Consider the following 71,926-nt stretch of genomic DNA (forward strand, 5'->3'; position numbering starts at 1 on the left):
GTCTGAGCATAGAAAAAGCCAGAATATTGTTCAAATCACAAAACTGAACAAACATGTCCTTATTCTGGCTAATACAGGTGATTGCTGCTTCTTTACCAATTGCAGCTTTAGCTTCACTCCATTCTTCCTATGTTCTAGATAAAAATTATAAGATACCCAATCATAAAATTATCTAGCAGTGACAGACGTGCAAGTTCACTGAGATTCAGCTGAGACACTTAGTTCAGGTTACTAAACCCTGAAATTAAATTCCATTACTTCTTATATTTCCAATAGAAAGAGAAGATATGACAAGAATGTCCAATGCTACCTTGTTCATAATATTAATATTTCCTGTGTTTTTCAAAACAAAAATTAAAAGGTAATGTGTACAAAGTTTGGCTAATAGGCCATTTTTTGTGAAATCCAAAGAAAAACAATTGTAGCTGTTTTCACTTGCATACAGAACTAAGCAAACAAAGAAAAATAATAAAACTGGTCATCTACATAGGGAGACATGGACAGGCAGAGGAAAGGTGAATGAACCACAGTCCCATCTTTCCTGTGAATTTCTTTCACCATAATACTTTTCAGCGCATTTCTTTTTGTATTTTTCTAAGTTTTGTACTAAGCGTATATATTGCCCATTCAAAAAATTAAACTATTCCTAATAAACTATCACAATATCTTCAGAGGGATAAGAAATAATATTACACCCACAAAATAAGAACAGGATGCTAATAAAAAAGAATATTTAGAAAACAAACTAAAGTATTTAAATCTCAAAACTTTGAATTAAAATGCTGATACGTGCAATGAGCAGCTCAGTAAGGGCTGGAAGACAAAGCTGATGAAGTTTCCTAGAAAGGAGAGCAGCAAAGAAATAGAAAATACCTGAGGAAAAAAACGGAGAACCAACATCTGAAAAACAAAAATTTCAAAAAGAAAATAGAGAAAATAGTTGTGTTTGGAGAGGCAATGTAGGAAGAAATGGAAAAATACTTTCAAAATCCCATATGAAAGTGACTTCTAACCAGATATTCTATCTACAGGCAAAAGATCAAAATAGTTTTAGGATGAAATAAACAACAGTTTTCCTTGACAGTTCACCTCTCCACTGTCACACACTCACTTGGCCTCTAGAGATGGAGACATTACCCAAAGGTTGCTCATTCTTAACAGAAGATCAAGATTTCAGGAGCAGCAGGTCTAGAGTCTGGCTGCTTCATGTGGCCCATCTGCCCCTGCCCAGAGGCTCTGGTGACTGATCAGAGATATCTATTCCTGGGATAAATTCCCAAACCTGAGACAACTCCTCACCTCATATGAGCTGTTATGATCCTCTGGAGACAGGACTGGGGATCTCTGGTGTGAGGTCCAATTAGCTGGCATGGCCAACTGGGTTGCAATCCTTGTTCTCTAGGGAGCCTGAAGCTTATCAGTATTCTGTGAACTCAAGCAGAGCTGCTAGGAAGATCTGGACTCTGGAGAAAAGATCTGGCCCAAGGGCTCTCTAGAGACACCATGAAACCTGGAAAGACAATGTCCACATAGTCAGTCATTCAATATAAATACTTACTAGACACACTAAAGTACAGGTCCCTGAGCAAGAAACCAGACCAGTGGTTCTTAAACTTGAGTATGCATTCAAGTCATCTGGAGGGCTTGCTAAAATATAGTTAAAAAGTCTGATCCTGACCCCCAGAGTTTCTGATTCAGGAGGTCTGAGGTAGGTCCCAAGAATTTTCATTTCTAACAAGTGCCCAGATAATGCTGATACTGTTAGTCCAGGGACCACATTTTTAGTAGGACAAGTGCTGTGGAGAATATAAAGTTTAACAAAATCTGTGATATGAATTAGTCACGGTGAAATATGGGAAAGACCACGAGATTTGGAATAACAATACTACAGATTTGAATTGCAGCTCTGCTATCTTTCAGTTATGAAAATATGAAGAAGTTATTTCAGTTTTAGTTTCAGAAATGAGGATAAAATGCCTAGCTCATAGTTGTGAAAATTAAGTGACATGATGCTTGTAAAGTACTTCATGCCCTCCTAGCACAAGAATCATGCAGTATCAGCAATTAGCATGATCTATCAAATATCAAAACTTAATATAAAAATAATATAACCAAACAACTAAAACAATATACCAGACAATACTGATCTATATATGTGACAAAGTGCTATTCAATTGAGTGTGCACAAGACATTCATTGCATAAATGGTGCTGATATAACTGGCCATCTTCCTGGAACAAAACAAAGTACATCTCCATCACAAAGTATTCAGTAGACAAATTCCAGTAGGACTGAACATTTAAATATATGTATTTTTAAAACCCTAAAGAATATTAAAATAAATTTTAGGAGTACATATCTGTATAACATTGTGGTGGAGTGGGAAGGATCTTACTCCACAAGAGGAAATCAAGAAGTTATAACAGAAAAAACATATTTCTGATTAGATGATATTTCCTAATTTTATGTTAAAATAAAACAAAATCAAAATGAAGAGATATATAACATTTTTAATGTATGATATCACCTAATCAGATATTTCCTAATTTTATGTTAAAATATAACATAAAAATCAAAATGAAGATATATATAACATTTTGTTAATGTATGATGATAGTTCGCTTCTAATGTTAAAACAACGCTAGCAATCACTAGGAAAAAATATGCCAAAAGAAAAAAACTGAAAAAAAATATGAACAGTCACAAAAAAAGAAACAAATGGAAATTAACCAAAAAGGTGCCAATTTTACTAACAATGAAAATTCATCAGAGCAATTAGATATAATTTTCCCTCAGAATTGTAAAAAGTTTAAAAAAGCAACAATATGCAGTGCTGGAAAGCATTTGGGAAAATGAGTTCTTTTATAAATTGTTAGTGCAAGCTTGAATTGCTATAATATATTTGGGGCTATTTTGTCATATCATTTATTAAAAATATACAAGTGTTTCTAACAATATAGTTTCAAATATATAAAGAAGAAACTGACAGAAGGAAGGACAAATAACCTTTCCAGTGCGAGTAGTTTACCTTCCCCTGTAATGAATCAAGCAGACAAAATAATCTGAGGAGATACGTATATTAATGATATGTCTAATGAATATCTATAACAATACAATTAGAGAACTTATGCATATTATTTTTATGTAACTGATGTGACATTTATGAAAACTAACCATGAACTAAGCCACAAACCAATTTTTGAACTTGAGCCTCACCTACAGAAATCATCTGAAACAGAAAATGCACTTCTAAATAACTCATGGGTCAAAGAAAAAAAAAAAGCTGAATTAAAAAAAAAAAAAAACCTTAGATTTAAACAAAAAAAGAAAAATGCTACACATCAAAGCTTGTGAATCTTTATATTAAAAGGCGGCTGAAATTAGCGACCTAAACTTTCAACTCAGGTTAGAAAGCAAGCTGATCACAGACCCCACCTGTCACCATAGCTAACACCTACATGCCTTCAGTCACTGACCACAAAGTGCCATGACTGACCCCCAAATCCCAATCACTCATCTCAAAGAGCCCCATCACTGACCCGAGAAACCCCCATCACACACAATCACCAACGGACGCCACAGACCTCCACAACAATGAACTCAAAAACCACCATAACTCCACGGAAAACCTCCCTTCCCCCATTACTGACTTCACAGAATCTCTAATCGCGATCAACCAAAACCTCAGAGACCTCAGGGCACTGGAATACGGAAATACTCCTGATGCCAGCGGCGAAAAAGCCTCCCAGGACCACAACGACTTCCGGTCTGACTTCTAGCTCCTCCCTTGATAGACTGTCGGTATTGCGCATGCCCTCAATGTACTTGGAACACACATTTAGCCTACAGTCAACAGGGCTCAGATACTCCTTTAGAGACATTGTGCAGTTTCCGTAAGACACGCTGTTGGGCAGAGAACATGGCCGCGCCCATTTGGTGCTTCTTCGTGCGGGCTGCCATGTTGGAAGCGTATCCATTCCGTACAGCAGAGGGATCAGCCATTCTCACGTTTCATAGAGCAAGGCTGAGATTCTCAAATAGCATGCAGGTATGTGACCTTTGTCTGAACGAACAGGCTTCTACTCAGGAGGAGGAAGTTCCTGGAGATGGGATCTGGAGGCCAGTTAGCTAAGAAAAGCTAAGTTACCCCTCTAAATACAACACACTGCTGGGCACAATTATCTGCTGAGCAGATAAGGGGAGAAATCAGTATGTTATAATGCACTTTTTAGAGAAACTACTATGGGAGCGGGTAGAATAGTCAAGCTAGGAGTGCGCTCCTGGGTGAAACCATCCCAGACAAGTCGGAGAGAGACTTCGGAATGGAAGGTAAGCTGCAGGAATGATGCTACAAACTCACGGGAGAAACCATCTTGGGAAACAGGGTAGAAGTCAGAGTAGTACAATCCTTTCTTGGCCGAGGGAGCAAAAGGAAGAAGTCCAGGTGTCTTCTGAAGGGCTGGGGCATGGGAGGAGAGGGAAATGGAGATTTGAATCCCCCGCATTGATCTCCATTAGCCTCAGCACTAACTCGACTACAATAGGCAGCAATAATAAAAATATTGGTATGGCCAACGTGTGACAGAAAGTGACTAAAGAAAGCTTTACTATTTTTATTTACCTTGAAATTAAAATATAATTAATAATAATGTACCTACAATGCAATGAAACTTAAGTCCAGTCACTAGCTCTGCCGCTAGCTGCTTTTATATGGAAATTATGAAGCTGCTAACACTCCCATATCCTCGTTTGGACCGGGGGCGGGGAGTCAGTGGGAGTGGGGGGACGCAGTGCAGGTAGGGAGCTGTAACGATACAATTCCTTTCACCTGGTGAGCTCCTAAATAGTCTTCACAAGCCAGCTTCTGCCAGGTAGTTCTACCTGACAGTGATGGGAGGTTCTATGCTCTACTTTTCGAAAGTGTTCACTCGAGCAGGTGGGGAATTTGTTTTGAGGGAATTGTGCTCATGCTCTGTGATGTGGGCATGCTGGGGACCTTCAGGCCAGTTATGTACCTCTCTGGGACTCAGCTTGAAAATAGAGCCAGTAAGAGAGTTGGACTTTGCTTATCCCTGGTTCTCCTTCTTCTCCCAAAGGATGGTCTAAGGAAAAATCTGTGGAAGTCCATTAGTGAACACACATTGCTACCAGAGGCCTAAGAATTACTGTTAATTTTGTAGGTGATGTGATTAAGTTAAAAAGAAGGCAACTCATCTTTTAGAGTTTCATATGGAAAAATTTATAGGCAGAATATAAGCTTTAAAAACTCTACTGAAGAAAGGTATATGAATGAAACAAGAATAACAAAATGTTGATAAATGTTGAAGCAGGGTGCTGGATACATAGAGTGCATTATAATCTCTCTTTAGTATATGTGTGAAAATTTCATAGTAAAAACTTAGAAAGGAATTAAAAAACATTTATAAGGGAATATTATCAAAAGAGAACAGGCGTGGTGATAGTATTATACAAACACAGGAATACCTCGGAGATATTTCGGGTTCAGTTCCAGACCACCACTATAAAGCTAGTCACACAAATTTTCTGATTTCCCAGTGCATATAAAAATTTTGTTTATACAATACTGTAGTCCATTCAGTGTGCAATAGCATTAAGTCTAAAAGTACAATGTACCTACCTTAATTGTAGCGGCCCGATTACAGAACGGGGGATGAACACAGAAAGAAACACACAGACACACAAAGACGGTACAAGACTGCAGCGCCGAAAAGCACCAGTCGCTTTATTTTTATACTCCTTTTGTCCAGCAGCTACTTTCTGGTACGTGACTATCTTTAGAGTCCTGAGGTGATATGTTCCATTTCTTATGGAAATTGCTCAAGGAAGGTAGACGTTTGCATGTTAACCTTTGGACCTCATTACCGATGCAGGACAATGAGACATGCCTTGGCTTGTGTGCAGGACCTAAGGCCTTTGGCTATTTTCCATAGGGAACAGTTTGTCTGTTCAATAGGCCTCTAGCTCCAGGAAGCATTCAGCAGTCAATAGGCCGTGTCCAGACCTACTGACTTCTGGCCTCAAGGAGTGTTCTGGACCTATTGACCTTTGGACCCAAGAAGCACGTCCAGCTTTGCTGACTCTGGGCTCAAGCCAATTCTTGCCCAGGGACGGTCCCTACATTAATTAAGCAATAATTATTGTTAAAAAAGTGATACTTCCCTGGGCAACTACAGTGGCTACTGTTCCAGAAGCACCGAGCTTGCTCCAGGGACATGCCAGTTGCAAGGTCTACTTTAAATCCAGGTAGCCATGCTGCAGCAGCAGAAGAAATGGGGGAGGGGGGATAGACGGCTACATGGGATCCAGGGCTGGCCCCTGCCCATCCTGTCCTCACGACCCCACTGACCAGACCTCTGGGTAGGTTCCAGTGCACCTGTAGAGCCCAAGCTTTGTGCTGTGAGGTAGCAATGCTGGACTCCACTTTGGATCTGATTGTAGAGAGGATGGGGTGACTAGTACTGGGGTCAGATGGGATGGGGATAAAATATGGTGATATAGGGATGGGGCCAGTGGGGCACATGGAGATACCTCAGTCCCCAAGTGAAGGTGTCAGCTGAAAACTCATTGACCCATGAATCCACTGCTTCCCTTTAACCTGGGCCTAGCAGGTCCCTGCCCTGGTCCCAAAGCCCAGGGTCTTCTGCCTCTCACCGCTACTTTCCAGGAAATTTTGAAACAAACACAAAGGCAAGTTCAAGGTAGAGCAAATGTGACATGGGCCACACGTGGAATTGGGATCCCAGAAGGGCAAATGGAGTGAGAGTGTGTTTCAGAGGCAATATTTGGCCATTCCAGGACTGACAATGACAATATTTGGCATACTTCCAAGGGGCAATGAAGACCCCAAGAAAGCTAAAGAAAAGCAAAGCATACCTGGGACCACAAGAGACCCTCTCTTGGAGTCCAAGTCAAGTTCAGAGAATCTTGTAAAAAGACAAAAAAAGTTTCTGAAACTGCAACCACCTCCACCCCACCTGCACCCATCCAACACTCAGTCCCTTTTACTCAGTGCAAACCATGGTAGCCAGAGGATTCTATGCTGGTAGGAAGTCACACACAGGAAAATAGGAATGAAGAGCAAAGTGCAGATGAAATGACACACACTTTATTACAAGGTGAAGGCCAGACACAGTAGCTACCTCTCATCCTATGTGAAGCATGCAGCCATCTGAATGGGCATTGAGAGCAAGTGTTCCCATGTTGGCAGAAGGCATGGAAACGCAGAACTGCATGATAATCACGTGTCCAATCATTAAAAATGATGTGTGGAGAAGAAAACACTAACGGAGTGGATCCCAAAGAATATTGTCTTTACTGAACTGAGAAATGTTTCTTGTTGATAAGACTGATACAGGGAAATAAAAATCAAGGCCTCAAAAACTACAGAAGACAGGCCGGGCGCGGTGGCTCACGCCTGTAATCCTAGCACTCTGGGAGGCTGAGGCGGGTAGATTGCTCGAGGTCAGGAGTTTGAGACCAGCCTCAGCAAGAGCGAGACCCCGTCTCTACTAAAAATAGAAAGAAATTATCTGGCCAACTAAAAATATATATAAAAAAAAATTAGCCAGGCATGGTGGCGCATGCCTGTAGTCCCAGCTACTTGGGAGGCTGAGGCAGGAGGATCGCTTAAGCCCAAGAGTTTGAGGTTGCTGTGAGCTAGGCTGACGCCACAGCACTCACTCTAGCCCAGGCAACAAAGTGAGACTCTGTCTCAAAAAAAAAAAAAAAAAAAAAAAAACTATGGAAGACAATAAAAGATGGAGAACATAGTATAGCTCTGGGGCCATGCAGAAGGAATCACTTCCAACTGCCATGTGGATCCTGGACATGAGTGTAAAATTTGGGTTTGAGACAATGATCTTGTCTCTATGTTACTCTTTTTTTTTTAATTTTTATTTTCAAACCAAAGCTGCTGTTGGAGTTACTCTCCTTTCTCTTAGTACTTTTTTGTCTTCAAGCCTCATATTGTGTCTTTGAAGTGTACTTTGGCAAATTTTGAAGGTTTGTCCCACCTACTCCCACCTCAGAAAACTTTCAAGCCCTCTCTACCCTTTCCTTCGGGTCCATGGGCATAGCCACATAGGGCCTGGCCATGAAAGGAGCCTTTTCCTGATTTAGGCACAAATGTTGGCCAGCCCTTTTCTTATTTCTTGGGGACAGTTCCACTACCAAGAGCATTCCTAGAGCGATTCCTGTTTTTTTCAATACAATTATGTGGCTTTTAATGACAGGGATACATTGAGAAATGTGTTGTTATACGATTTGCTTATTGTGAGAACAGTATATATTTACACAAACCCAGATCGTATAGTAATACACCTAGGCTATATGGTATATGGCCTATAGCTCCTAGGCTACAAACCTGTACATGTTACTGGTTGGAATATTGTACAGTATTTACCAATTGTAACACAGTGGTAAATATTTATGTATCTTAACATATCTAAACATAGAAAAGGTACAGTAAAATGTGGTATTGTAATTTTATGGAACCACCATTGTATATATGGTCTGTCATTGACCAAAATATTATGATTTGCATGACTGTAGGTATCTCCCTGATAAAGTCTACACTCAGGTTGCTGCAATGTGACAGAAATTTTTATTTATTTATTTATCTTATTTTATTTTATTTTATATTTTGAGACAGAGTCTCGCTTTGTTGCCTGGGCTAGAGTGAGTGCTGTGGCATCAGCCTAGCTCACAGCAACCTCAAACTCCTGGGCTTAAGCGATACTACTGCCTCAGCCTCCCGAGTAGCTGGGACTACAGGCATGCGCCACCATGCCCGGCTAATTTTTTTTTCTATATAGATTTTTAGCTGTCCAAATCATTTCTTTCTATTTTTGGTAGAGACGGGGTCTCACTCTTGCTCAGGCTGGTCTCAAACTCCTGACCTCGAGCGATCTAACCACCTTGGCCTCCAAGAGTGCTAGGATTACAGGCGTGAGCCACTGCTCCCGGCCAGAAATTTTTTTTTTTTTTTAATAAAAAGTAGAGAAGGCTGATGGTACTACTCTCCTCCTGCCCTGTTCTGTGTACCCATGGAGAAGGCTGTGTGGTGGCTTCATCTGAATTACTTTTAACAAAGCCCTCTAGTCTCTGAGGGCCTTTCTCCTTCACTCCTGTACATCTCTGCAAGAACGGCCCTACAAGCAGGAAAGTTTGGCTTCTGCCCACCTAAAAGAGGAGTTCCAGTGAAGGCAGTATAATTTTCTCCCTGATTTGTTTCTTCTGGCCTTTTTTCAGTTTCTAGCAGCACATGATTACCTTTCCCAACTATGTACTTCCAGACATATATCCCTGGTCTGTCTTGTGCAGTGAAGGATGGGGATTGTGGATGGGGTTTCATGATGGAAGACCTTGCCCAGTGCCCATCCCTACCCACTTTGTTCGAACAGAATCATTTGGAAAATTTTCCTTGGCTTTCTGTCTTTAAAGGATATTCTTCCTCATGGAAGAAAATGTTATGGGCTTGATTTTAGACAGTATTTTGTTGAGGAGGAAATGATGCTGCCATGAAACCAGATGGCAAGTATCCTTGATCTGCTGCACAGACCTGATTCTGAAAACAAGCAAGTGAGGAGCTGCTTGTCTCAGTCTTGTAGTATTAGGCCTTTGTTTTGAGAGGTTGTCATGCATTGCAGGTGACTGTGTTTGGAGACAGTGTGGTTTGGGTCAAAAGACAGGGTTTTATAGAAAAAAGATGGTCAACAATGATAGTGAGAATTAAGTTTATTTTGAGGTTTTTTCCTGCCTGAGTCTGTTTCAGGGCAAGGCCCTTGGAGTCTTATGGGAGACAGTGGGGATAGCTTGGCAGTTACATGCCAAAAGTCTAGACTCTGATGGTATCTTTGTCTGATATATAAGCTCAGACAGGTATCACCTGTGTGTACTTGGACCATTTATTTCGATTCTTTCTTCCTTATACTTAATACTATTCATCTTTACAATGGTGATAATAATGACATTGTTATAGTCATGATTAATGGTAACATAATTAGGAAAAATCAGTTTCTTCAAGGCTTTTGAGACTTTGACAATTTCTTCAAAGGATTTCCTTGTTCCACCCACTCATATCGCAATCTTGATGTTTTTCTTATGGCCAAAACCCACTTACAGGTACATTTGCCAAAACTCTTTAGATTTCAAATGTAAAAGGTGTCCATTTATTTTATGTAAATTTACTGAAATATGGTTAATTGTCAACACAGGAGGGATACAAAACCACATACAGGTAAAAGCCAAAGAAGGAATTTCAGTTATATACAGAGTGGCAACTCTTTTATGAATTTAAGAAAAAGAGAACACAGAAGTTATGTCTACAAATTACAGCTAACCAAAGCCAACAACTGAATAGATGGGTTTTAGAACAGAGCAGACACAGATAAATTTAAAAAGTTAAGCTACTCAAATATGACAATAAATTATAGTATATGAGGAGAAAATAATCAAAAATAGTGAAGAACAAATACAAGCCCAATGTATAGAAAATTCAGTGTAACGTGTGGAAATGGGATTCTGAAAGTGAAGAAAGCAAGTCAGAGGCGATACTTGGACATTCCTAGCCCCACAATAACCAATGCCATGTTTTAAGGAGGACTTTACTACAAGAAAGCTAACCATAAAGAAAACTAACTAGGACCTCAAGAAGACATGTGCTGAAAGCCAACCCAAGACCTTAGAAGCTTGTAGAGAAAAAACAGAGAACTTTTCAAGCACCAACGAGTACACCAAGGACCACCAAGGAACAATTTCTAAACGTAGACAGTAGAAGCCAGAAGATTAAGTGCATGTAGGCAAAAACACATACCTCAGCAGGAATTTGTCATTACTCAAGAATGAAAAGGAAACTGAAAAGAAGAGAAAACTGAATTAGAAGACAAGGGACAGCCATGATTGGATATATAACCTTGTATAGTATCTTAGCCTGTTTTGTACTGCTATAAAAGAATACCACGGACTGGGTAATTTCTAAACAGATATTTATATTCTCACAGTTTCAGAGGCTAGGAAGTCCAAGATGAAGGTGTCAGCGTCTGGCAAGGGCCTTCTTGCTGTCTCATCACATGGCTGAAGGCAGAAGGGCAAAGAGTGCAAGAGAACAAACTCACTCCCACAGCTCTTTTTAAATGGCATTAATCTATTCATGAGGAATTTTCCCTCATGAGGTAAACACGTTCCATTACTCCCCACCTCCCAACACTGTTGCATTGGGGATTAAGATTCCAAAACATGAATTCTGAGTGCCACATTTAAACTACAGCATATAGAGGGCCACATTTAAACTACATCATATGGCATATGATTTGCCATTGAAACAAAAATGTCTTGTGGGAAAAAGCATGTAAACCAAGATCTCTACCATAATCACACATGCCCAATAATAAAGAAATACATGTTAATGAGGGAAAAACTAGTATAATAGATACCAAGGAACGGCATCATTCTATAATTGGGAAACCTTGCTTCCTCATAATACTTTCACAAAATAAATGTCATCAGTCATAAAAGACAAGGTGGCAAATTGATGAAACATGAAAGGCTGGAGGCAACTGAGGAGAAATCACTCCCAACTGCAATGTAGATCCCAAAGCAGAAAAAGGACCCGAGTAAAAAAACTGGTAAATTTGCCATTAAAATCTACAGTTTAGTTAGTAATACTGTTCCAAATTTACTCCCCTGTTCTTAGTCATTGTAAGATGTTAACATCAGGGGAATAGGGAAATTGGAATTATAAAGTACCTTCCTTGTCCTCTTTTTTCTCTTCTTCTGTATGTCTAAAATGAGTTCATAATGAGGATTTTGGTTTTCTTGTTTTTGGAAAGGTGCATTGTCAGGATGGAGAGGGGCATCCTACATATACCAGTTCCAAGAAACCTACAAACTCACACCCACCTTAACAAGAGCAAATAAAAACAGCAAGGAAAAACCACAGCCAGCAAGCCACACAGCCAAATACAATGCAGGGAAAAGAGCACAAGCAGGAATGCAGACTATAGGAAAGACATCCCTAATGCACAAGCCCCATTCATCCCTCCACTCACACAGGCAGCTACTCTGGCTATGGGTTTTGCTTCAGGCTCTGAAGCCCCTTAGGGAGCCAAACAGCCTAAAAGATCACAAGCAGTCCCACTCTCTGGGTCACAAGGAAGAATCACATGCACACCATCAATGAAGGCCTGAGGGGAAATACTATGGCAATTTCTAAGTTCCTAATCTTACTTTTTCAGTCTGGCCAGGTACTAACTGATCAATCAACTACTTGATCTACTGGAGGTCCTAGCCCACAGCCCAACACTACCCGAGAGGGACCCTGCTCCAGAAGTTTTCAGGGACTCATCCCTTAACAATCCTGTTGGTCATCATAATATGAGCGTAGCTCCTTGACCCTACATGTGCAGTTGGAGCGCAGCTTCAACTCCTGGAAGTTATGCAGGAGTAAGGAATGATATCTGTATCAGTATCATATTATGTTGTTTTACCATTCATTTTACTGGCACTGTACCAATTCCACAGAAAACAGAATTAACATTAACATAACAATATCATTTTTCTTATTAAGAATTCAGTAACAGTGTTCCATCACAGTTTTCACAAGCAGCTTTTTCTAATGCATTCAACTCAGTTCCTTCTCAGTATAAATGCATCAAGGTTTACTGAGGTTGAGAATGTGGGAAGCATCCTTTGCTTCATTCAGTGCCTTCTGAGATGTTATCTTCTGAACAGTCATGTGTGAGATTGAGATGTAAACATTTCTAATTACAATAATACATATTTTTCTGCTGCATGGATTCAATAATGTACATCTGTCCTCGTCAAGGTTTTCTAGCATTGTTGCTCTCAAGAGTGAATGCTCTGATGTACGTTGAGCACTGACTTCTCAAAGAAACCTTTCCCACAGACTGAACACTGGTAGGGTTTCTCTCCTCTGTGTCTTCTCTGGTGTTTATTCAAATTTGACTTATTGGTAAAGGCCTTCCCACACTCAGCACACACATAAGGCTTCTCTCCTGTGTGAATTCGCTGATGCTCATGTAGTTTTGATTTGTTAATAAAAGATTTCCCACAATCACTGCATTTATAAGGTTTCTCCCCAGTATGAATTCTATGATGTGTAATCAACTCTGACTTCTGTCTAAAGGTCTTCCCACATTCAGAACAAATGTAAGGCTTTTCTCCAGTGTGAGTTTTCTGGTGTTTATGGAGATTTGACCTGCCACTAAAGGCTTTCCCACACTCAGCACACACATAAGGCTTCTCTCCTGTGTGAATTGGCTGGTGCCCCAGAAGCTGAGACTTGGAGGTAAAGTGTTTCCCACAATCACTGCATTCATAAGGTTTCTCTCCAGTGTGAATTCTGTGATGCGTAATCAACTCTGACTTCTGTCTGAAGGTCTGCCCACATTCAGAACAAAGGTAAGGCTTATCTCCAGTGTGAGTTTTCTGGTGTTTACAGAGATTTGACCTGCCACTAAAAGCTTTCCCACACACAGCACACACATACCGTCTCTCTCTTGTATGAACTGGTTGATGCACCAGAAGCTGAGACTTGGAGGTAAAAGGTTTCCCACAATCATTGCATTCATAAGGTTTCTCTCCAGTGTGGATTCTCTGATGCACAGTTAATGCTGATTTCTGGTTGAAGGCTTTTCCACATTCATGGCATTCATATTGTCTCTCTCCAGTATGAATTTTCTCATGTATAGTAAGGTATGACTTCTGTGTGAAGGCTTTTCCACAGGTACTGCATTCATAAGGTTTCTCTCCAGTGTGGATTCTCTGATGTGTAATCAACTTTGACCTCTGAGTGAAGGACTTTCCACATTTAGAGCATATATAGGATTTCTCTCCTGTGTGAGTTTTCTGATGTGTAATTAGATTTGACCTGCTGGTGAAAGCCTTCCCACATTTACTGCACATACAGGGTTTTTCTCCTGTGTGAATTCGTTTATGCACATGGAGTTGTGACTTGGAAGTAAAGAATTTCCCACACTGACCACATTCATAAGGTTTCTCTCCAGTATGAATTCTTTGATGTGCAACCAAGCATGCCTTCCAGATAAAGGCTAGCCCACATTTCATGCATACATATGATTTTTCTCCCGTATGAATTCTCTGATGCACTGTGAGTGTTGACTTCTGAGTGAAGGCTTTTCCACAGTCACTGCACCCATAAGGCTTCTCTCCAGTGTGAATTCTCTGATGTATAATCAACTCCGACCTGTAAGTAAATGCCTTCCCACATTCTGTACATATGAAGGATTTCTCTCTAATTTTAACTTTCTCATGTGTAATGAGATTGCAACTATTATTGAAGAACTTCCCATATTTGGTACTTACACAGGGCTTCACTCTTGTGTGAATTTGTTGATGTACCTGAAGTTGGGACTTGGAAATGAAGGATTGCCCACATTTACTACATTCATATGGTTTTTCTCCAGAATGAATTCTTTGATGTGCAGTCAATTGTGTCTTCTGGATGAAGGGCTGTCCACATTCAATACATAAATAGGATCCCTCCCTCGTATGAATTTCCTCATGTATCTGGAGGGTGGACTTTTGTGTGAAGGCTTTGCCACGATTTCTGCATTCAGGGTGTCTCTCACCAGTATGAATTTTCTCATGTATACTGAGATCTAAGTTATCAGGGAAGCCTCTCCCACATTCACTACATTCATAGAGTTTTTCTCTGGTATGAATTCTCTGATGCCTGATGAGAGAAGATACTTGGAAAAATAAGTTTCCACATTCATTGCATTTGTACGGCTTGTCTCTAGTATAGGTTTTTTGATGTGTAATGAATTCTGACTTCTGTACAAAAGATTTCCCACATTTAGTATATACATAGAGATTTTCTCCTGTATGAACTTTCAGATGTATGTTAAACTGTGACTTCTGGGTGATGATCTTTCCAAATTTGGCACATTCATAATGTTTCTCCCCAGGATAAATTTTCTGATGTTGAGAAGATGCCTGTTTATACCTGAGGATTTTTCTGCATTGATTATGGTCCCACAATTTCTGACCTGTTGGGAGTATACTCATGGTCAGTATAGGAAGAAATATTACCATATTTAGTAATCTTTAAATTTTAACATTCTTTGATGCATTTTTTAATCATGACTATTGAACTATAAATCATGTCTCAAATCATTTCCACATGAATCCTAGTGATGGGCTCTTTTGGAGGAAGAAAAGATGTTTGAGTTTAGATGAATTATTTTTCTAATGTCCTTATATTCATAATGCCTCTTTGCAGTCAATATCTTCTTGAAGAAAGCAACATCACTGAAAGATTTAATTTCTCTTTGCTGATAGCTATCTGGTCACCAAATTGCCACAGTTTTCCAAGATTGAAATACAACTTTACATCATTTCTATATTCACCTTCCCTTTCAATGTGGAAAGAAGACTTTTCAGAGATTCCCTACAGTGAGGCTGAAAACCCAAACTCCCTTTCTCAAAGGAGAAAACAGTTATTTTAGCTCAAAGAACAGCTGGTAGAGGCTAGAGGGAAGGCTACAAATGATTCATCCTGAATCAACACAGAGAAAAGGGTCAGAGTAAGTAATTTGATGAGGGTGGTGATAGTGTATTCATAGGAAACATTCTGGGACACAAGTCAACCGTTATAAAAAAAAAATAAACTAGAAGAACAGACTGCACCATGGATAGATATGGAAAAAGTAAGACAAGGAACAAGAAATATAGCACCGTAACATTTATTAGTTTTAAAGATCTATACCTATGATTCACTGTAAATTTTACAGCATGAATGAATTCAAAAAATAGTTACTGGCCAGGCACGGTGGCTCACGCCTGTAATCCTAGCCCTCTGGGAGGCCGAGGCGGGTGGATCACTCGAGGTCAGGAGTTTGAGACCAGCCTGAGCGAGACCCCGTCTCTACGAAAAATAGAAATAAAAATTATCTGGACAACTAAAAAAATATATATAGAAAAAATTAGCCGGGCATGGTGGCACATGCCTGTAGTCCCAGCTACTCGGGAGGCTGAGGCAGAAGGATCGCTTAAGCCCAGGAGTTTGAGGTTGCTGTGAGCTAGGCTGATGCCACGGCACTCACTCTAGCCTGGGCAACAAAGTGAGACTCTGTCTCAAAAAAAAAAAAAAAAAAAGTTACTAATATAAACCAGTGACTGATAGTGGGAAGGGAGACAGGTTTAGACAAGGAGAGAAAGGGAATAAATTAAGAAATAAAATAAGAGAGGATCCTCACCCACACTCATGATGATAGTGTGTCCTAAACTGAGGACTATGATTAAACTCAATCATCAGGTCAAGTACAAAAATAAAGCAATAACAAAAACACCAATCAGGCAGACAGCCCTAGTAAGTGTAGAATCACTGAAACAACATTAGAAGGCAATGTCAGGAAAGGTGATTAATAATGTGAAACACAGCAGACTGATGCTCCTCAAGATTATGTGACAGTAAACCCCAAGTCATCAGCTGGTTGAAAGGCATGGAGAATTGGGAAAAACTGAGAAATATCATGGCAGTACCTGTGGGGAAAACAGGAAGAAAGCCTGATTGGAGAGAAAGTTCTGAGGCATGTCACAGGGACAAAGAAAAAAATAAAAGAGGACTAGTACAAGTGGGAGTGTGTGACACCCAGTAATTTTGAAAGAAAGCAGATCCATGAATGCCTGAATGTATAAAGAAGGACTCTAGGATTATGGGGAAGGCAGAAAAAAAAAAAGAATGTTAGAGAAAAGAAGTATAATCAAGAAAGAAAGATCTTTAATGAGGCACACTGACACGATTTGAAATCCAAAAAGCCAAGGAAGAAGACAGAAATGACAAAGGTCATCCAGGTAGAAGGCATTTAGTTATCTAAGAGACCAACATTAAGGATCCTCAAGCAATATATAAAATTTAATAGGCTGGGCGTGGTGGCTCACGCCTGTAATCCTAGCACTCTGGGAGGCTGAGGCAGGTGGATTGCTTGAGCTCAGGAGTTTGAGACCAGTCTCAGCAAGAGCGAGACCCCATCTCTACTAAAAATAGAAAGAAATTATCTGGCCAACTAAAATATATATATAGAAAAAAATTAGCCAGGCATGGTGGTGCATGCCTGTAGTCCCAGCTACTGGGGAGGCTGAGGCAGTAGGATTGCTTAAGCCCAGGAGTTTGAGGTTGCTGTGAGCTAGGCTGACACCACGGCACTCACTCTAGCCTGGGCACCACAGCGAGACTCTGTCTCAAAAAAAAAAAAAAAAATTTAGTACCTTCCAGAAGAGTCATTATAATAGTATTTCAAAGGTTCTAGTCTTGTCAAGACAGCTGAGATTCACTCCCATCTCCCATCTAACTGCATCACATTCACTCACCTGGACTGCTCTGATGTGGACTCTCACTCTGCAGTGTCCAGGGCTCCTTTCCTTGCTCCAACATGACAACCTCTTCTTTAGGAACTTGATACCCTGTACGTGGGAAATGATAAAAGATGGGGTCCAGCTAATTATGTTTCAGAGGCCAATCAATAAAATCTCATTGCTCAATGAGAGTTTGTTCTTCAGAAATGTAACGACATACCTCTAAGAAGAAAGTAACATTGTGAGTGCCCAAAAGAGTTAAAGAATCCTGGACAAATCCAAGACAATACTTCATCTTATATAAGATGTATCACAGCATTCATCAGCTGAGAATGGAAATCTCAGTGGGGGATCTGTTCAGATACCAAAGTGACAGTACTTACCTACTGAGAGCAGGTGGCTGTAGGTATCTAGCATCATATCCCGGTAGAGGTTTCTCTGAGAAGGGTCCAAGTGCTGCCACTCCTCTCTGCTGAAATCTATAACCACATCCCTGAAGGACACTGATCCCTGTAAGGACACATTCTTATTCAACGTGAATAGTTGTCTCTTGGAGATAGACAGACTATATTTAGGAATATGGAACATGGGATTTGCTATTGTGTTTAATTTAGCTCCTCTTTTTAAAATTCACCCCGTATTTCCCTATTAATTTATTATATTTCCCTATTAATTTGTTATGCTCTATATTGTAAACAAAATAAAACCAAGCCAAAAACAAAGCTGACAATAATTTTGAATATGATCTTTCATGCAAAACTATGGCATTGAGATCAATTGTAAAAACATATGAACTTTGCCATCATTTTTCACTATGTTGGAAGTCTTGGATCAACATTATAATTTCTTCAGGAACTTGAATCATTTGTTCTTGCCAATTTAGACATTTATTTTTGGTAACAATATTATCCTTCTGCTTAGGTTTTCATATTTTTTGCAAGACTTTATATAATATTCATTCATGATTGTTTTACAGATAGAAGTAACTATTTCTCCTGTTTTGTTACATACTTTGGTCATATTTATCTATACTCTTTTTTTTTTGAGACACAGTCTCACTCTGTTGCCTGGGCTAGAGTGAGTGCCATGGCTTCAGCCTAGCTCACAGCAATCTCAAACTCCTGGGCTCAAGCGATCCTCCTGCCTCAGCCTCCCGAGTAGCTGGGACTATAGGTATGCGCCACCATGTCCTGCTAATTTTTTCTATATATATTTTTAACTGTCCATATAATTTCTTTCTATTTTTAGTAGAGACGGGGTCTTGCTCTTGCTCAGGCTGGTCTCGAACTCCTGAGCTCAAACAATCCGCCTGCCTCGGCCTGCCAGAGTGCTAGGATTACAGGCTTGAGCCACCGCGCCCGGCCCTATCTATACTCTTGTTTCTTGATTATTACCATGTAGAAGCAACTTGTGATTATGTTAAATATCTCCAGCAACTATTTTTCTTCTCTGCGACTGATTTCTTCCCTTATCTTTTTTCAGTCCTTATTGTTCTTTTATCTTTTATCTTTATTGACTTATTCTTTTTCTAACTTCTTCAGTTGAAACCATAACTCATATTTTATTTTTTTCCAAACTTCCAGGTTTCCTAAAAAAGGCATTTAAATCTGTATTTTCCCCTTCTATCTACAGTGTAGCTTTATGATACAAACTTTAAATGTAGGACTTCATTGAATTTTTTTTTAATTGTGAAAAAAATATAAAAATAATTAAAATGCCAAAATGTCCAATTCAGTGGCATTAAATATATTCACATTGTTTTGCAAGAATCTGTTATTTTTTATTTCTAATTTGTGCTCTTGGTAAGAAAACAGAATCAATGTTATAGCAAAGGTTTATGTTTTTTCTGCTTTGATCAGTGTTTTTGAGAGTACTGTGATAAAATGGCCAATGATATATTTAATGATTTCTGTTCATTTTTAGCTAACATAGTTCAAAGATATAGTATTAATTAAATAAATGCTGGCAATTTTTATAATTCTTTATATATTATTCCTTCTATAAGTATGAAATATCAATCTTCATCCCTTTAGTTATTATTCATCTTAAATTCCTTTCTATCTGTTCCTAAAATTGCAGCCCTAGCTTCCTTTTTGTTCTTGTTTCTAAGTCAATCTTTTTCTATTCCTTCTTTTTTTTTTTTTTTTTGAGACAGAGTCTTACTCTGTTGCCCGGGCTAGAGTGCTGTGGTGACAGCCTTGCTCACAGCAACCTCAGACTCCTGGGCTCAGGCAATCCTCCTGCCTCAGCCTCCCGAGTAGCTGGGACTACAGGCATGCACCACCATGCCCGGCTAATTTTTCTATATATAGTTTTAGCTGTCCGTATAATTTCTTTCTATGTTTAGTAGAGATGGGGTCTCGCTCTTGCTGAGGCTGGTCTCAAAGTCCTGAGCTCAAACGATCCGCCTGCCTCGGCCTCCCAGAGTGCTAGGATTACAGGTGTGAGCCACTGCACCCGGCCCATTCCTTCATTTTTAAAGGAAGACAAAAGCAGCCCTTCACAGCTGAGAGTTGGCCTGGTACTATCAGTTAAATCTCAGTGTTGCTAGAGGTGGCAGATCTTAGCTGGCAGGATCAGCTCAGAGATGGTATTCTCCATGGTGCTACACAAAAACAATCTCACTGAACCCCAATGTCAAACAAGACCACTCTCTGACCATTACAGTGCAAGATGAAACAGGACCACTCTATAATCATGGCTAAGCACAGACAAAAATCAGAACATTGTTCAAAGCACAAAAGTGAACAAACGTCTTCTTATTCTGCCTAATACAAGTGACTGCTGCTTCTTTGCCAATGATATCTTATGCCTCAATCCATTCTTCCTATCTTCTAGATTAAAATTATTAATATACCGAATCATAAAATTGCTCAATAGCAAAAGAAGTGGCGGTTCATTGAGATTCACCTGACACCCTCACTGCATATGACTAAACCATGAAATGAAATTCCACTACTTCTTATGTATCCAATAGAAAGGGAAGATACAACAAGAATGTCGACTGCTACCTTGTTCATAATATTTCCTGTATTTCACTGAACAAACATTAAAAAAGTAATGTGCAAAAAGTTTGGCTAGTAGGCCATTTTTTGTGAAATCCAAAGAAAAACATTTGTAGCTATTTTCACTGGCATAGAGAACTAAGCAAACAAAGAAAACTAGTAAAATCAGTCATTTACATAGGGAGACATGGACAGGCAAAGGAAAGGTGAGTGAACTACAGTCCATCTCCCCTGATTTTCTTTCACCACAATACTTTCAGTGTGTTGTTTTTTATATTTTTGTAATTTTTTAACTAAGTGTATGTATAGCCTATTCAAAAAATTAAACTATTCCTAATAAACTATCACATTATCTTCAGGGGGATTAAGAAATAATATTATATCCATGAAACAAGAACAGGATGCTAACAAAAAAAATATTTAGAATACAAACTAGAGTTTTTAAAAGTTAAAACTTTGAATTAAAATGTTGACAGCAGTAATAATAAGCCCAATAAAGACTGGAAGACAACGTTCCCAGAAAGGACAGCAACAAAGAAATAGAAAATAGTAGAGGAAAAAAATGGAGAACTAACAGCTGAAAAACAGAAGTTTCAAAAGCAGAATAAAGTGTTTGTGTTGGCCGGGTGCGGTGGCTCACACCTGCAATCCTAGCACTCTGGGAGGCCAAGGTGGGCAGATCGTTTGAGCGCAGGAGTTCAAGACCAGCCTGAACAAGAGTGAGACCCCCATCTCTACTAAAAAAAAAATACAAAGAAATTAGCTGGACAACTAAAAATATATAGAAAAAATTAGCGGGGCATGGTGGCGCATGCCTGTAGTCCCAGCTACTCGGGAGGCTGAGGCAGGAGGATTGCTTAAGCCCAGGAGTTTGAGGTTGCTGTGAGCTAGGCTGACGCCACGGCACTCTAGCCCGGGTGACAGAGTGAGACTCTGTCTCAAAAAAAAAAAAAGAAATTATTTGTGTTTGGGGAGGCACTGTAGGAAGAAATGGAGAAACACTTTCAAAATCCCACATAAAAGTGACTTCTAACCAGGAATTCTATCTACAGTCAAAAGCTCAAAACAGTTTGATGAAATAAACAGTTTTCCTTGACAGTCCACCTCTCCACTGCCATATTATACACTTAGCCTCCAAAGATAGAGACATTACCCAAGGGTTGCTCATTCTTGACAGGAGGATCAAGATTTATTTCAGGAGCAGCAGGTCTTGAATCTGGCTGCTTCCTCTGGCCCATCTGCCTCTACACATAGGCTTGGTGACTGATCAGAGATATCTATATCTGGGATGAGTTCCCACCCCTGAGACTTCTCGTCACCTCATATGAGCTGCCATGATCCTCTGGAGCCAGGGCTGGGGATCTCTGGGGTAAGGTCCAATTAGCTGGCATGGCCAACTGGGTTGCAACCCTACTTCTCTAGGGAGGCTGAAGCTTAATGGTCATCTGTGAACTCAAGCAGAGCTGCTGGGAAGAGATGGACTGGATTCTGGAGGATGATCTGGTCCAGGGGCTCTCCAGAGACATCAAGAAACCTAGAAAGACAATGTCTACATAGTCATTCAACATTCACCACATAAACACTTCCTAGATACACCAAGGTGCAAGTGTCCTAACTAGAAACCAGAGCAGTGGTTCTCAAACTTTGGTACATATGCAAATCACTCAGAGGGTTTATTAAATAAAACACAATTAAAAATTCTCAGCCTCAATCCCAGTTTCTGATTCAGTAGGTCTACGGTAGAGCCCAAGAATTTTCATTTCTAATGAGTATCCAGGTAATGCTGATGCTATTGGTTCAGGACCACACTTTCAGAATCAGTTCTGTGGAGTATACAAAATTTAACAAAATCTGTGATGGGTATTAGTCATGGTAAAATATGGGAAAAACCATGAGATTTGGAGTAATAATACTGCAGATTTGAATTGTAGCTCTGCCTCCTTTCAGCTATGAGAACATGAAGAAGTTACTTCAGTTTTAGTTTCAGAAATTAGGATGAAAATGCCTAGCTCAGAGTTATGAAAATTAAATGAGGCTTACATTATTCCACGCATCTGTGGCATATGAGAATCATGGAATAAATATCAACAATTACCATGCCCTATCAGATATTAAAACAATATGAAAAACAGTGTAATCAAAACAAATAAATATACCAGAAAATATTGATTTATACATGTGACAAAAATGGTATTTAATTGGGTGTGCACAAGGCATTCACTGCATAAATGGCCCTCATGTAACTGGCCCTCATATAACTGGTCTACTTGGAACAAAATAAACTAGATTTCCATCACATGCTATCCTGACAAATTCTAGCAGGACTGAACATTTAAATATGTGTATTTTTAAAATACCAAAGAATATTAAAATGTATTTTAGGAGTATATATTTGTATAACATTATGGTGGGGTACCAATGATCTTATTACACTTGAAAGGAAAATCAGAAGCTATAAAAGAAAGAACAGGTAATTCTGATTAGATGATCTTTCCTAATTTTATGTTAAAATACACAGTAAAAAGTTAAATTAAGATATATATAAGATTTTTTCAATATGTGACAATAGCTTGCTTCTAATGTTAAAACAACTCTAACAATCACTAAGGAAAATAAAAGGCCAAAGACTCTATTTCCCTCTCTTCCTCCATCTCTGTATCTCTTTGCTCTTTCATCTCTCTTCAACCAGAGCAGCTCTATTTTATATAATCCGTCCAAAATTTTGCTTGCACAAAAATTTCCACAGTTAAAATATTTTTTTTCAAAAACACTGCTCTGGTCTTTTCCCTTCCTGAACAATTCAGTCCTATAGCCACTAGGTGGCAGCAGAGCAAGGGAGATTCCTCATGGGGTGAGGCAACCACAGAGAAACGAAGCAGGGTGTCATAGCAGGCCCCAGGGAATGTGCCAGGCATCCCCTTGGTGCTGGGGATAGAGCCAGGGTGGAGCAAGACAGGCCTCAGCCTACATGGAGCACACAGGCCAGCAGGAAGGACAGACACGGAGACTGCCATCAGAAAACAGAAATGGTTAACTGAAGGCCCTTCACCAATACTGGTGAAACACTGACAGAATCTGTCCCAGGGGGAGATGGAGGAGAGGCAGTCAATCCCAGAAGCCAGAATGGCCAGTGGAATATCACAGGTTCATGGATTCAATAGATTGACTGTGGCTTCACTAAGAAGAGAAAGCTGGACTTTTATAAATATTTTTTATTTAGATACTCTTTTAAAAAAATTCAAGACATACATTCTAATGGCACAGGTGTAAGATGGAATACAGATTGTCAAAAAAAAAAAAAAAAGTCCAAAGAAAAATTGGAAAAAGGATAGTAAAATTCACATAGACATGACTAAATATCTCAAAAGATATAACAACTCCAGCCTCCCACAACAATTTATAAAAGAACTCATTTTCCCAAATGTTTTGCAGCACGGGATACTGTTGCTTTTTTAAAGTTTTTACAATTCTAAGGGAAAATTATATCTAATTGTTGTGATGCAAATAATAATATAATTTCAACTATATGAAGCACAAATTGACAGAAGGAAGGAGAAGTGGACAAATAACCTTTGTGGTGTGAGTAGTTTACCGTCCTGTAATTAATCAAGCACACAAAATAACCTGTGAGGAGATATGCTTAATGAATATAATCAGAGAACATAGCACATTATTTTTATGTAATTGATGTGCCATTTATGAAACTGACAATGAACTAGACCACAAAGCAATTTTTCTTTTCCTTTTTTAAAAAATTTTTACAAGGTCAGCAATTTTTCGACTTGAGTCTTACGCACAGACATTATCTGAAACAGAAAATGCACTTCTAAATAACTCATGGGTCAAAGAAAAAAATAACTGAAAATTTTTAACAAACGCTTAGATATGAGCAAAAAAAAAAAAAAAGTTACACACCAAAGCTTCTGTGTAAGAAAGCTTGTGAATCAAAGAAGGGTGGAAATTAATGAGCTGAACTTTCAACTCGGGTTAGAAATCAAGCTGACCTAACCTATCACCATGGCTGACATGACCACAGTCACTGACCACAGACTGCCATCACTCCTGTCAAAAAGCCCCATTATTGGCCGGGCGCGGTGGCTCACGCTTATAATCCTAGCTCTTGGGAGGCCGAGGCGGGTGGATTGTTTGAGCTCAGGAGTTCGTGACCAGCCTGAGCAAGAGCGAGACCCCATCTCTACTAAAAATAGAAAGAAATTATATGGACAACTAAATATATATAGAAAAAATTAGCCGGGCATGGTGGCGCATGCCTGTAGTCCCAGCTACCCGGGAGGCTGAGGCAGGAGGATCACTGGAGCCCAGGAGTTTGAGGTTGCTGTGAGCTAGGCTGACGCCACGGCACTCACTCTAGCCTGGGCAACAGAGCGAGACTCTGTCTCAAAAAAAAAAAAAAAAAGCCCCATTATTACTATCTTGTTTTTGTTTTTGTTTCTGAGAGATGGAACCTCACTCTGTCTCCTAGGCCGCAGTGCAGTTGCACAATCATAGCTTACTGCAGACTGGAACTCCTGGGATCGAAAGACACTCCCACCTCAGCCTCCGGAGCAGTTCGAACCATGGGCGCCAGCCATCGGAGCCGGCTTCAAAGGGCCCCATTACTGACCCTAGAAACCCTACCACAGACAACCACGAAGGGACGCCACAGATTCCCCGCACTCCCAGCGCGTAGTAACTGAACCCGGAAACCACGAACTTCACAGACAACTTCCCCCACCTCCTGTTACTAACTCCACAGATTCCCTAATAGCGACCAACCAAACTCACCTCAGAGACCTCTCGGGATTAAAATAGGCAACTATTTCTTACCCCAGCCCAGAAATCGCCTTCCAGGACCCCTTCAACTTCCGGTCCGACTTCTAGCACCACCCTCTACGGACTTTTGGTCCACCCCTAATGGACTCTTGGTACTGCGCATGCTCTGATCTAACTTGCAAGCCACGTTCTGTCGGGGGTCAACAGGGTGCAGATACGTGGTTAGAGCATGGCGGGGTCCGTAAGCGGAGCTGGGAACAAGAACGTGGCCGCGCCTCGCCGGTGCTTCTTCGAGCGGGCCGCCATCTGTTAAGCGTATCCATTCCGTACAGCGGAGGAATTGACTTCCTGGCCGGGTTCCTAGAAGGAGGCCGAGATTCTCACGCAGAATACAGGTTTGTGACTCTCGTCTGGCTGGACCTCTACTCGGCAGGAAGTTAGTGAAGATGGGGTCTGGAGCTCTATGTTATATTTAGGTAAATTAACCCACTGGATAAGGCACACTGTTGAGAACAATTATATATTGGGAGAAACCACGAGGGAACAAGGGAGCCAGACTAAAAAATCACCTCTCCTGGAAGATGCCACTAGAGGAGGGTGAAGTCCAGATGTCCTGTTCTGAAGGACTTGAGGGAGGGAAGAGAATTGCAGATTTGAATCTCCATTAATTTCCATTAGCCTTTGCACTAACTCTCTCAAGTATAGTAGATAGCAATAATGAAAATAGTAATGGCCTTTAATATGGCCAACGTATGACTAAAAGCACCTAAAGAGAACTTTGCTAATTTTACTTACTGTGACATTAAAATATAATTAATAATGATATTTTTACTGTGTCAATTAAACCTTAAGTACAATCTCTGATTCTTCCCTTAGCTTCTCCTATATGGAAATTCTATGCAGCTAATACTCCCTTACCTGCCTTTTTGGGGGGTGCAGGTGGGAAGTTGTGAAGATACAATTCCTTTCACCTAGTGAACACTTAAACATTCTTCACAGGCCAGCTTCTACCAGGAAGTTCTACCAAACAGTAATGGGAGGTTCTATGTTCTCCTGAAAGTCTTCACTCCCAGCAGGTGGGGAACTTGTTTTGCAGAAATTGGACCTACATTCTGATGTGGACATGCTGGATACCTTCAGGCCAGTATGTCCCTCTCTGGGACTCAGTTTAAAAATAGGGCCAGTTACACAATTAGATTCTGTTTATCCCAGGTTCTCTTTCTTTTCTCAAAGGATGGTCTAAGGAAAAATCTGCATAAGTCCATTAGTGAACACAGGCCTCTACCAGAGGCCTAAGAATTGCTGTTAATTTTGTCAGTAATGTGGTTATGTTAAAAAGGTGGTAACTTATCTTTAGAGATTTATAGGGTAATATTTATGGGTGGAATAATATTAGGTTTAAAAACTCCACCGAGAAGAGGTACATGGATGAAACAAGAATAACGTTTGATAATAAGATAATAAAGATTGATAAGTCTTGAAGCAGGGTGATGAGTACATAGAGTTGTACATTGTAATGTTCTCTGTTCCTTAGTATTTCTGTGAAACTTTTATAGTAAAAACTTAAATAAAAGGAATTAAAAACCATTTACAGGGAAATATCAAAAAGACAGCAGGTATGGTGATAGCATTATACAAACACGGGCATGCCTCAGAGATATTTCAGGTTCGGTTCCAGTGTAGCGGCCCGATTACAGAACGGGGGATGAACACAGAAAGAAACACACAGACACACAAAGATGGTACAAGACTGCAGCGCCGAAAAGCACCAGTCGCTTTATTTTTATACTCCTTTTGTCCAGCAGCTACTTTCTGGTACATGACTATCTTTAGAGTCCTGAGGTGATATGTTCCATTTCTTATGGAAATTGCTCAAGGAAGGCAGACGTTTGCATGTTAACCTTTGGACCTCATTACCGCCTGCAAGATAATGAGACATGCCTTGGCTTGTGTGCAGGACCTAAGGCCCTTGGCTATTTTCCATAGGGAACAGTTTGTTCAATAGGCCATTCACCTCTAGCTCCAGGAAGCATTCAGCAGTCAATAGGCCGTGTCCGGACCTATTCACTTCTGGTCTCAAGGAGCATTCTGGACCTATTGACCTTTGGACCCAAGAAGCACGTCCAGCTTTGCTGACTCTGGGCTCAAGCCAATTCTTGCCCAGGGATGGTCCCTACATCCAGACCACCACAATAAAACAAGTCACACAATTTTTTTTAATTTTTCCAGTGCACATAAAAGTTATATTTACACTATACTGTGCAATAGTATACTACAATAGCATTATGTCTAAAAATAAAAATTTACACACCTTAAGTAAAGAATACTGTATTGCTAAAAAATACTAACAATCGTGAGCATTCAGCGAGTCACAATCTTTTTGCTGGTGGAGGATCTTGCCTGGTTCCAACTATATGACGTCTGGAAAAGGCAAAACTATGGACACAATAAAAAGTTTCCACGGTCAGCAGGGAAGAAGGGATGAATAGGCAGACACAGGAATTTGAGGTCAGTGAAACTACTCTTTGTGCTACTATAGTGATGGCTACATATCATTATTCATTTGTCCCAACCCATAAAATGTACAACATCAAGAGTGAACCCTAATGTAAACTATGGCCTTTGTTGGGTGATAATGAGTGACAGTGTAGATTCACCAATTGCAACAAATGTACCACTCTGGAGGGAGATGTTGATATAGGGGAGCCTTTGCATATGTGGGGGTAGGGGATGTATGGGAAAACTCTGTAATTTCTACCCAATTTTACTGTGAAGCTAAAACTGCTCTTAAAAATAGTCTTTTATATATGTGTGTATATATGCACATGTCAGTACTGTAATATTAGATTACAATAAATATAAGACAAATAACTCAAAGTCATTTACAATAAAATATGTTTCCATGAGGCTAGGGAATGCAGAGGATGGTCACATACTTCTGTCATATTATGACCAATAATATTAACAACAGGAGCCCTTTGGACTCTGCTGGCTCTGCTCCAGTAACACTTCATTCTCCCGTATCCCATTTTATAGGTGAGACAATTGAGGCCCAGAGGAGGTTGCTGGGCAGGCCCTGTGTCCCTAAGTGGATCAGTGTTGGCACCAAAATTTGAATGCACATTCACAGCTTTTACTGTTCTGCTTACTATCAATCCTTGTGTAGTAAATGGTTAGCTCAACTTGTGGTCTCCTTGGGCCAGCAGATCCTCCCTGGCCCACCCTGGGTCTGTAACCCCCTCACTCAGAGGGAGGGGTCTGAGGCTGGAACCTCATCCCTCATCCCAATCTCCCAGGGTTCCTGTCCATGAAAACGTGGAGAAGGAGTCCTGAGAAATTTGCAGTAGCCACAGGTGACTGAGGGCCTCATGAAGCAATGTGGGTAATGGGGAATCAACAGACAGTATTCGTGGCAGCCAATAGGGAACCAGAAAATACTACCTGGATTTAACGGAGGGGTGAGACATTGTGTTAACAGTTAATGGGCATCAACAGACATTGAGCTGGTCGTTAATGGGGGTCCTATAAGAAGGGGTAGTGGAGACTCCAAAGTACAGATGGGAAATGTGAAGATTATGGTTCATTATCACTCGTTATCCTTACGTGACAGGAGGGAGGCAGGTTTAACAGTATGTGCTATTGGGGACATCACCACATGCTGTATTAGGAAGTTATAGACACTGCTAGATGAGTAATGGGAGCTAAGTGGTCATCACTGTGATGGTCAAATAAATGGAGGGGAATACAAGATGTCCTGCTGAAGGTATAACAGAATCAGGAGAAAATAATAGTTGGATGAGGTAGGGTATGCCACTACCTAGCCCCCCTCCCCATTTTGAGGGTTGTAATAAGTGTTCATCAGACACTGTGGAGTGTAGAGGTTACCAGACATTGTCACAAGTAATATGAAGCAACAGACATTACACTGGAGTAAGGTAACTGGGGAAGAGGTAATGAGATCTCCAGTCACTATTTTTTAGAATTCATGAAAGGGGATACACACAAGAGTAAGGTAAAGGGGTTTAAGGGAGAGTGCCCAGACATTGTTCTGGGGTAGGATAAGAAGGGGAGAAAGTGGTGATTTCCAGACACTTTCCAGAGGATCAGCAGACATTGTCCTAAGTTGGGGATAATAGTGGGTCACAAGACCTCCTAAATTGGGAGAATAATCATGAAGCCACAGATACACTACTGGATGAGGTAAAGGGAGGTTAAGAGTGGGTCAGCAGACATTGTTGTAAGATGAGGAAGGGCGTATACTAGATCATCAAGTACTGTGAAGGGGTGAGATGAAGGAGAGCTAATAATGGATCAGCAGACATTGATCTAAGGTGGGGTAATAGGATGTGTCACCAAGCACTGCTTGATTAGGGGTTAGGGATTAAAGAGGAAGCCCTGGCCCCATTCCCTTCATGAGGTTCTGTAACTTGGCCCTGATCCTTACCTCTCCATCCTGCCCTTCACAATAGCAAGACCATCTCTGCACAGTCCAACTATTTCCCACTCCGTGCACTGCCAATGGACTAGACCCAGACAAACCTTTTGGCTGGTATCAGAGGGGCCACAGAGAAGCTCAACATTCAGTCAGACCAGACCATATGCCAGCATCTGTGAGGACACTGCTGCCTATTTAGCTAGGGTTGGACACCTAATATCCAAGGAAGATCCACCCGTCACTCTCGGCCCCTCCATACTATTGGCTTCGTGCAACATTCTTTGGGCAGGATGAGCAGGTGTGTACACTGGGTTCTGGGGGGAGTGGGGACCTGTCAAAATACAACTGGAACAGGGCAGAGCTGTGCACGCAGAAGAAGAATGAGCAGGAATTTTGCAATCACTTTGGAGCTTTGGGAGTTTGGAATCATGGCAGAGAATCCTGGAAGGAAGCGCCCACATGGGATTTCTCATATCTCAATTATCATTCTTTAAATAGGATGGCATCAGGCCAAAACGTTTACAATGTCTTGACCTTTGAGGTCAGGAAGGGACACAGCCCAGGTAGACTAGAGGTGAAGAACCCTGGTGTGTTTCAAGCAAATTGGTTCTCCCTACTAGAGCATCTCATATTGCCACATAGAAACAGAGGGAAGTGATGTGATGAGCAGGGGTCAACATGCTGCAATGTGCATTTATGGAACACCTGCCGTATGGCAGACATGAGTCTAGGCCCCTAATGGTGAACAGGGAAAAATGTTCTAGTGTGGAAGCCATAGACAAATAAGCAAAATATACAATGTACCATGGTTGTAAGTGCTGTGGAGAAGAATAAAGGAGGAAGGGTAAGGGGCTGGAATTTTAAACAAGACAGGCAGAGAAGGGCAGGGAAAGCCTCTGAAGGTGTCGTGGGAGGAAAGACATGAGGGAGCAAGCCACACAGATATAATGAAGAACTGCTCTTTGGAGAGGTAACTGCAAATGCAAAGGAACTGAGCCAGGAACTGAATGGACGTGTTTGACATACATGGGGGAGAATGTTCTTATGGAGTATATGACACAAAGATGGACACAGAGCAGACAGTGAACATATGCTGGTGTTGCTTTTAATATGAGCTATTCATTTGTTATTATGAAAGTCACATCCTTAAGGAAGGCAAATGAGTTGGAAAAACTATGACAGCAGAAGGGAGACCTCAGTTGACCCAGGTGACCTGCAAATTCTTACCTCAGGAGTTTTCCTGAGTGTGGTGGAAGTTCACAAGACAACATGATGCAGGTGAAGAGACAGTGTACTGATGACTTGAGAGGCTCAGAGACACTACTGGTGTAGTGGTGGCTAATGAGAGTGGCTGTAAGTCATGGTGCTAGATGACAATATAGAGTCTGAGGCTTGTGTCTGTATACACAAGGAATATTTTTATTGCAGTATCTCTTTTTTGATAAAAATATGCAATGGCAAATTAGATACACACACCTGTGTTAGATTCAAAAAAAGAATGAAAAATCACCCACAATTCTATCAGACAATGTGTTCTGCAATAAACAACTTACAGAACATAGGACTTATCACCACCATATATATTATGTTGTTTTAGCATTCAGTTTGTTGGCACTGTACATATTCCACAGGAAACAGAATTATCTTTAACCTAACTTAATATAATCTTTCTTATGAAGAATTTGGTAATGGTGTTCTATTGTAGTTTTCTTGAGAAGGCTGTTTCTTTCTCTCTCTCTCTCTCTCTCTATTTTTTTTTTTTGAGGTTTTTTCTAATCAACCCAATTGACTTGGTTCCTTCTCAGGATGAATGTTCCAAGGTTTAATGAGGCTAGTGACAATGTGGGAAGCTTCCCTCACCTGATTCAGTGCTTTCTCAGACATCCTTTTCTAAACAATAATGTGTGACATTCTGATGTGGGCATTTCTAGTTCAAACAATATACATATTTTCCTGCTGCATGGACTCAATAATATACAATCAAACCTGTCCTCAGTGAGGTTTTCTCACTCTCTTTATCTCAAGTGTGAATACTCTGATGCATGTTGAGCACCGATTTCTGAAAGAAGCCTTTCCCACAGACTGCACACTTGTAGGGTTTGTCTCCAGTGTGTGTTGTCTGGTGTTTATTCAAATTTGACCTATTGCTAAAGGCCTTCCCACACTCAGCACACACATAAGGCTTCTCTCCTGTGTGAATTCGCTGATGCACTTGGAGCTGAGATTTCTTAGTGAAAGATTTCCCACAGTCACTGCATTCATAAGGTTTCTCCCCAGTATGAATTCTATGATGTGTAATCAACTCTGACTTCTGTCTGAAAGTCTTCCCACATTCAGAGCACATGTAGGGCTTTTCTCCTGTATGAGTTTTCTGGTGTTTACTGAGATTAGACCTGCCACTAAAGGCTTTCCCACACTCAGCACACACATAGGGTTTCTCTCCTGTGTGAATTGGCTGATGCACCAGGAGCTGAGACTTGGAGGTGAAGGATTTTCCACAATCACTGCATTCATAAGGTTTCTCTCCAGTGTGAATTCTCTGGTGAGTAATAAAGTTTGACTTCCGGATGAAGGCTCTTCCACACTCAGTGCATACATAAGGTTTCTCTCCTGTGTGAATCTTCTGATGCACAATGAGTATTGATTTCTGGTTGAAGGCTTTCCCACATTCATGGCATTCATATTGTCTCTCTCCAGTATGAATTTTCTGGTGTATATTGAGGTTTGACTTCTGCGTGAAGGCTTTTCCACAGGTACTGCATGCATAAGGTTTCTCTCCAGTATGGATTCTCTGATGTGTAATCAAGTCAGACCTCTGAGTGAAGGCCTTTCCACATTTAGAACATATATAGGATTTCTCTCCTGTGTGAGTTTTCTGATGTGTAATTAGATTTGACCTGCTGGTGAAAGCCTTCCCACATTTACTGCACATATAGGGTTTTTCTCCTGTGTGAATTCGTTTATGCACATGGAGTTGTGACTTGGAAGTAAAGAATTTTCCACAGTGACCACATTCATAAGGTTTCTCTCCAGTATGAATTATTTGATGTGCAACCAAGTGTGCCTTCCGGATAAAGGCTAGCCCACATTTCACGCATACATATGATTTTTCTCCCGTATGAATTCTCTGATGCACTGTGAGTGTTGACTTCTGAGTGAAGGCTTTTCCACAGTCACTGCACCCATAAGGCTTCTCTCCAGTGTGAATTCTCTGATGTATAATCAACTCCGACCTGTAGGTAAATGCCTTCCCACATTCTGTACATATGAAGGATTTCTCTCTAATTTTAACTTTCTCATGTGTAATGAGGTTGGAACTATTATTGAAGACCTTCCCAAATTTGGTACTTACATAGGGCTTCACTCTTGTGTGAATTTGTTGATGTACCTGAAGTTGGGACTTGGAAATGAAGGATTGCCCACAGCAACTGCATTCATATGGTTTTTCTCCAATATGAATTCTTTGATGTGCAGTCAATTGTGTCTTCTGGATGAAGGGCTGTCCACATTCAATACATAAATAGGATCCCTCCCTCGTATGAATTTCCTCATGTATCTTGAGGGTGGACTTTTGTGTGAAGGCTTTGCCACAATCTCTGTATTCAGGGTGTCTCTGTCCAGTATGAATTTTCTCATGTACACGGAGATCTGAGTCATAAGGGAAACCTCTCTCACATTCACTGCATTCACAGAGATTTTCTCTGGTATGAATTCTCTGATGCCTAAAGAGACAAGATGCTTGGAAAAGGGATTTTCCACATTCATTGCCTTTATAGGGTTTTTCTCTTGTATGGATTTTCTGATGTGTAATGAATTCTGACTTCTGCACAAAAGCCTTGCCACATTCAATACATACATACAGTTTTTCTCCTGTATGACCTTTCAGATGTACCTTGAACTGTAACTTTTGGGTGAAGACCGTTTGAAATTTGGCACATTTGTAGAAGTTGTCTCCAGTATATATTTTCTGATGTTGAGGGGATGTTTGTTTATAACTTGGGATTTTTCCACATTGATTATGGTCCAGTAATTTTTCTCCTGTTGAAGTACACTTATGGTCAGTACAGGAAGAAATTTAACCATTTCGATAATCTTTATTTATTTATTTATTTATTTATTTTTTGAGACAGAGTCTCGCTTTGTTGCCCGGGCTAGAGTGAGTGCCGTGGCATCTGCCTAGCTCACAGCAACCTCAAACTCCTGGGATTAAGCGATCCTACTGCCTTAGCCTCCTGAGTAGCTGGGACTACAGGCATGCGCCACCATGCCCGGTTAATTTTTTCTATATAGATTTTTAGCTGTCCAAATCATTTCTTTCTATTTTTGGTAGAGACGGGGTCTCACTCTTACTCAGGCTGGTCTCGAACTCCTGACCTCTAGGGATCCACCCGCCTCAGCCTCCCAGAGTGCTAGGATTACAGGCTTGAGCCACCGCGCCCGGCCTCATTTCGATAATCTTTAAATTTTAACATTCTTTGATGTATTATTTTGATTATGATGCTATAAATCTAAATCATGCTTCAAACATTTCCAAATAAGTCACATTAATAGGTTGGTTCTTTAGAGCAATGAGATGTATGGGCTCACAGGAATTATTTTTCTAATGTACTTATATTCATAATACCTCTTTGTAGTATGACTTGATGACAGCAACACCACTTAAATATTTATTTTCTATTTGCTGATAGGTCTCTATCCGGTCACCAATCTGCCAGAATTCCTCTACATTCAAATACAACCTAATATCATTGCTATCATCACCTTCCCTTTTAATATAAAAAGAAGGGTTTTTTCAGAGATTCTGTGCTGTATATTTGAAACCAAAACTTCCCTTCTCAAAGGAGAAACAGGTGATTTTAGCTCAAATAACAGCTAGCAGCAGGGGGTGTGCGGTACAAATGGCTCATCCAGATTCAACACAGAGAAAAGGGTGAGGGTGGGTAATCTTATGAGGAGGGAGGGAATAGTGTATTGATAGGCAAGAAGAAATAAACTATATGAACACACTGCAGCATGGATTGAAGTGGAAAAAGTAAGGCAAAGAAAAAGATATAGAGCACTGCAACGTTTATATAAAGCGATGATACAGAACTCTAATTCACTTTAAATTTTACAATATGCATGAATTCACAAATGTTTCCATCATGTAAAACAGGGGCTTGTGGGAAGTGAGATGGGTGTGGAGAAAGGATAAAAAAGAGATTAAATCCAAATAAAATTAAGAGAGAATTCTCACCCAGAATCATGGTGATAGTGTATCCTAAACACAGGACTATGATTAAATTCAAATCTCATTGGACAAAGTACAAAAATAAAGCAATAACAAAAAAACCCAACCAACTAGAGAAACCCAGTCCATGTGGAATCCCTCAGTCAGCATTAGAAGAAATGTCGGAAGGGTGATTAATAATATCAAACACATCAGAAAGATACTCCCCGAGATTAAGTGACAGTGACCCCCAATTCATCCGTTAGATGAACAGCATGGAAAATTGGGAAGAAGTGAGAAATCTTAATGCAGTGCCTATGTAAAAAAGAGGAAGAGAGCCTGATTGGATATGAAGTTACAAGGCATCTTACAGTGAGAAAGAAAGAAAAAGGGACTAATAGGAGTAGGAGTGTGTAACATATAATATTAATTGTGAAAGGAAGCAGATCCATGAATGCCTGAATGTATAAAGAAGGACTCTAAGACTATGGGGATGGCAGAAAAAAAAGAATGTTAGAGAAAAAGTGTATAATCAAGAAAGAAAGATCTTTAATGAGGCACATTGGCACATGATTGAGAATCCAAAAAGCCAAAGAAGACAGAAATGAGAAAGGTCATCTAGGTAGAAGGCATTTAGTTATCTAAGAGGCCAATGTCAAGGATTCTCAAGCAATACAGAAAATTCAGAACCTTCCAGAAGAGCCACCTGAATAGCATTTCAAAGGTACCAGTCTTTGTCAAGACAGCTGAGATTTATTCTCATCTCCCACCTACCTGGGTCACACTGACTCACCTGGACAACTCTGATGTGGACTCTCACCCTGCAATGCCCATGGCTCCTTTCCTTGCTCCAACATGACAACCTCTGCTTTGGGAACTTGGTACCCTGTATGTGGGAAATGATAAAAGACTGGGTCAAGCTAATTATGTTTCAAAGCACAATCAATGAAGTCTTATTGTTCAATGAGGATTTATTCAGAAAAGTAACCATACATCTCTAAGAATAAAGTAATATTCTGAGTGCCCTAAAGGAATAAACAATGCTGGTCAAAAACCAAGGACAAACCAATACCTATTTAAGATGCTTCACAGCATTCATTAACGGAGAATGGAAACACTCTCAGTGAGGCCTCCTTTCAGATACCAAGGTTACTATGCTTACCCACTGAGAGCAGGTGGCTGTAGGTCTCCAGCATCACATCCTGGTAAAGGTTTCTCTGAGAGAGGTCGAGGTGCTGCCATTCCTCTCTGCTGAAATCTATAGCCACATCCCTGAAGGACACTGATCCCTGTAAGGGCATGTTCTTGTTCAATGTGAATAGTTAGCTTTAGGGGATGGAGAGACTATATTTAGAAATATGGAACATGGGTTTTGTGGTTGTTTTTAATTTACCTCTTCTTTCTAAAAAGCTACGTTCCATTTCTCTAATATTTTATTAGATATTAGATGGTACCACCTAAGTACCATTATTAACATTTTACTTTACTTACTTTATCACACATCTACCCATCTTTTCATTTGTCCATTTATCCATCTTACTTTTTTTTGCATTTCAAAGTAAATTGCAGATAGCACTACACTTCCTCCTAAATAACTTCCGAATGCAAATTAGTAACTACAGTATAATATTTTTTGGGAAAATTTACATAGAGTTAAATGCAACAATCTTTAGTGTATCATTTACATCTTTGACAAATACATACACCTGTGTAATACATGAACTTTTAAGAAATGACATTATATATAGGGTACATATTAAATATCTAGTTTTATGTATTTTGTGGAAGACAGATATCCAATAAAGAATTTCTGCTATTTGTTCTGTACTGTAGGTCAGTCAATTACTTGTTTTTCCAAATTGGCAACTGAAATAGGCTATCTTTTAGTATTATAGTGACTGGAGGAATGAATGAACTGTGATACACTTTCTGAGAGTCCTAAATGGCTAATTTAGGATTAGCTATTATGCTAGTCCTGGCAACTCAGAAATGAATTATTTATGCTTCTAATTTTCTATCAACTTAAAAGACTTGGAAAATAAACAGGACTGAACTTTGAAAAAAGGAAGACATAAGTTCATTAAGGTCTTGAAAAGTAGATCTCTATGTAGGACACACTGAGGCCCCAAAAGAAGAAAAAGTGCATTCTGCATGAGGAAGCAAGTTTACACTCCACAGAGTTGAAGAATTTAAGCTGGAAGATAAGAGTAATATAGAATATGGGGTGAGGGGGCCGTTCCCCAGAAAAGACATGAACAATGGTGGAGAAAGAAGAAAATACACAATGAGTTGGGGGAACTGCAAATAGCTCAATATAAATGGACAGACATCTGCATGATGTGTCACAAAGGTGATTATAAGAAAAATAGTTTGACAACAGATAAGAATGGATTTTTTACTTTAAGTATAGGTAATTAAGGTAATTAGATTTATTATTTTATTTTTTTCTATAGGCTCCATATTACAAAATAACCAAACAACTTATAAGGAAAAGTTCTTTATAGAATGATTCTAGCTAAGAAGTTAGGATAAAATTATCATTATTTACAACTACTAATGAAATAATGGATTTAGACAATAATCATTAATGGTTGCTGAACTTCTTCATCTGAAAGGCTGAAGAGAAGCTTATAATGGATGGATCAGCTAAGAATATCTGCATCCACCCATCAATTTTAACATCATAAAAAGAGAAATTACCAGATAGTATGTGCCTCCTGACATGATATATTAATAGTAATTAATTTCATTACACCACTTATAAAGTATTCTTGCTAAAAAAAGCCAACCTGGGTTCATCAAGCCTCTAGATCTAAGTCAAAGGAAATAGGAATATACTGAACAATATCAAGACCAAAACATCAGCTAAATCCAGAAGACAGCAAATGACTCATTTCCTGAAAACATAAATTAGAAGAGAAACAACATGGAGGGGAATCTTTTATTACAATAGACTTAATTGTCATACTAAACAAATACAACTTGTGGACCTTTTTTGGCTCTTAATTAAAATTAACAGCCGGAACCCATTCTACTAAGTGGAGTAGCCCAAGAATGGAAAAACAAGCACCACATGTACTCACCATCAAATTGGTATTAATTCTTCAACACTTAAGTGCATATATAGTAATAACATTCATCAGGTGTCAGGCAGATGGGAGGGGGAAGGAGGGAATGGATATAAACACATGTAATGGGTGTGATGCACATCATCTGGGGGGATGGACATGCTTGAAGCTCTGACTCGGGTAGGGCAAGGGCAATATACAACGTAACCTAAACATTTGTACCCCTGTAATATGATGAAATAAAAAAAATAACAATAATAAAAGAACCAACATTAAAAAAACATTTATGACACATTTAGAGAAATTCAAACAATGGGTATTACATAATATGAAGGGGCTATAGTTATTTTGTTTTAGAGCTTACTGGTTATGCTAAACAAAAGGGAAAAATCAGATATAGAAGTATTAAATAACTATTTCTCCTGTTTTGTTACATACTTTGGTTATATTAAATATTTATCTATACTCCCTTTTCTTGATCATTACCATGTAGAAGCAACTTGTGTTTCTGTTAAACATCTCTATCAACTATTTTTTTCTCTGTGACTGATTTCTTTCCTTATGTTTTTTCAGTCCTTACTGTTCTTTTATCTTTATTGACTTGTTCTTTTCCTAATAACTTCTTCAGTTAAAACCATAACTCACATTTTGTCTTTATTTTTTTTTCCCAAACTTCCAGGATTCCTTAAAAAGGCATTTAAATCTGTATTTTTTCCCTCTATCTACAGTGTAGCTCTATGACACAAACTTTAAATGTAGGACTTCACTGAATTTTTTTAAATTGTGAATATACAAAATTAAAATGCCAAAATGTCCAGTTCAGTGGCATTAAGTTTATTCACATTGTTTTCCAAGAACCTCTTATTTTTTTATTTCTAATATAATGCTCTTGGTAAGAAAACAGATTCAATGTTTTAGCAAAGGTTTATACCTTTTTTTCCTGCTTTGATCAATGTTTTTGACAATACTGTGATAAAATGGCCAGTGGTATATTTAATGATTCTGTTCATTTTTAGCTAATACAGCTCAAAGATAAATTATTAGCTAATAAATGTCGACAATTTTATAATTCTTTGAATGTTATTCCTTTTATAAATGTGAACCACCAATCTTCATTCCTTTAGGTATTTTTCATCTTAAATTCCTTTTGATCTATTCCTAAAATTGCTGCCATAGCTTTCGTTTGGTTCTTGTTTCCAAGTCAATCTTTTTCCATTCCTTTATGTTTAAATGAGGACAAAATTAGGCCCTCACAGCTGAGAGTTGGCCTGCTACTATCAGTTAAACCTTAGTGTTCCTAGAAGATAATCTGGCAGGATCAGCTAAGACATGGTATTCCCCATGGTACTACACAAAAACAATCCCACACAACACCAACTCTCTTTAGTCTGCCTAATACAAGTGACTGCTGCTTCTTTGCCAATGATATCTTATGCCTAAATCCATTTTTCCTATCTTCTAGATTAAAATTATTAATATGCCCAATCATAAAACTGCCCAGCAGCAAAAGAAATAGAGGTTCACTGGGATTCATCTGGCACCCTCACTGCATGTGACTAAACTGTAAAATGAAATTCCACTACTTCTTGTGTGTCTAATAGAAATACAAGAATGTCCACTGTATATCATTCATAACATCTTTTGTATTTTGCCAAACATTTAAAAAGCAATGTGATAGCTGGGCACAGTGGCTCACACCTGTAATCCTAGCATTTTGGGAGGCCAAGGTGGGAGGATCACTTTAGCCCAGGAGTTTGAGGTTGCAGTGAGCTATGATTACACCACTGCACTCTAGCCCAGGCAACAGAGCGAGAACCTGTCTCAAAGAAAAAAAGGCAATGTGGTTAAAAGTTTGTTGACTATGCTATTCTTTTTTTTTTTTTTTTTTGAGACAGAGTCTCACTTTGTTGCCCAGGCTAGAGTGAGTGCCATGGCGTCAGCCTAGCTCACAGCAACCTCAAACTCCTGGGCTTAAGCGATCCTACTGCCTCAGCCTCCCGAGTAGCTGGGACTACAGGCATGCGCCACCATGCCCGGCTAATTTTTTCTATATATATTTTTAGTTGTCCAGATAATTTATTTCTATTTTTAGTAGAGACGGGGTCTCGCTCAGGCTGGTCGCGAACTCCTGACCTCGAGCGATCCACCCGCCTCGGCCTCCCAGAGTGTTAGGATTACAGGCGTGAGCCACTGCACCCGGCCGACTATGCTATTCTTTGTGAAATCAAAAGAAAAAATTTGTATTAATGGTTGTTTTCACTTGCATAGAGAACTAAGAAGACTAATAAAACTGGTCATCTATATAGGGAGACATGGGCAAGTAGGAGGCAGAAGTGAGAGAACCACAGTCCCATCTTTTCCCTGAATTTATTTCACCATAATACTTTTCAATGTGTTATTTTTATATATTTCTAATTTTTGAATTAAGTATATATACTGCCCATTCAAAAAATTAAACTATTGCTAATAGTTTAATATCTTTAGAGGAATAAGAAATATTACACCCACGAAATAAGAACAGGATGCTAATAAAAAATATTTAGAAAACAAACTAGAATTTTTAAAAATAGAATTAAAATATTGATAGTGGTAATGACAATCTCAGTAGAAGAGCTGGAGAACAAGGTAACAAAATATCCCAGAAAGGAAAGCAGGAAAGAAATACAAATAGGGGAGGATAAAAATGGAAAACCAGTATCTAAAAAAAACAGAAACTTCAAAAGCAAAATAAAGAAAATATTTGTGTTTGGGGAAACACTTTAGGAAGACAAGGAGAAATATTTTCAAAATCTTACCAAAAGTGACTTCTAACCAGGAATTCTATCTTCACTATCTTACCAATATAGTGTGATAACACTATAAACAACAGTTTTCCTTGCCAGTCCACCTCTCTCCACTGTTATACAACTGGCCTCTAGAGATGGAGACATTACCCAACTGTTTCTCATTTTTCACAGGAAGATCAAGATTTGTTTCAGGAGCAGTAAGTCTACAGTCTGGCTGCTTCCTGTGGCCCATATGCCTCTGCCCAGAGCTTCTGATGACAGATCAGAGATATCTACTAGTGGCATGAATTCTTCCCCCCTGGGACTCTTTGTCCTTACCTCGTATGAGCTGCCATGATCTTCTGGAGCCAGAGCTGGGGATATATGGGGTGGGGTCCAATTAGCTGGCATGACCAACTGGGTCAAAACCCTAGTTCTCTAGGAAGCCTGAAGCTTAGTGGTCATCTGTGAACTCACGCAGAGCTGCTGGGAAGAAGTGGGCTGGATTCTGGAGGAAGATCTGGGCCAGGCGCTCCCCAGAGACACTAAGAAACCTGGGAAGATAATGTCTACATAATCAGTCATAAAACATTTACCACATGAACACTTCCTGGATACACCAAGGTGCCGGTCCCTGAGCTACAAACCACAGCATTCATTCTCAATAGATACCCATAGTTGGTTATGTATTCAAATCACCTGGAGGGCTTGTTAAAGCACAGTTAAAACTTCTAAGCCTCATCACCACAGTTTCTGATTCAGTAGGTCTAAGGTAGGGTCTAAGAATTTTCACTTCTAACCTGTGCCCAGGTAATGCTGACATTCTTGGTGCAGGGACTATGCTCTGAGAACCAGTGCTGAAGAGCATCCAAAGCTTAATAAAATATGTAATAGGTATTAGTTATGGTGAAATATGGGAAAGACCATGAGATTTGGAGTGACAATACTGCTGGTTTGAATTGCAGCTCTGCCACCTTTCAGCTATGAGAATATGAAGTTACTTCAGTTTTAGTTACAGAAATGAGGATCAAATGCCTAGGTCATAGTTATGAAAATTAAATGAGATGATTCTTGTAAAACACTCAACACCTCCCTGGCACATGAGAATCATGCAATACATATCAGCAATTACCATGCTCTATCAGATATTAAGCCCTAATATAGAAAATAATGTAAATAAAACATGTAAAACAATAAACATACCAGAAAATACTGATCTATACATGTGACAAAAGTGGTATTCAATTGAGTGTCCATAAGACATTCATTGCATAAATGGTGCTGATACAAATGGCCATCCACCGGAAACAAAGCAAACTAGATCTCCATCACATACTATTCAGAGTAGACAAATTCCAGCAGCACTGAACATTTAAATGTATATATTTTTAAAACCCCAAAAACTATGAAAATAATTTTTAGGAGTTTATGTAACAGTGTAGTAAGGTACAAAGGATCTTACTACGCATGACAGGAAACCCAGAAGCTCTAACAGAAAAAAATATTTCTGATTACGTAATTCCTAGTTATACGTTAAAATACAGCATAAAATAGCATGAAAATATATGTAAAAGTTTTTTGATATGTGATGATAGGGTGCTTCTAAAAAGTCTAATAATCACTAAGCAAATAAAAAAAAAACTTTAAAAGGGATATGAAAATTCACATAAAAGGAAACACATAGCCATTAACAAAAAAGGTGCCAACTTTAAAATGCACCACAGCAATTAGATATAATTTTCCCTCAGAGTTATGAAAACTGTAAAAAAGCAACAATACCCAGTGCTGGCAAAGCATTTAGGAAAATGAGTTCTTTAATAAATTGTTAGGGGAAGCTTGAATTGCTATAACACCTTTTGAGCTATTTAGTAATATCTATCATTAAAAATACAAATAACTATTCCTAATAAAAAAGTATCAACTATACAAACAGAAACTGACAGAATGAAGGGCAAGTGGAATAACCTTTCCAGTGTCAGTACTTTATCTTCCTCAACAAAATAAAGAGGAAATACATATATATTTAAAATATGCTTAATTAGTATCTATAACAGTAGAAATTAGAGAACATACACATTGTTTTTATATAACAGATGTGACATTTATGAAAACTGTGAACTAGACCATAAAGCAATTTTTCAACTTGAGCATTACCCATACATGATTTGAAAGAAAATGTGCACTTCTAAATAACTCATGGGTCAAAGAAAAAACGATAAATTTATTTTAAAACAGATTTGAACAATAAAGAAAATGTTACACAGCAAAGCTTATCAATCTTTACATTAAAGAAGGCGAAAATTTAAAGAGCTGAACTTTCAACTCTGGTTAGAAAAGCAACGTGATCATTGACCCCACCTATCACCATAGCTGATCCTACCAGCCCTCAGTCACTGACTACAACCATCACTGTGCCCCACAGCCCACTCACTCATCTCAAATAGCCCCATTATTAACACGAGACACCGCTACCACAGACGACTATCAACAAACGCAACAACCCCCCGCCCCCATTACTGAACCTTGAAATCACCATCGCTAAATCCACGGACAATCCTCCCATTATCGACTCCACTTAATCCCTAATCACAACCAACCAAAATCAATTCAGAGAACTCTCGGCATTAAAAATGCGAAAATACTGACACCAGGAGCGAAAAAAAGCTTCAAAGGATCACTTCCACTTCCGGTCCGACTGCTACAACCTCCCTTGAAGGACTGTTTGTATTGCGCATGCTCTGAATTGATTGGCAGCCGGGTTCGGCCAGCCGTCATCAGCACGCAGATACACCGTGAGATGAGTTTCCGTAAGTCGCGCTGGCATACAGAGAACATGGCCGCGCCTACATGGTGCTTCTTAGTGTGGGCAGCCATCTTCTAAGCGTATCCATTCCGTACAGAGAAGGAATCTTCCTCCCGCCAGATTTCTTACAGCACGGCAGGGATTCTCACATAGAATGCAGAACTGTGACCCTTGTCTGAGTACGCTTCTACTCGCTTACAAAAGGGTACTGGAGATACGCTCTGGAGCTCTGTGTTTGGAATAGCAAAGTTACTCACCTGGATACGGCACACTGCACAGAACAATTATCTGCTAGGAGAAACCACAGGGAATAGGGAAGCCAGGGAGGAAAAATCCTGGGAGAAACCACCGGGAGATGAGGGGTGACCAGGATGGTACAATCTACTTCTTAGAGTAACCACTCAGGGAGAGGCTGAAGAGGTAACTGTCAGATTTCGCTCCTGGGTGACACCACCCGGCAAGACATAGACTTCTTACTGGTTAGTATCCTGCGGTAAGGGTGGTACAACATTTAATGGTAGAAACCACTTTGGGAAATACGGTGCAAGTTGGGGTAATACAGTCCTCTCCTGGGAGGTACCAATGGAGGAGAGGGGAGAAGTCTAGGACAATCATCCCATTATCGACTCCCCTTCTGAAGGGTTGGGGGTGAGGGAAATGGAGACTTGAATCCCCTTTAATCTCCATTAGCCTCCAACCTAACTACCTCAAGTACAAATATAGTAGGCAGCAACAACAAAAATAATAATAGTCTTTAATACGGCCCTTGTGCGATTTAAAACACCTTAAGAAAATTTTGCTGTTTTCATTTACGTTTGAACTGTAATTAACAACGTCTTTATCATGTCAATGAAGGCTTAAGTCCAATCTCTGACTCTTCCCCTAGCTTCTCCTATATGAAAATTGTGAAAGAGTTAACACTCCTTTACCTCTCTTTTTAAGGAGTGTGGGTGGGGAAATGTAAAGATACAATTCCTTCCATCTTCTAAACATTCACACCCCAGCTTCTGCTAGGAAGTTCCACCAGGCAGTAGTGGGAGGTTCTGCGTTCTGCTGAAAGCGTTTAGTCTCAGCAGGTGGGGAATTTGTTTTGAGGGAATTGGAATCTGCACTCTGATGTGCACATACTAGGTACCTTCAGGTAAATTAAACCAAGATACTCTAGCAAAATGTTACTTACTATATTGACTAAATATAAGATACAGATTCAAAATCAACACCATTTTCTGTACTAGCTATAATCCGTTAGAAGTGAATTTTTAAATATATCTCAGTCCCAAAGTCATAAAAGACAAAAATAAATCTGAACAAGAAGACAACAAGATTCACAAGAAAAAACTAAAAAACTTTACTAAAGAGAATACAATAAGATCTGAAAATCAGAGTAAAAGACCATGTTTCTGGATGGGAGGATTTAAAAGAATGAAATGTCAATTCATATAAACATTAGGCATAATTCTAAATAAAACATTCATTTAGAAAAAGAATGAGATTAGGCAAAAAAAAAAAAATGTAGAGGGCTTGCTTTACCAGATGTAAAAATATTGTATGTTCTGCCTACAAAGAATACTTCAAATTTTGCATTTAATTTGTATAAATAAACATTATACATTGCAACTCTTTAGATCATGTAGAGTTAAATATTCATTAGATGTACACAGAAGTTTGGGCTGGGTCATAACATTTGGAAATTATTTTGTTACCTTGAATTTGGGACATAGAGATCTTTGAAGTATCATTAATTGGAAGCAGGTTACGTCCTCAAAACTCTGGGTAAATTATCTTACATGGTAGAAATATTCAAATACTGTTTAGCTTTGATTTCCTAATATGCTATTTAGTATTTTTATGTCTCCCTTTATTTTGGCATTTAATTTTTGTAACTTTGTCTGATTTAAGTGTTAGGATTTTGTTGACCTATTATATAAGATGGTTAGCGTTCTGTTTTTTTCCAGGCCCTAAAAGAATTTATACATAAATGACTTATTATTTAACCTCAAAAATTCTATAATAAAACATAGGAAAAACTCTTATAGACATCAGCGTAGGCAAAGAATTTATGACTAAGACCCCAAAGGCAAATACAGCAACAACAAAAATAAATAAATGCAACTTAATGAAATAAAAAACTTTTGCACAGCTATAGACAGCCTACAGAATGGGAGAAAATATTCACAAACTATACATACGATAAAGGACTAATATCTATAATCTACAAAGAACTCAAAAAATCAGCAAGAAAAAAAACCTAGCAAACCCATTAAAATGTGGGCAAAAGACATAAACAGAAGTTATTCAAAAGAAGATAGACAAATGGCCAAAAAACATATGAAAAAACGCTCAACATCACTAATCATCAGAGAAATGCAAATTAAAAAAACAAGATACCATCTTACCCCAGTCAGAATGGCCATTATTAAAAAGTCAAAAAAACAACCAATGGTGTCATGGATGCAGAGAGAAAGGAATGCTTATACACTGTTGGTGGGATTGCAAATTAGTACAACCTCTGCAGAAAACACTATGGAGATTACTCAAAGAAATAAATGTAGACTTACTATTCCATCCAGCAATACACTACTGGGTATCTACCCAAACAAAAAAAAGTCATTTTATCAAAAAGGTACCTACACTCAAATGTTTATTGCAGCACAATTCACAATTGCAAAGATGTGGAATCAACCCACGTGCCCATCAATTCATGAGTGGATTAACAAAATGTGGTATATGTATACTATGGAGGAATACTACTCAGCCATGAATAAGGATGAATTAAGGCCTTTTGCAACAATCTGGATAGAACTAGAGACCATTATCCTAAGTGAAATATCTAAAGAATGGAAAAACAAACAACACATATACTCACTATTAAATTGAGACTAACTGATGAGTGCACATATGCACAGAGGGAAGTAAAATTCAGTGGAAATCAAGCAAGGGAGAAGGAGTAGCAGGGGATGTGTGAAAACCTAAATAATGGGTACAGTGAACACTATCTGAGCAATGGGCACACTTACAACCCTAACTCAAGCATTACAAAAGCCATCCATGTAACCAAAAACATTTGCACCCCCTGTAATATTCTGAAAGAAAAAAAAGAAAACAAAAAGTGCATTTTATCAAAATTATACCTTAATAAGGTTGATTTTTTTAAAACACGCATATATTCACAAACCATAAAATTAGCTCTTCCAAGGTGTATAATTCAGTCGTTTTTTAGTATATTCACAAGTATGCAAATGTCACCATTATCTAATTCAAGAACATTTTCATCACCCCAAAAAGGAACCCTATACCTATTTGCAACCACTCACGATTCTCCCAATCCTGCCAGTCCTAAGCCACTCTAATTTACTCCGTGTCTGTAGATTTGCCTATTCTAAATATTTCATAAGAAAGGAATCAAGGCCGGACGTGGTGGCTCATGCACTCTGGGAGGCCTAGGTGGGAAGATTGCTTGAGCTCAGGAGTTGGAGACCAGCCTGAGTAGGAGCAAGACCCCGTTTCTACTGAAAAATAGAAAGGAACTTCGCCCGGCAACTAAAAATATGAAAAAAATTAGCCGGGTGTAGTGGCACATGCCTGTAGTCCCAACTACTTGGGAGGCTGAGGCAGGAGGATCGCTTGAGCCCAAGAGTTTGAGGTTGCTGTGAGCTAGGCTGACGCCACGGCACTGTACCAGGCAACACAGCAAGATTCTGTCAACAACAACAACAACAAAAGGAACCATACAGTATGGGACTCATCCACAGACAAGGCAAAAATGGCGATTTAGTCAGTCTGCCCTGAGCATTCTCAGCGCGGGTTACAACCCCCAGAAGAATTCAGGGCCTGGGTGCGCTCTTCACTGTGGGTATACTCAGCGCGGAAAGTAATTTAATTTAACTTTCTTCCACTCGTTCAGGTGCCTCACACTTTCTGGCTGTAGACTACATTTCCCAGAAATTCTTGAGACTCTAGACAACTAATGGCGAGAACCTGGTGACGTCTTCCTGTTTCTAAGGGAACAGACAGCAGCCCGCGGTTGGCCGGTACCACGGAGGAAGCTTGTTTACAGGGTGTGGAGCCAGCGTCCCCTGGGAGTTTCACTCCGAGCCTGCGTATGGCTCTCGGAGACTCAGGGCAGCGGTTCGGAGTAGGGCTCAGGGTCGTCGGCCTGGCCCAAGCAGTGCCCGTGCAGGAACCTGGAGGACCTGGGCGCCATCTTCTCTGCGCGGTCCTACTCCGGACTACATTTCCCAGAGGCCCCCGCGAGAATAGGGCAGCCCCCTTCATTTGCCTGCGGGACCCTTGGCCTCCAGGGAAGGGGAAGTGCGCGGGGAGCGGCCTAGGTCTTGGGGGCTCGGTTAGGCTCCTAAGGTGCGTCCCTAGGGGATCAGAAGGGACGTTCCAGGCAGGTCTGGAGTGTCGGGCAAGTGTGACTTGGCTGGGCTGGGGGTAGGTGGGGCGCCGAGGTGTGGGCTTTCGCGTGAGATTGTGACCTTATGTGACTGCGGCGCTGTGTGTGCAGGTATAGTTGTATATTCTCATAGTTGTGTGATTGTAGTAACGTGAGGCAGTGTGTGTGGAAGTGACTATGTCCCCGTGGTGAAACTGTGATTGTGTATGACTGTATAACTTTGTGTGACATTTTGTGTGCGTGGGAGGGGGGGGGCGAGTATCGAGAATATGATTATGCGGCTTTGACTATGTGTTAGTCTGAGTTTTGCGTGTGTAATTGTGTTTGTATGAATGTGAGCAGTACTAAATGTACTGGATGCCTGTGACTATTTAAGGAGGTAGTGACTAACTTTGTGGTACCTGCACTGTGTGCAGTTGGGAAGTGCGTGTAATTGTGCCAGAGTGACGTATGTGTGTCCTAGTGGTGGCTGTGTTGAGTGTGTGATTGGGTGTAGTGTTCAGTAGGAGGGCTGGGGGGGACTGTAACTTTGTGTCTCTGTAGTGAGTGTGGTATTGTGACTATCTGTAGCACTGTATGGTTTTGTTTGCTGCTGTGTTTGAAGGATCTGTAAACGCGTGGGTGTGACTCTGTATTCCCAGGGTGGCTGTGGGGCTATGACTGTGTGATATGTAGTGCTATTGTTTGGGTGAGGTGTAAGTGGGTCCCCATGATGGGCGAATGACTGCAGTGGGTGTGTGGGTGTAGGGTGCCTGTGACTGCTCTTGTGATTCCAGCTCTCTGTCCCAAGAGACTCCTGTAAAGTCAGGACAGATTCTGGTATGGACAGCAGAGACTTCACCCCTCTAACACTAGGAATGCTCAGGGTATCCTGGACTCCTTTGACCTCCCTCTGTCCTTGCTTCTCTCCATGGGTGGAAGATGTAGATCCAGAGTGAACTCTGATCTGGTCGGTCTGGAGCACAAGAAAGGCCTGGAGTCTCATGATTCCTTTCTTCTTCTTCAGCTCTGCTCTTCTCCAAGAGGTACCCGGAAGAAGGAGGAATGGCTGTTGACCAAGCCAAATACAAGGTGCACTGGGGTTTCCTTTTTGCTTTTCTTCTCCAGATGATCTTGCTTAACATAGAGTCAACAAGTAATCTGGTCCTTACAAATTTCTATTCAAGAAAATGATAGAAAGCCCTGGGATGGACACACAGGTTCCAGTAGGCTCCCTGACTTCCTTCTACATAATGTTCACATATTAATTTAGAAAATAGATGAGTTTCCCTAGTGTACTAAGTAATTGCTTTTTAAACACATATACAAAAAACACTATTATCTTAAAGAATTTGGAAAATAGGAAGTTACAAAGAGCAAGAATAAATTCCTACCACCAGAAACAACTATGGTCAATATTTTGATCTAATTCCTTTTAGTAAATTTCCTCTGTACATATAGTCTGCATTATTTTCAAGATTGGAATCTTACAGCATTTACCATTTTGTATCTTATATTTTCTCTAAAAATTATGGCTCTTATATTGTTTGGTATTCTTGAATTCCTGAATATTACATACATAGAGAAAAATATTTAAAATATAAATGTATATTTAAGAAGTAATTATAAAGGGAACCTCTCTACATATCAAAAACTTGCTTCAGCACTCCAGAAGCCCCCACTAATCCTTTCCCCAGAATAAACTTGCTGTCCTCATGTCCTTAGGTAACCCTAATCCCAACTTATTTTCTTGTTGACTTTTTTTTTTAAAGTATTTTTTTTACCACATATGTACTTATCCCTAAACAATATAGTTTAGTTTTGTCTTTTTAAATTTATATAAATGAAATTGTATAGTATAATGTTTTGAGTCTTGTATTTCTTATACAATATTATATTTGTTAGGCTTACCCTTGTTGTTTTAGATAGCTGTAGTCCAGACACTGGTTGTTTACAGTATGAAAGAGCTGTTCTGAAAATGTTTTCACAAGGACCTGGTATATGCATGTTTTCCTAGGGTATAAGTTTATGAAGGAATTGTTGGGCCATAGGATATCTGTGTATCTTCAAATTTTCTAGAAAATGTTGAACTGATTTACTGATTTATGGTTTTACAAGCTAAATTCCTATCAGCAGTTTATAAACATGGTAGTCATTTCATATTCTAACACTTGGTCATTTAGTATTCTAATCTTTGATAAATCAACTGATATAATGGTATGTCGTGTGGTATTAAAAGTATAACATACATTCTGAAAAGTACAGAAATCAAAGTGTATGACCTGATGAATTTTTTAAAATAAGCATATTCATTTAACTAGAGCCCAAATCTGTTAAGGAAATAGAACATTACTAGCATTCCAGAAGCCCAATTCTTGTCTACACTATATCTACTTCTTCCCAAAGATAACCATTATTGTGTCTTATCTAGCCATAGATTAATTTACCTATACTTGAATTTTATATAAATAGAATCACGCAATATCTACTCTTTTACACTTGGCTTCTTTTGTTCAACATTACATTTCATATGTAATATGAATGTGTTATGTAATGATATTATGTGGTATAAATACATGAAGTTCATCCCCAGGTTGCTACAAGTGGTTTATACGTTGTTCATTACTATTGCTGTTTAAAATTCCATTGTATGACTATAGCACATTTTATTTATCTGCTCCATTATTGATTAGCATTTCAATTATTTTCAGATTGGGGCTATTATGAACAATGCTGCCATGAACATTCTTATATGTGTCTTTTGGTGCATATATGAATGCATGTCTCTTGGGTATATTCCTAGGAGTGAAATTGCTGAATCATAGGTTGTATATATTCAGCTTTAATAGATACTGACAGTTTTCTAGTTCCAAACTGCAAGGTATGAGAATAGACTTGTATGAGATAAAGCAATTCTAAGTTTATATGCCTTCATAAAATGGCTTCAAATATATTTGACAGAAGTAAAAGAAGTAGTAGATAAATCACAATCTTAGTGCTGAGATTTTTAGCAATTTTCTTTCTTTCTTTCTTTTTTTTTTTTGAGACAGAGTCTTGCTCTGTTGCCCAGGCTAGAGTGCCGGGGCATCAGCCTAGCTCACAGCAACCTCAAACTCCTGGGCTCAAGTGATCCTTCTGCCTCAGCCTCCCGAGTAGCTGGGACTACAAGCATGCACCACATTGCCCGGCTAATTTTTTTCTATATATGTTTTTAGCTGTCCAGATCATTTTTTTCTATTTTTTTTAGTAGTGACGGGGTCTCGCTCTTGCTCAGGCTGGTCTCGAACTCCTGACCTCGAGCGATCCTCCCACCTCGGCCTCCCAAAGTGTTAGGATTACAGGCGTGAGCCACCGCGCCCGGCCAGCAATTTTCTTGATAGCTGATAGAAGCAGCAATATAAACCCAGTAAAGCTATACAGTATTTGAACATTATTGACAAACTTGAGTCTCCCTTTTTAATATCACTGTAATTATTATGGGTTTAATATTATTAATAGAACGTTCACTTCCTAGGTGATAATGGATTGAGTATGCAATAAGGTCTAATTTAAGACATTCATCTAATTTATTATTTTATTGTATTCCATTTCTACTTGATATTTTGTGTGTCCACTGATGCTGACTAACTGCAATGAGTCCCCTTTCTATCTTGGGTTATTGTATGAGGCCACAGGTGTAATGAGTCCTTCGTGGTTTTGGTACAGTTTTTTCTTTTTCTGGGGCTAACTGGCATTTTCAAAGTTCTTGGAGTTTATTCTTTTTATCTTGTGCAGATGGAAATGAGTAGCTAATTCCAGAACTAGAAATATTAATAATAGGATGAGAAAAGAACACATATATAATCACTCCCTAATTATTGCAAGTAAAAACACCCCTATTTTATTCACCACTCTCTTTTGTGTACTTTATAAACAATTTTTCTCTTACATGTTATTATAGACTAACAGCATTTCACAGACTGTGTTTCCATTGAGTGTTAGTTGTCATAGATTCTGTTATAGTACAAGGAGAAACAACAGAATTATTCATAGCATATTGTTGCATAAATTTTCAATTACTTGCCTAATGAGAGGTCCTTGTAGGAGACTCTTGAAAGGAGTCCTTTCAACACATCATGTGATATTTTTCAAAACAGCCTCACCTTTTGGCAATAGCAGGAGGTTCCATTTCTAACCAAATTATTATTTTTTTGTACTAAGACATGGAGTTGGCTATTATCCAGGATCCTTCTTTTCTTTATCTTTTCTCTTCTCTTGTCTTTACTTCTTTCCTTTGTGGAATTGAATAAAAAATATAAAAATGGGTGACTTGTACAAACTTGAGAGTTTATGTTGGGCAAAAGTGGTGCTATTGTTGGACTACTTTAGGTAGTCCAGAGTTGAAAGCTTTCTTTTTTCCTTTTTTTCTTTTTTTCCTTTTTCTTTTAAGAGACAGGGTCTTACTGTGTCACCCAGGCTGGAGTTCAGTAGCATGATCATAGCTCACTGCAGCCTCCAACTCCTAGACTCAAGTAGTCCTCCTGCCTCAGCCTCCCAAGTAGCTGGTGGGACTACAGGCATGTGTCACCACAACCAGCTAATTTTTAAATTTTTTATAGAGATAGGGTCTTGCCGTGTTACCCAGGCTAGTCTTAAACTCTTGGGCTCAAGTGATCTTCCCTGCCTTAGCCTCCTAAAGTGCTGAGATTATAGGCATAAGCCACCATGCCCAGTGTGAAAGCTTTTTTTTTTTTTTTAAAACTCATGTGTCAAGGGCTGACTTTCAGTAGATTGCAGCTAGGGAGCTGCTCTGCTATGTATGAAACCCGACACAGAAGCAGGTTGTCTATAAATGGTTTAGCACAAACCATTTGGGTTCCCCACAAACATGCATTGCATGATGGACAAGGGGCAGTCACCTTTCTGGCTACCTGAAAGCTTTTTTTTTTTTTAATTAATTAATTAATTTTTACCAACCCCACCCCCCCCACAAAAGCTTTCTTTTTAAGGTTTGTGTTCACATTGACTTTTCTATGGTTTTCTTATGGTAAGTGATTTTTCTCAGCCTTTAAAAATTTTTCATACTTTTGATAGATATTGGGGGCATGGGATTAGTAATTATTGAGGAGAAAATTAAATCAGACTTTGCACAATAAACATGTTATGGAATAAAAAGCAAATTTTCTTTTTTAAAATGATAAAACAGGACTTAAAAGAAATTTTGCATTCAAGTAGGTGCCTCCTTCCTTAGGAGAGGAGCTGTGGGCATGACAGCTACTAAAGCTATTAAATACTAACTTCATTATTCAGTGATTGAACACTCCGGTGATAGCTCTATGACTTCATGAGGCTATTAACTTTACTTATGACTCTCTTACTTAAAAATTAGTGGACACAAGAGTAGAGCATTTAGAATACAGATAGTATTTTTGCAAGATAAGTACTAGGTGTTTTGAGCAAGCTTATGCTGAATTAAAGTAATTTGGGTGGTACAGTTATCTAAAAGCCAGGAGTTTCCTACAAGAGAAAATTACGATGTGTATCAGCCTCCCCAGTTTTGCTGAGCCTAAGCCTTTTCTATCTTAATCTCCTTCCCAATCCATTCTCCTGGCCCAAACCATGCAAAGATGCATGCGTTCCCCTCTTCCATTAGCCACTCATCTCACTCTCAATTTCCTTTACTTAATAGGAAATAGAGTTATTGCCTATTCCAACATGAATGGGAATGCCTTTGGGAAAGCAATAGATTATAATGGAAATTATATTAGAAAAGGATTCAAAAGAATTAGGTTCTTAAAAGCTAAGCTAGCTCAACATCATTACTCCTTAGGAAAATGCAAATCAGAACTATAGTGAGATGCCACTTTAACTAGGATGGCAATAATAAAAAAGACCATCTATATTAAGTGTAGGTGAGGATTTGAAGAAATTTTCTGGTAGTATCTAAAATTGTTGCACTTTAGAAAACAGTTTGGCAGTTCTTCAAAAAGTTAAACAGAATTACCATGGAACCCAGCAATTACACTGCTAGGTATATATCCAAAAGAACTGGAAACATATGTCCACACAAAAGCTTATATATGAATGTTCATAGCAGCATTATTTACAATAGCCAAAAAGTGGAAATAACCCAATTGCCCATCAACTGATGATTGGATAAGCAAAATGTGACATATCCATACAATAGAATATTATTTGGCAATAAAAAGGACTGAAATTTTGATACATGCTACAACACGGATGTACCTTGAAAACATGCTAAGTGAAAAAAATCTAGTCATATAAGTCCACATATTCTATGATTCTATTTGTATGAAATGTCTAGAATAGGCAAGTCCATAGAGGTAGAAAGTAGATTAGTGGTTGCTTAAGGGTAGAGGAGGGAGGGAAAATGGGGATTGATTGCTCATGAATTCTTTAACGGGACATGAAATGTTCTAAAATTAGATTCTGGTGAATATACTAACAAACATTGAACTGTATACTTTAAGTGGAGGACTTGTATGGTATGTTAAGTATGTCTCAATAAACCTGTTTTTAAAAAGTAAAGGTAACCTACAATTGGTGGAAGTCTAGATAAAATAATATTGGCTATGACCTGATAATTGTTGAAGCTGGTTAATGGGTACATAGGGGTTCTTTATACTATTTTAATTCTACTTTCGTGTATGTCTGGAAATTTCTATAATAAAAAGTTTTAAAAAACAAAAACAACCTCATGTCTAATTATGAAATACTAGAAGCATTCCCAGTAAAATTGGGAAGAAGGCACTATCAGCACTATTGTTTAACATTTTTTTTCCTAAATCTATTAGAAAGATAGTACTCCATGGGAAACTAGCTTTATTCTTTCCCATAACTTCTGTCAAGCTTCTTTGAGGACCAGTTGATTTCCTGCCCCTGGATGCATTTTTCAGTCATTGTTGGATAATAAAAAGTCTTCTGGTTTCTTTCAGTTACAAAATCAGTTTTATTTTAGTAATTACAGTGTCCATGTCACTGTACTAATCAATACCATAAACTTTAGTTTAACTTCTGTCTCCTTGAACTAGGAGCTTCACACCAACTGTTTGTGAGGAGGAGCTAATGGCTCTATTCCGGCTGGCTGCCTACAATTCCTTCATTCAGCCTTGGGGCATCAATCCTCCACCCTTTCTCTAGAGGTCATAGGTACCCCACTGGAAATTCTCTTGGTAGGCTTGGAACAAACTTGGGCCCCGGTCAGTGCCTGCTGTGGGGTCCATAACTAGTGCCAAGAGGGAATTAGGCCCCAGTCTTTGTGCCTTCTAAATTCTGGGGACACAAGGAAAGCTTTCCTAAGAACTCTCACCATATTCCAGTTGGAACTGTGGTGGCACTGCAGTCCCCTCTTTTACTTATGAGGTGGGAATACAGAACAAATCAGTGCTCTTCGGAAATATACCATCTCTCAAAGACGACCTTCCCTCGACACCAGTCTCTGAAATACCTTTGGAATAGTTTTTGAATTGAATCAAAGGCACAAAATCACTTTCCAGCTTGCTCCTTTGCAAGTCCTATGGAAGATGGCCAAGGTTCTCACTGTGGAATTCAGGGTGTCGTGGCCCCTATTATTAATGTCTTGCTTTCCTTCTCTGGGACTTCTAAACTGAGAATGACAGGCATATTTAAAAAAATAGAAGATACACTGTGAAAAGACCCCCATTTAATAATGGCCACAAAAAATAGTATGCAATATCTAGGAGTAAGCTGAATAAGAAATGTGCATGATCCACATGAAGAAAACTTTAAAATGTTCCATAAGGACACAAGCGACTTTAATAAATAGAAAGGTATTTTGTGTTCTAGGAGAGCAAGACTCAACATCATAAAGATGTCAGAATTCTTTAAGTTAATCATCTGTTTTTTTTTATGCAGTCCCAAGAAAAATACCAGTATGATTTTTTTAAACTGATCTAAGTTCATGTGGAAAAGAGTACCAGGAAACTTTCGAAAGAGATGAGTAATGAGAGGTTTTTTGTTAAAATACTAAAACATTTTAAAAGTATAATAAATACAGAGTATGAAACTGATAAAAGGCAAAACAGATGACTGAGCCAAAATAGAACCATAAATTGATCCAAACATGTATCATCTAGGATAATGGTACCATTTACATCAGTAGGGAAAATATATTCCATAGTCATCTATTGTAAAGCTCACTTTTTTCCTCATTTTAACATATCTGAAGTCAGGTTATTTCTTACATAGTTTTTTTCTTTCTTAGTAGTATATAAAATAATAAGTCCCATGAAACAATTAATATTCATATGTGCCTTTAGTATACCTGGGATAGCCCCTACTGGGGGAAAAATTAAGTAGGACTCCTAATTCATATATTGTACTAAAATAAAATTATAATTGATAATAATATAGTTTTTTACCAAATAATTTTATGCCAAAATAATTGATTAAAAGATTTAAGTATGACAAATGAAAGCATTCAAATTGTAGAAGAAAGAGAAATTTATATAAATATGGGTACAGTGAGAAAGATCTTACCTAAAAGCTATAAAAGAAAAGCTAGCAGTTTGACTTTTTATTTGTTTTTTAGGCAAGGTCTAGCTCTGTAGCCTATGCTGGAGTGCAGTGGCACTAACATAACTCACTGTAACCTCAACCTCCTGTGCTCAAGCAATCCTCCCACCTCAGCCTCCTGAATAGCTGGGACTACAAGCACACGGCATCACGGCTGGCTAATTTTTCTATTTTTTATAGAGACAGGGTCTCGCTCTTGCTCAGGATGGTCTCAGACTCCTGGCCTCAAGCAATCCTCCCCCATTGGCCTCCCAAAGTGCTGAGATTACAGGCATGAGCCACCACACCTGGCCCTGTTTGTTTTGAGTGTCAAAAACACACAGGCTAAGTAAAAAACAGAGCTAGAAGTTAAGAATGAGTGCTTCTGTGTGTGTGTCTGTGTGTGCACACGCGCTCGCATGGTGATGGAAGTTGACTGAATTTCCTGGGGTTGGGAAGTGAGAAGACTTGATTAGGGAAGTCTTTGGTCCTTCTGATCTGAGTGTACTGTATTCCTGGCCAAAGGGGCACCATTTGAGTGAGTCTGGCTTGGGCACCTGAGGGCTGCAGAGGAGGGATCTGCTCAGGGCATGTCTTAGTAGCTGAGTCTTGAGTTCAGAGCAACATCACTGAGGTGGGGTGAGTTCTGGCCTGAATCCCACCACGGAGGTAAGACCTAGGTTGTTTGGGTGTGAGAGAGTGAATCTGGGTCCTTGTCTCCCCTTGGATCCAGCTACCCAGGATTCATCTTGCTGTAGCTAAAGCCTGGGGTTGCTAGGGTTGAGGAAGTAGTAGAATTTGTTCCACACTTCCACTAACTAGAGCTATATCCTAAGACCAAGGGAAGTGGAGGTAGTTTTATATGGCCATTATGAGAGGTGTAAGACTAGTGTGGCTCCTGGAGGATTTCTTTACTTCCCCAGCCCTGTATTCTCAGAACACTATCCTTTTTCAGGAGAACAACCCTGAGGAGGACTGATCATCTCCTGCAATACTGAAAGCCATGGCCAAGGTGAGTTGATGCTTTTTCTTGTCTTCCTGACATTCAGGCTTTTAAAAAAACAGACAGACAAACAAAAAATATAAAAAGTGAGCATTTGCTTTCCTTATCCTGACATTTCTGGCTAACAGAGACCCCCTTCCTGGTCCCCATTTCCTTTTATTCTACCTAGATAATCCTATACCATCCCTGAGTGCTCCTTATTTTTTCAACTAGCATTAATATTTTCATAAGCATCTCTTTTCATAGCTCTCTCCCAGGGACTATATTTCTATGTCTTGATTAATTTTAGTCATTTTCTAGCTATTTCCTTGCAAAGTTTGTATGGATTTAGATTTGCTATATTGCACTTTCTACTTCCTTTCTCACCACAGAATTATATTACAATTTTGTCTAAATCAAGGCTATACAAGTGAATAGGATCTTGCAGATAATCTATTGCATGTATTCTCTGCTACCTCCCTCTTTTTTTAAAAAAAAATCTTTATTAGGGAAAATTTCAGACATACAAAAGTAGATTAGTCTTATGAACTACACATACTCACCACCAGCTTTAATAATTATCAACTCAGAGTTAATCTTATTTCATCTGTGCTGCTTCACTCCCACACACTGGATTATTTTGAAGTAAGTAGAAATTGGTATGCATCTCTAAAGGATAAAGATTATTTTAAAAAATTTAACTACTATGCCACTATTGTGTCTAAAAATGTTAAAAATAATTTATTAATATCATCAATATCTGATTGTGTTCAAATTTTGATAACTTTCATTTTTTTAAAGCATGTATTTGAATTAGAATTTAGATATGGACTATGTATTGCAATTGGTCAATATGTCTCTCAGGCCGGGCGCGGAGGCTCACGCCTGTAATCCTAGCACTCTGGGAGGCCGAAGCGGGTGGATCTCTGGAGGTCAGGAGTTGGAGACCAGCCTGAGCAACAGCGAGACCCCGTCTCTACTAAAAATAGAAAGAAATTATTTGGCCAACTAAAATATATACATAGAAAAAATTAACCAGGCATGGTGGTGCATGCCTGTAGTCCCAGCTACTCAGGAGGCTGAGGCAGTAGGATCGCTTAAGCCCAGGAGTTTGAGGTTGCTGCGAGCTAGGCTGATGCCACAGCACTCACTCTAGCCCTGGCAACAGAGCGAGACTCTGTCTCAAAAAAAAAAAAAAAATGTCTCTCAAGTCTGACTTTGCAGGCACCCCTTCTATCTGTACAATTGTTTGTTTTTGTTTTGGTTTATTTGTTTTGTTTTTCTTTCCTCTTCTTCTTTTTTCTTTTCTTCTTCTTTTTTTTTTAAGAGACAGGCTCTCACTCTGTCTCCCAGGCTGGAGTGCAGTGGTGCAATCATAGCTCACTGCGGCCTGGAACTCCTGGGCTCAAGCGATCCTCCTGCCTCAGCCTCCCAAGTAGCTGGGACGTGTGGTGTGCACACCCACACCCAGCTATCTGTGCAGATTTTTTGGAAAGGAAAAAATAAACTAGTTCATTTGTCTGCTGTCTATATTTTGCTGATTATGTCTCTGTGGTATCATTTAGGTGTTTCTCATAGATTAGGTAGAATACTTCTATCTATAAAGTAAAACATTTCCACATCAACTGTTTAGTTACCCTGAAGGGCAGTTTATATAGGAAAGAATGATTCTTTCCATTTAATCAACTCACTTAAAGATGAGTTGGCTTCTTAGAATCCTCCAAAGGTAACCAATAAGTCTTTACTCAGTATTGTTATGAGCTCATGGATTAAACATTTTTAACGCGATCAGTCTATTGCACTTATTATCCTTATTATTTGGTATACAAGTTATACCATTTTTGGCCAGCGGGAGCTTCTTCAAGTTGGTTCCTGAGTCTTTTCAACATGATCCTAATGTTTTTGGTAGCTTTCTTGCTTTTTTGTATAACAAGATGTTCAGACTGATCCTGTGCATTTCTGACTTAATCTTGAAATCAGCTCTTTCCCCAAAGGACCTTGGTTCCTTTTATTTGAAAATAGTACCTAGAAACTACAATCTAGGCACTGGGGTGTTGTTTGCTACTAGGCTACTCATTCTTTCTAGGCCTTTTCAATGGACAGAGTCAGGAATTGTTTGTTTAATATAAAACAAACTCATTACTCTTCAGTCTACTTCTGAGATCCAAAGACACTGCTTCTTAGGGACACCAATATAATTCCTCATTTGCATTACCCCACAATATAAGCACAGTATTCTCTGAAATATTTCTTCTATTACATAAGTGATACACATGTTTATTGTTTCAGGGATCAGTGATGTTCAGTGATGTGTCTGTAGACTTCTCTCAGGAGGAGTGGGAATGCCTGGACCCTATTCAGAGGGACTTATACAGAGAAGTGATGTTGGAGAACTACAGCAATCTGGTTTCAGTGGGTAAGGGTACCTATAACAGTTCTCCTCTGGAATGTTTGCTTCTTCCACAGTGATTTCTCAGCTGCTTTCCACATTACTAACTGAATTTCTGCTCCATATTACCAAATAAATAGTTTGAGCTAAAATGAAAAGGAAGAGTGGGAAATTGGCAACTCCAGTGGGCAAAGGTTGAATCTTCATCTTTCTTTGGCTGTTCCTGTAGTGGCATCTCTTCCTTGATCATCAAGGGACTGGATCTGATTTACTCACAGCATAACCATGTTCTGTATCTTTTCTCATGAGCAGGACTTTATATTCCAAAGCCTCAAGTGATCTCTTTATTGGAACAAGGGAAAGAGCCCTGGATGGTTGGCAGAGAGCTTACAAGAGGCCTGTGTTCAGGTAAATGAGAAATGACTGGACAGAAGTAGGGGATTACAGTAAGGCCGGGCGTGGTGGCTCACCCCTGTAATCCTAGCACTCTGGGAGGCCAAGGCAGGAGGATCGCTCGAAGTCAGGAGTTCGAGACCAGCCTGAACAAGAGCGAGACCCCGTCTCTACTAAAAATAGAAAGAAATTATCTGGACAACTAAAAATATATACAAAAAAAATTAGCCGGGCATGGTGGCGCATGCCTCTAGTTCCAGCTACTTGGGAGGCTGAGGCAGAATTGCTTAAGCTCAGGAGTTTGAGGCTGCTGTGAGCTAGGCTGACGCCACGGCACTCTACCCCGGGCAACAGAGCGAGACTCTGTCTCCGAAAAAAAAAAAAAGAAGTAGGGCATTACAGGCAATAACTAATAACTCAACTAGTCAGTGAGTAAACAGACCCTTGAGATGTTGTCGTGGAAGCTCCCATTAAGAACCTAGGCCTGTGGAGAAAACTAAGTCCTTTTAGCACATGTTTACAAATAATCTGTTTCATCCTTTCCCTTACTTACCACTCTTTCTACTACTCTTCTCCAACACTTTTCTTAATTTCAAGCAGAAGGTACCTTTCACTTCTCCTCCAAAGAAAACTCTTTTACCCATATTGTAGATCCAGCTCCTTGTTAGCTTTTCTTCCTTTTACATTTGGACTTGTATGGGTGTCTTCTGTTACCACTCCGAAGAATAATATAATTGTGTTTGTCCACACTCCCCTCCGTCCTCTGCCCAGCTACTGGTCTTCACTATAGCTGCTTGTCAGTGATTTATTTCAACAATCTGTCTTGGATTTTTTCTTTATCCAACATTTTGATTTCCTAATTTGTATAAGAGAGTCTGCCAGGTGCTACAGTTTACTAATTTTGTCAGGTGATGCTAAAATATATCCATAAATAACTTCCACAAAGTAGAATACAGTAAAAGAGAAGTCAGATAGGGAGCTTAGCTGAAATTCAAAGGCTAAATATGTAGAAGTGTAATTAATTCATACTGAAATAGTAACGAGCTTTGGAAGTGATTGCAATCACCATGTATAGAGACATTACTTGGGGGGAATATGGGTTCTGTGCCTATATTGAAAAGGAAGAGGTAGCAGAGAAGGAGAGATTTGGGATAAAGTAGGAGAACCAGAAGAGTAATTATTGAGCACTACTATATACCAAGCATTGGTCCAAGTTCTGAGATTATAGTACTGATCAAAGTATTCCAAAGCTCTGCACTTCTGGAACCTACATTCCAGAGGGTAAGAAAATATCTTAGTCCATTCTATGCTACTATAACAGAATACCTCACACTGGGTAATTTATAAAGAACAGAAATTTATTTTCTCACAGTTCGGAAACTGAGAAGTCCAAGATCAAGGTGAAGGCCTTCTTGTTGCATCCTCACATGGCAGAAGGCAAAAGGGCAAGGGAGAGCCAACTCCTTCTGTGAAGCCCCTTTATAAGGGTACCTAATCCCAATCATAAGAGAGGAACTTATGGCCTAATCACCTCTTTAAAGGTCCCATCTCTTAATACTGTCACATTGGTAACACCTGAATATTGGAGGGGACATATTCAAGCCATAACAGAAAATAAACATATCAAATATATATAATATCAATATATAACATATAAATAAATTTTATATAATTACATATTTATATAATTATATATTAATATCATATAATTATATAGTGAGATAGATATAACATATATTAACACATTATATTTATGTATCATCATATGTATATAAACTGTCAGGTGGTGATAAGTGGTATGAAGGGAGGTTAGAGAAGTCATCTCTGATGAGATGGTATTTTAGTAAAGTCCTGGTAAGGGAAAAAGTAATGTAAATATCTCCCAGAAGAGATTCAGGCAAAGGGAATAGGAAAAACAAAGTACCTGAGTTTGGAGCTTTTTGACTCCCACCATTGTGGCTGGAGTAGAATGAACAAAGAGGGAATTCTCTAAGAGGAGATCAGGAAAGTAACAGTGTGCGTGTGTGTTTGCATGCTGGGTACACGTAGGGATGGGAGGTGAGGAGTGTACCTGCAGGTGATTGTGGGTCCTGTGGACCTTGAATTCTGTTCTGAATGAAGATGTAAATTCACTGGATGACTTAGCAGAGTGACATGATCATAGTTTTAAAGGATCACTCTTGCTTAGAGGTTCCTGATTTTGGATTCCTTTGGATAGGATTTAAGGAATCCATGAACTTGGATGAGAAGAAAAAAAATACATTGTTAGTAACCTGTAATTGAGATTTAGCATTTCTTCCTATTGTGGTGTAGGCAACAAACCATAGTAGTATTAGTAGTTTCTGTGACTTTTTCATGAATGGCAATCACAGATATTTTAATATCATTTTACTGTTATTGTAGACTTATTGAAAAATTTGTGCTCATCACTACTTCAGAATTTCTATAGTACTAGGCTGACTGCTAGGTTTTGTTATTTAGTGTTTTAATAAAGAAGAAAACTCCAGGTAGAGGGAAGAACCCTGTGAAGGCCCTGATAGGAGGGAAAAGCTTGGTGTGTTTGAAGAACTGAAAGAAAGCCAGTCTTGCTAGGCCCCATGAACAACTGGGAGTGGAGCGTGAGTCAAGGTTTGGACAGACAGGCAGGAACCACAGCATTCAGCCTTTGCTGGAGATTATGAGGAATTTGGATTTTGAGCAGTGGAAGAAAGCTAGGCCAAATGTCATTTTGGTCCCTGAATAGAATAAAGGGTATGAGAGCTTGGTGAGGAAATTGAAAAGGCTACTTCAATGTTCTGGCTAAGAGATGATCTGGTTTAGAGGATGGCATTGGCAGTGGAGATAGAAAAGGATAGTTTTAAAAAGGTTACTTAGGAGCTTAACCAGATGAAAGTTACTGAAAGATTGTATAGGGGTAGGAGAGAAAAGGTTGTGTTGGAATAAATTCCCTGTTTCTGGTTTACAATGTTCCAATGTGCTCTATTTTGCTGTCTTCAAACCATTTAATTCACCTACTATCCCCATTTTTAGTAAGAAATTCTTCCATAATAGCTATCAAATACAGAATACTTTCACTCCAAGACATTTACATTGGTTTCCCTTATCCTCCCAGTAATCATGAGTTAGCTTCATTCCCCTTTTGCAAGTGAAGTAATGGTAGCTTAGAGAGGTTAAGTAATTGCTAGGGAGCATACAGCAATTAACTATCAGAATTCAAACTCAGCTCTGATCAGTCTGCTTCTGGTTCCTGTCATCTTTTCATGGCAGTATGTTATACTATGTCTTAATTTCTTTCTGTCTTCCTTAAACTGTAGCTGCCTCTCCTTTCAATTACTGGGGTGGTACATGAACAAGTCTCTCTTCTCCCAAGATCAGCATCTCAAAATTCCAAGGCAAATAGTATTTTCACTGAATCCCCAGTATATAAAATATTCTGAGTTTGCCTATCTGCCACTTAACATCACATTAGTTTAATAACTTAGACTTAACCTCTGGCTTGCCCTTCATGTGGATGACCCTCTGTTAATGCTTTCAAATTTCATCCACTATATCCTTTATTGTGGAGCTTACTCTGTTGGATGTACTGGAGTTTAATTCTGACGCTATTCAGAATTAGTGCAAACCCCACAGTTCTCCACAGTACTTACTGCTCTCACTTTAGATGCCAGCTGCAAGTCTTAGGAGTCCCCAGGCCACCTATAAGTCAATGAACTGGCTATAAATTTAGGGGTTTTCAAGGCCCCCTTAGTTTCAATAATTTGCTAAAACAACTCATAGAACTCAGGAAAGCTCTATATTTAAGATTGCAGTTTTATTATAAAGGATACATATTAGGACAAGATCTGGAAGATTTCTAGGTAGAGGTTGCATGCCCTCTCCCTGTGGAGTCAGAGTGTGTCACCTTCCCAGCACATCAATGTGTTCACCAACCAGAAAGTTCCACTTAGCCTTAGTTTCCAGAATATTTATTGGGGTTCCATTACATAGACATGATTGATTAAGTCATTGGCCACTCAGTCTCCAGCCGCTCTCCCTTCCCAGAGGTGAGGCAGCTGAAAGTCCCATCCCTGTAATCACATACTTGGTCTTTCTTGAGACCAGCCCCTATCCTGAAGCTTTTTTTTTTTTTTTTTTTTTGAGACAGAGTCTCACTTTGTTGCCCGGGCTAGAGTGAGTACCTTGGCGTCAGCCTAGCTCACAGCAACCTCAAACTCCTGGGCTTAAGCCATCCTACTGCCTCAGCCTCCTGAGTAGCTGGGACTACAGGCATGCGCCACCATGCCCGGCTAATTTTTTCTATATATATTTTTAGTTGTCCAGATAATTTTTATTTCTATTTTTAGTAGAGATGGGGTCTCGCTCAGGCTGGTCTTGAACTCCTGACCTCGAGTGATCCACCCACCTCGGCCTCCCAGATGGCTAGGATTACAGGCGTGAGCCACCGTGCCGGCCCCTGAAGCTTTTTAAGACCCCACCATGAATTATCTTACTAGCATAACAAAGATACTGCTATCATTCAGAACATTCCAAGGGTTCCATTGAAGCGTGTGCCAGGAACCAGGGACAAAAACTAAATTTATTCTTTATTATACCACCAAGCTGAAGAATCTTACCCATATGCATTTATTTCTCTCAGGAGACTTTCATGGAGGCCAGAAAATTATCCACTTTTTGTTCTACATATAGTGTGATACACTTTCTCTTATGCACATCTGTATGTGTGTGTGTGTATGATTAGTCATGTTTTAATGTGGAAAATAGCCCAAGCATTGTATACTTATCAACTTTTCCAGATGATTCTGATCCACATCAATATTTGAGAATAACTGTAGTAACTTATTTCTGTAGTCTTCTTCATCTGCTTCCTGCATTATATTTCATTAGTTTCTCTTCCTTTTTTTTTAATTTTTTTCTCATTAGAAGTTCTTAGTTGGACAATATTTCATTAGTTTCTGTGCATTTCTTATCCATTTTTTTTGAGATCAAACAAATATCCTTGTGAACTGGATGTCATTTACCTACAAGATATAATTTTCACTTCAATTTTCTATTTCTATTATAAAAGTTTAACTTTTCACAAATAGAGAAAAAACATTTACCATTTTATTTTCTTTCAGATCTGGAATCAATGTGTGAAACCAAGTTATTATCTCTAAAGAAGGAAGTTTATGAAATAGAATCATGCCAGAGAGAGATAATGGGACTTACAAAGCATGGCTTGGAGTACTCCAGTTTTAGAGATGTTTTGGATTATAGAAGCCAGTTTTCGAGACAACTGGGATATCAAAATGAGCATTTTGGTCAAGAAATATTCACTCATGAATACATGCCCACATTCATTCAACATACATTCCTTACTCTGCATCAAATAATTAATAATGAACAGAAACCCTATGAATGTAAGAAATGTGGAAAGGCCTTTAGTCAGAATTCACACTTTATTCAACATCAGAGAATTCATATTGGTGAAAAATCTTATGAATGTAAGGAATGTGGGAAATTCTTTAGTTGTGGTTCACATGTTACTCGACATCTGAAAATTCATACTGGTGAAAAACCCTTTGAATGTAAAGAGTGTGGAAAAGCTTTCAGTTGTAGCTCATACCTTTCTCAACATCAAAGAATCCATACTGGTAAGAAACCCTATGAATGTAAGGAATGTGGGAAGGCCTTTAGTTATTGCTCAAATCTTATTGACCATCAACGAATTCACACTGGTGAAAAACCCTATGAATGTAAAGTATGTGGGAAAGCCTTTACAAAGAGTTCACAACTTTTTCAACACGTGCGAATTCACACAGGTGAAAAACCATATGAATGTAAGGAATGTGGCAAAGCCTTTACTCAGAGTTCAAAGCTTGTTCAGCATCAGAGAATTCATACTGGTGAGAAACCTTATGAGTGCAAAGAATGTGGCAAAGCCTTTAGTAGTGGCTCAGCACTTACTAATCATCAGAGAATTCACACCGGTGAAAAGCCCTATGATTGTAAGGAATGTGGGAAAGCTTTTACTCAGAGCTCACAACTTCGTCAACATCAGAGAATTCATGCTGGTGAGAAACCCTTTGAATGTCTTGAATGTGGGAAGGCCTTTACTCAGAACTCACAACTTTTTCAACATCAGAGAATTCATACAGATGAAAAACCGTATGAATGTAGTGAATGTGGAAAGGCCTTTAATAAATGTTCAAACCTCACTCGACATCTGAGAATTCATACTGGGGAGAAGCCCTATAACTGTAAGGAATGTGGGAAGGCATTTAGTAGTGGCTCAGATCTTATTCGTCATCAGGGAATTCATAATAATGAATAATAAAAATTAAAGCTCTTGTCACCTTCCTAATCTTTTAAATAAAAATTCATGGTTGTTTTGTTTTGTTTTGTTTTGTTTTGTTTTTGAGACAGAGTCTCTGTTGCCCAGGCTAGAGTGAGTGCTGTGGCGTCAGCCTAGCTCACAGCAACCTCAAACTCCTGGGCTCAAGTGATCCTCCTGCCTTAGCCTCCCAAGTAGCTGGGACTACACGCATTCGCCACCATGCCCGGCTAAATTTTTCTACATATATTTTTAGTTGGCCAGATAATTTCTTTCTATTTTTAGTAGAGACAGGGTCTCACTCTTGCTCAGGCTGGTCTCGAACTCCTGACCTCGAGCGATCCACCCGCCTCGGCCTCCCAGAGTGCTAGGGTTACAGGCGTGAGCCACTGCACCCGGCCAAAATTCATGTTTAATAGTGAAAAAACTCACTACTTTTTATTTTATATTTAAGTTTTGAATCCAAATGCATTTCACTTTGAATTATAAATTCAGAATCTAAATTGATATTCCCTCTCCCCCCAATCTTGTGCCAATGCCAGTTGTTAGGTAATTCTCTCCTTATCCATTGTTTGATTCTACTTTCTTGGTGATACCTTATATTCTTATGTATAATTGCTTGTGTTTTTAGAGCTATCTTTTCTGATCTATGTATTTGGGCTTATGCCAGTGTCACACTGACTTGTGTGACTTTTAAAAGTCAAAATTCATTGTAATCATACTTATAGATGAGTCCTTTCAGTTTGGTACAGCAAATCCATAAATAAGTGCTTTTATCATGCCAAAAAAAATCATGATTGCCATTTCAGTAAACATAGATTTTTATTATTTTTAATTACATATTTAATGACTTTTTAAAATTACCATTCATGTTATAGTTGCTTCCTAATTTTTGCAGTGATAAAAACTCTCCTCATTAATATTACCCCAAATTTACCTTTGGGTGCTTGTTTTTTCTTCTAAAATATTTATTTTTAATTGCTGAAATTATCTACACTTTCTCCTTGTAAACTGTTTTGTTCCTTTTCATCAATCCTAATCCCAATGCTTGAAGGGTAATCACTGTTATGAAAATGTTGCTTATCCATCCAGATATTTTAAAAAATATTTTATTTGTTCTTGGTGTTTCACTTTTTATGTATACCTGTGTATAATTATGCTGTATGTATTGGTTTGCTGTGAGAAGTTAATGAATTAATAAATGTAAAGTACTTAGAACTATTCTTACATAACGTGTTTAGTAAAAGTTTTCCACTACTGTCATTAATACACTCATTATCATAGGTACCTTTATTAGCATTTGTGGAAAGGATTTTAACCATGTTGTTTTTCTTTGTCAAATATATAATTCATAATGGATAAATAGACATACTTGTAATGAGTATAGGAAAGCCTTTCCTCATCACTGATTATTATTCAGCATAGAATTTAAAAAGGAAAAAAAAGAATGTGTGGGTAGTCTTTGTTCAGACTTCATCTTGTATGTGCACAAAGAATTTCAGTCTAAAACTCTGTGGATATAATGATTTGTGGTTGAAAGTACAGCTGTCAAAAAAAGGAGGATTTAATATTTTTCCTAATAATTTGTTGCCCCCAAAAGCAGAAAGCATACAAGTCACATTCTTTGACTAGAAGAAATAGTAACAATAGGATAGCAATCAAATATCTGAATATTAATTCAGTGTCCCCTCTTAATTAACACAGGTTAAGGAAATAAATCCCTAATATACACATTATTTAAATGTGAATGAAAATGAGAACACAACTGAAAAACCTGTGAGTGGCAGTAAAAGTTGTATTGAAAGTTTATAACCCAATATGCCAATATGCACGCATATGTTGAAATACTACAAAGAATATAAATAAAATCAATATTGAACCCAAGGAGCTAAAACAAGACAAAACGAATTGTGGTAAGAGTATGGTATTATTAAAAAGGCAGAAATAAATGAAAGAAAAAAACTGGATCTAAAATATAAAATTTGATTATATGATGAAAGGAAAAAAAGGAAACAAGTGATTCTTGAGGTGAAATAGGAATGACAAATGAACAGCATTGTAAATGAGAAATTGAAATGACTATATATTTAAACTTAAAAGAACTATCTTTTTTGAGTGATGAAAATATTTTGGAATTAGTGCTGTAGATTTCACAACTTTGTTAATATACTGAAAACCACTGAACTGTATAATACTTTGAAGGGATGACTATTATGGTATGTGAGTTTTATCTCAATTTAAAAACTTAAAAGTTGGTATTATACACATTTTAATAATATATCTGAAAGTCTGGATAAGCCTGATTATAAAGAAATTGAATTGACATCAGAATTAACTGGAGGTGTATAATCTTAATAGACTTTCCTCCAAAAGGAACTTGAAAAAATTACAGCAAAAAATTTTTCAAAAAATATTTTGTGTCAAATTGCTACACTAGAAAAGATACCAGAGTAGGTGAAATCTATGAACTCTTTCAGGACATAAGCTGAGATAGGAAATTATCTATTTTTATGAATTTGTCATAATCCTGATGTTAAAACCTGCTAGGAGAACCCAAAAAGATATGTCCAGAATCAGTTATGAAAATATGCTGTTATAAATTACCAAATTAAAATTAGTTGAAAGAAAATAAAATAAATATTTGTCACAATCTGAATTTAGGAACAAAAAGATTCTGATAAATTCTTATCTAAAAGGCCATAACTTTAAAAAAATTGTAATTCCCCATATAATTGTAAGAAAGCCACTGTAAAGGACAAGGCTGGATTTATCTAGATTTTGAAGTCTATCTAAAGAAGGTCTTTCAATCTGTGGATTCGTTTAGGATTATTTGAAGATCTTAGTTTAACAGTTTAGGATGAGTGAAAACATCAAGCAAGGACTTTTGATATATGAGATTTGGGATGTAAACTGTAGATGATAACTATTGAAAAGTTGATGGGTCTTTTCAAAATTTATTGTAATGCACAATAAAACTATTTTTAGGTTTTATCTTCCTATGCAAAAGTCGCCTAGAATAAGGATGTGATGCTAAAGATAATGGAATAATAATGTAATGTTAATATAGGCAGTAAGGTTTGTCCAGGTGTAGATGGTCTTAGTTCTTAGTGTCCAAGGATAGATGGTTTGGATTCTCAATATCATCACTGGGAATAACTTAACTTTTCTTTAAAAGAATAGCTGAAGTTAAAAGTGACACTGTAAACAATATGCAATATGTTGTCATCACTATATAAATATTGAACATAGAGCCTTTAAAAATAATTAAGCTGGTTTTTCTCAAGATGAGTGACTAGAGAGACACTGGTTGCTAGTTCTTCTGAGAAAGAAGAATGAAAAGTTTTTCTTTGATTCTTCAAAGACACAAGGGCTGAGATTCCCTGGGAAGGGTAGCTGTGGAAACACTGCCACTCCTTGAAGTAACAGGCATGGGCCCCACCCTTTGTGCTAGCCTGGGCATGGTAGGAATGCCATCAGTAGGGGTATGGCGACCCTCATGCTATGGAATGACCCTCCCCCAGTGCACCTGTGCCAACCACCCGGTTACACTGCCAGGGAATCTGCGCCCTTGTGTTTCCATATCACTGGATCCCCAGCAAACATTCCCCAGCACCCACTCAGACTGCAGCTGCCAGAGGGGGCCAGCAGGTCCCACAGGAACTTCAGGATTCCCAAAGTTCTAACACTCAGGACAGGCTGCCCCTAGGGGAGATGAGAGTGCAGGACCCTGGGGTGCCGCTTGGGACAAAGGAGACCAGAGCGTGTGTTCTCCTTCATGTGAGCGTTCCCCACTAGTGAGCTGAGGGTGTCTGCTCTTCTTTCAGCAGAGAAGCAGGCACAATGCTGCGCTCTGAAGGGGAGAACAGATCTGCCCCAGCAACCAGGTGGCACTGGTGTCTAGGAACGAATGTGGAGTTAGGCCTTTCGGAAGGGTTCCCTTCTCTACACTTTTTGCTTCCTGGGTAGGCACGCCGGATTCTCAGGCAGATCGGGCTGTCCATGCCTTGTGCCTGCAAGGGAACCCTCAGTCCCAATGCGCCTTCAGATGGCTGCATGATTCCCACTGGATGAGATATAGCCCAAGGTGGGGCGGGCCTTGGCCTTGGAATAAATGTGGTGTTTCCTTTCATCTGCACTTTGCTCTTCCTTGATCGGGGTTGGGGAGGGGGAGTATGTGCTCTACTTACTTACTGTGTTCCTGGGGGCAAGGTTGTGGGGCCCTGGTAGCAGCGGAACCCTTTGGCCACTTCTGCTTCCCCGGGGAAGAAGGGATTGGGTGGGTGCAGGTGGGGGAGCTGTAGTGGTCACAGTGGTTGAAGGTGGGGCTGTTTCCACTTCTCGGAGAGCTCTTTTGCCTTTCAGGCAAGATTCGCCGATCTTACCAGGGACTTCAGCCCAGGGCCTGTGTAGTCCCAGGTATGCTTGGCTTCTCCTTGACATTCTTGAGGCCTTCAGTGCCCCTTGAAGGCAGACCTGTGGTCACTGTCAGTCTGGGAATAGCCCAGACCTCCGTCTGAAACATGTGCTTCTCTGCACCTGCCCTTCCGGATCCCATTTCCCCCAGTGGCCTAGCTGCGGTCACCTTTACGGCCCCTTGGACTTGTCTACGGCAGTTTTTCCACCTTTGCTGAGCAGCGGTGAGGACAAGAAAGGGCCCCTGGCATTGGAGAACAGGGCGATACCTGGTAAGCCCAGGTCCCAGAGAGGCAGGGGACACAAGGATCAACGAATTGTCAGCTAACTCCTGCCCTTGGGGACTCTGGTAACCTCAGGTGCCCCAACAACCCCAGGCCCCCTCGCTACATTTCACCCCAACCACCATGTGAGCCCATACCTGCCCACACCATCCAACCCGAAATCGGATGCAAAGGGGACTGCCACTGTGCTCACCTCACCCTGAAGCTGGGCCTCCACCGGGAACCAGCCCAGAGCTCGGCTCCAAGGTGTCCAGAGAGCAGGACGGTTAGGGTCTGGCCGTCGGTCCCTGCCGCAGCCGTCTTGCGCCTCCCAGATACCCTCTACCCGCATCTCATGCTCCATCCGCCGCACACACACACCCCCACCCCAAAGTCCTCACGGCTCTCGGGCGACCGGAGGCGGTATGGCAGCCAAAGCCTCACTTCCAGGTATTCCCCGCAGGGCTTGCAACTGCGCATGCGCGTGTCTCGGCCCGGCGCCTGCCGTCGCAGGGACCGCTGCGGTTGCCTAGCGACCGTGTCCCTGAGGCGTTGGGGAGCTGGACACTTCTGTGGCCACGCCTCGGTGCTGGGCTCTGGTCTGCCCTTTTGAGCGGTTCAGGGCCATGGGCCCGGGAGCCCAGGAGCGGTGGAGGGTCCAGCGGGCCAGAGAAACATCGTCGGGAGGGGCCGGGAATCAACGCAGGATCCATCTCTGCCTCCCGCCCGCCTCTCCTGGTCGGAGAGGAGTGAGTGAGTCCCCCCAGCGTTGTCGCCCCTTGCCCTGGAGGGCTGCACGGCCTGTGTGCCCCTGGGCTGGTCTGTTCCCAAGGGGCCTTCTTGGCAGGGGACAGAACGCCGCGGC

At 39.5% G+C, this 71,926-nt stretch overlaps 4 protein-coding genes across 7 annotated transcripts in view; 1 reads left to right on the forward strand and 3 right to left on the reverse strand.

The window, feature by feature from the left end:
• Positions 1-3,712, reverse strand: part of ZNF585A (zinc finger protein 585A) — a 16,880-nt gene extending 13,168 nt beyond the window's left edge. Inside the window, exons 1-2 of the mRNA XM_045532164.1 lie at positions 3,651-3,712; positions 1,300-1,510 (exon numbers count right to left, since the gene is read on the reverse strand). Of these exons, the coding sequence (XP_045388120.1) occupies positions 1,300-1,371 (72 nt within the window). The 5' untranslated portion in view covers positions 1,372-1,510; positions 3,651-3,712. The remainder of the gene's footprint in view (positions 1-1,299; positions 1,511-3,650) is intronic.
• Positions 3,713-12,740: 9,028 nt separating this feature from the next.
• Positions 12,741-21,904, reverse strand: LOC123624407 (zinc finger protein 585A-like). Its single transcript, XM_045532165.1, has 5 exons — positions 21,683-21,904; positions 17,742-17,868; positions 17,374-17,466; positions 13,641-15,050; positions 12,741-13,472 (listed from the first exon to the last, which is right to left on the reverse strand). The coding sequence occupies exons 1-5, from the start codon at positions 21,752-21,754 to the stop codon at positions 12,865-12,867; spliced, it is 2,310 nt and encodes a 769-aa protein (XP_045388121.1). The 5' UTR covers positions 21,755-21,904; the 3' UTR covers positions 12,741-12,864.
• A 9,064-nt stretch (positions 21,905-30,968) lies between these two features.
• Positions 30,969-43,873, reverse strand: LOC123624408 (zinc finger protein 585A-like). Of its 4 annotated transcripts, none has more exons than XM_045532169.1 (5): positions 43,260-43,873; positions 40,953-41,167; positions 35,943-36,069; positions 35,574-35,666; positions 30,969-33,609 (listed from the first exon to the last, which is right to left on the reverse strand). In XM_045532169.1, exons 2-5 carry the CDS (start codon positions 41,022-41,024, stop codon positions 31,592-31,594), a joined length of 2,310 nt encoding a protein of 769 aa, XP_045388125.1. In that variant the 5' UTR covers positions 41,025-41,167; positions 43,260-43,873; the 3' UTR covers positions 30,969-31,591. The 4 variants fall into 4 exon arrangements, with proteins under 4 accessions (XP_045388125.1, XP_045388124.1, XP_045388122.1 ...); XM_045532168.1 differs by having other exon boundaries at positions 43,147-43,873; XM_045532166.1 differs by having other exon boundaries at positions 43,136-43,873.
• Positions 43,874-47,570: 3,697 nt separating this feature from the next.
• On the forward strand, positions 47,571-66,444 carry ZNF383 (zinc finger protein 383). Its single transcript, XM_045532170.1, has 6 exons — positions 47,571-47,775; positions 48,822-48,886; positions 57,264-57,320; positions 59,580-59,706; positions 59,992-60,087; positions 65,190-66,444. The coding sequence occupies exons 3-6, from the start codon at positions 57,312-57,314 to the stop codon at positions 66,383-66,385; spliced, it is 1,428 nt and encodes a 475-aa protein (XP_045388126.1). The 5' UTR covers positions 47,571-47,775; positions 48,822-48,886; positions 57,264-57,311; the 3' UTR covers positions 66,386-66,444.
• Positions 66,445-71,926: the final 5,482 nt, after the last annotated feature.

Source organism: Lemur catta, chromosome 19, assembly GCF_020740605.2.
Source record: "Lemur catta isolate mLemCat1 chromosome 19, mLemCat1.pri, whole genome shotgun sequence".
In the NCBI taxonomy this organism is placed as follows: Eukaryota; Metazoa; Chordata; class Mammalia; order Primates; family Lemuridae; genus Lemur; species Lemur catta.

Bases quoted from the DNA above. Each gene is read 5' to 3' on its own strand.
- ZNF383 (XM_045532170.1), top strand. The intron at 59,707-59,991 runs GTAAGGGTACCT...TCTCATGAGCAG, and splicing joins CAGCAATCTGGTTTCAGTGG to GACTTTATATTCCAAAGCCT. The intron at 60,088-65,189 runs GTAAATGAGAAA...ATTTTCTTTCAG, and splicing joins TACAAGAGGCCTGTGTTCAG to ATCTGGAATCAATGTGTGAA.
- LOC123624408 (XM_045532169.1), bottom strand. From the start codon at position 41,024: ATGCCAGCTAATTGGACCCCACCCCATATATCCCCAGCTCTGGCTCCA. The intron at 36,070-40,952 runs GTAAGGACAAAG...ATGCCCTTACAG, and splicing joins ATCATGGCAGCTCATACGAG to GGATCAGTGTCCTTCAGGGA. The intron at 33,610-35,573 runs GTGAGTCAGTGT...GTACTTCAACAG, and splicing joins TCCACATCAGAGTTGTCCAG to GAGAAAAATTACTGGACCAT.
- LOC123624407 (XM_045532165.1), bottom strand. From the start codon at position 21,754: ATGCCAGCTAATTGGACCTTACCCCAGAGATCCCCAGCCCTGGCTCCA. The intron at 17,869-21,682 runs GTGACGAGAAGT...GTGTCCTTACAG, and splicing joins ATCATGGCAGCTCATATGAG to GGATCAGTGTCCTTCAGGGA. The intron at 13,473-13,640 runs ATCAGAGAATCC...ATCTCTGTAAAC, and splicing joins GAAATCAGCATTAACTGTGC to ACCAGAAAACTCACACTGGA.